The 72,089-nt window shown below is 36.2% G+C and overlaps 1 protein-coding gene across 1 annotated transcript; it reads right to left on the reverse strand.

Annotated features, from left to right (window-relative positions):
- Nucleotides 1-11,746: 11,746 nt before the first annotated feature.
- LOC121424933 (cytochrome P450 26A1-like) lies at nucleotides 11,747-36,665 on the reverse strand. Its single transcript, XM_041620827.1, has 8 exons — nucleotides 35,906-36,665; nucleotides 33,352-33,581; nucleotides 21,854-21,997; nucleotides 19,590-19,727; nucleotides 17,878-18,093; nucleotides 17,210-17,386; nucleotides 16,286-16,546; nucleotides 11,747-15,728 (listed from the first exon to the last, which is right to left on the reverse strand). The coding sequence occupies exons 2-8, from the start codon at nucleotides 33,526-33,528 to the stop codon at nucleotides 15,273-15,275; spliced, it is 1,569 nt and encodes a 522-aa protein (XP_041476761.1). The 5' UTR covers nucleotides 33,529-33,581; nucleotides 35,906-36,665; the 3' UTR covers nucleotides 11,747-15,272.
- Between the last annotated feature and the right edge of the window lie 35,424 nt (nucleotides 36,666-72,089).

Below are 72,089 nucleotides of genomic sequence, written 5' to 3' on the forward strand. Positions count from 1 at the left end.
ATACTTAACCCCCTTGATTTGTTATTGAATAGTGACAAATGGTTAACAATGCCAGGTATGTGTGTAGGTTTGAAAAGTCTATACCCAAAGGTCCATGCCCGTATCCTCACCTTTTCAACTTACCTAATCCAGAATAGAAATTTCTCAAATTGCTCTATTTTTCCCTCATAAACAGAATTTATTTCCCTTTATCATTTCTGTGGACTTCAGCTTTCATGTTTTTGAGGAGGGAAAAACAAGGTTTGTTTTTTCCTTCAAATCCTGCCAATATATTATTTTACTACTTGCCTAAGCTCTCATTTTGTGGTGGAGAAAGCTTCAATCAACCAAACGTTACCCATTAATGGTACCATTAATCGTTGTTTCTCAAAGTAAAGTACTATTTTATGCTTCTTGAATTGGTTGACTTAAGAGTCATGGAGGGTAAAAGTTCATCGCATGGTCATGTAGCTTTATTACAAAAATTGCACACTCTGCATTTAAAATATTTTTTCCACCTATTTTTTTCTTCCCTGTAAATTCAGCCCTCCCTTTGAACCATAAAGCAATAATTATTTTTTTTATTTCAACTATAGCTATGAACCCATAAAGTACATTGGCATGACCAAAATAAAGAAGGGAATGAGAAAATTGTTATTTCAAACATGACAAGTTTTGATAACGCCCTATTTGTATGTGAAGGTGGGGCAGAAAAGACAATGCAGTTTCAAGGCAGCATGGTTAATAGATATTTTTTCTTTAAAAATAAAAAAAGTAGCCTTTAACCAGTTGTTACGTCATTCTCATTCTTACAATAATGTAGTTCTCTGGATCAGAAACAGTCACAAACTTTTGACAGTTTCCAATTTATCTTTATTGTTTTGCATTTCATTCGTTAAACATTAGCTAAGGACTACTTCACCCCAGCCCCCAAACATCACTAGATTCAGAATTTACCCCCACCTTACCTTTCTGTCTGAGTTTCATGGGCTTGAATCCCTGCCATGATTGTGTTAATGTCCTACACAAGAAAATCATGCATTTCGTGTTGCACCTGAACAGGTGTAGTAAGTGGGTACTGGACAGGTATTATTTTCTCTGAAATGCCTGTGCACCTGGAAGGTAGCCAGCTACACTAATGGTAATAATGACAATTGGTTCATTGAGAATTCTGCAGCAAGGATACAAGTGCTATTTTAATATCTTATTAAAGTTGTAAAAGGAGATACTTTAAATAGAACCAAAAAGCAACAGTTCAAAATATATGAAATTCAAATTCAACATTTGTCAATACTTCAGCATGTTTTGTAGAACAGAGAATTCAAATTGTTCATTCGATTGCCAAGAAAACAGAAAGCTCTTCGGTTGTATCCATCACTATTGTGCCCCCCCCCCTCCCCCATTAATCATATAAGTTTTATCAACGTTTGTCTTTCTTTGTCACAGAAGTAATTCTTTCCATTATCTGAATATTGCTTTCCTGGCCTCATTCAAGCAATTGCCTTTTGATGGGCTCTGTTTAAAAGAGCAATTACATACTGCATTTTAGCTCTGAGTGCATATCCAACGTTTTGATTGTTATGTTTGTAAGGAACAATGTACAAGGTTACTCATGACATTTTGTAACTACTAAATCAATACCATTTTGGTTCATTTATTGTGGTTGAAGTTATTGATCCTATGTTTAGCCTTTATAGGTGTTGGCCCTATCATAGTTACAAAAATAATTCATGAGCGGGTTTTTAGAGTGATTAAATCGATGTCTTACAGACATACATTTTGACAGTTCACTGAGATACCTTGTCAACAGTCAGAACTGGGTCTTTATGCGGGAATCATGCAAGCAGCCTCATATAACACTGCATCATAGATAAAACAATGGGAAATACACCTAGAATGTTTAATGATCTTGTAAAGATCTTTGTTCTTTACCTCAGTAAGTTGATGAAAATGAATCAGTAGATTCCTAGAAAGTTCATAATGAATACTGAATAGCTTGATCTTTAATTTCTGGGGATCGAGTTACTCTGGTGATCGACTTACTCTGCTCACAATATTTGATTGGATATTATGAAACAAAAATGAGATGGGACTGAAGATATTTTTTTAGCATCCATCCCCGTCAAAAGGCCCCCAACCCTTCATATCCTGAAGCAGTCTTCAGGACTACGTCTGGCCAGACAGAAGAAAGGCACATGATCAATATAATTGAAGGGAGAGTAAGACAGAGACATCTTCTTTCAAGTATGGATGATAAAACATTCATGTAGTTTCCGTGACATGATAACAAAGGAATCATTTGAGGGGTTCAAGCGGGGGTCAACCGGCGCTTAATGGAAAAATCGAAAGGGGTAGAACGTGCCGGGAATAGGCTGGGGCTGGTTAAGTGGATGCGGAAACGTGATTTCTTCCGCTCCGATGCAAGGACGAGATGCAGGCAATGCCATCCCAAGGAAAGAAAGAGAGAGAAGTGAAATGAAGGATGTTGCCAAGATGTTTTATTCTTCATCCTCCTATTGCACACCTTGGAAAGATTAGGAAGGGAAGAAATGATAATGGACCCTAGGATCAGTTTAAAGGCCATACTGTACAGACACCTTCAATACAATCACCTCCTGTCCTCAATTACGCAAAATGTCTCATCCTTACCCAGAATGCTATGCCTTCACTATATTGAGTCTGATAATATAGTCCTATTAACCAAATTTGTTCACTACTCTTTGCAATATTCATAGACCAAATAGGTTGCCAACAAGCAAAGGGCCAAAATTCCTCTCCCGAAGATTGCTGATTTCAATTAGACCTCCCCTTTCATAAACCCAATTATGTGGCTAATAGCAGCGTAATTTGGTCGTAAAATTAGAGGACCAGGAGTTATCCGCATTATTTTGATGCTGCAATTATCCGCATAATAGCAGCATCGGGACCAGATTTTGACTTTATGAACGCATTTTGAAAGTAATGCGGATAATTGCCATGGTGCGGTCACAAGGTCACCCTTTTCCAATGCAACCGCATCAGAGGGGGTGTGTGTGGGTTGACATCATGATTATCCGCCTTTTTCATGACGGGCGCTCGTAAAAATAGTCCGGATTATTTTTTTAGTTTGTGAACGCAATTTTTATTGAATTATCCGCATTACTCATAGGCAGCTAATTGGAAGATGGGTTTATGAAAGGGATTTCAGAAGCCATTGTAATTGTCATAGCAAAGGTCACACCTAATTTCAAAAAAATGTTTGCATCAAGACTAATGCTGCAACATGGGAGCCTTTGTTTCTCTTAAGATAACACTCTCAACTTTAATGCTTTTTAGAGTATCGCAAGCTTGCTACCTTAAACTTTTGAAAATGCTGCTTCCATCCTGTTTGCCAACATGTGAGCTGTTTTAGTATACTTTGGCAACACTGGATTACTGTTATTTGGTAAAAACAGGCTTTATCTTTATCCCCAAAACAGGAGAAGATAAAATGAGTTGTTTTTCCTTCAATAGACAATTCCATGCAAAGGCAGTAAGGATCAAAATGCAAGAGTTGGCCCATGTTACACCATTAACTCTCCCTGTTTGACATAAAGTGACAGATATCTTTATACTTAAAAAAGAGCATTGGTGCTTCATTGTGCGATGGAATTTTAAGCCTTCGATAATTCTTTGACTACCAAATAAAGCTTGTTGATCCATAATAAACGTTACTGTTAACCATGACACAAATACTACGTTGCTTGAGTAAAAAATTACCCCCTCCAATGCTGTAGAGGATTGATTCATCCCTCAAATCTTGGTAGATGACCAAATTTAACGACAAAGTTTACCTTTCAAATGTACAATTTAATTCTTTAATTTGTTGATTACAACGCATAATCCTCTTTTTATTTTAATTCAATTGCATCACTCATGTCGTAATTGGTATCTACCATCAATTTAATCCAAAAAAAGTTATCAGAGAGTGTCTGTGAAGGAAAACAAGCTTTGAAAATAAGCTTTCTCATGGGCATTTTTAATTTAATTGCAGTGCATGATCTTTTTATTTTAATTAGATTGCATCACTTGTGTCATGTTTGGTATTTGATATCAATATAAGCAAAATAAAGTTATCAGAGAGTGTCTCTGAAGAAACAAAAACAGCTTTGAAAATAATGGGCATTTGAGGCAGCAAGAGAGAAGAATAGTGAATAATTTTGCATGACCTAGATATCTCATGAAAGGAATTCATGTTATGAAAGGTATTCTTACAGTTTGTTTTTCATTTGAAACACATCAAGACCTTGAAGTCATTTCATTCCTTTTAGGATGTGATTGACATGTCACAGTGCCGAATCAACACCTCATATAAAGCACTTTATTCTTTCCTTTTGAGCTGTCATGTGAAGACTCAAGCTAACTTTCTCACCTCTCAAGGCAGTGCTTTGCGCCCAGGAACGGTCTTAGAAGAAATAGGAATGTTTCAGTCACATCAGTGGACAGATATGGTGTCACAGTATTGAACTTTCGATGACCCGTCCACAATAGCATCGTGCGAACAATAACTTATGTTGTGTTGGCGATATGATGATTAAATCTAATTCCGTTACAATATCGTCCATGAGTAAATGTACTACAGGGGTGACAAATAACGCTCATTGATTTCTCAAGTATTCAATATATCATTCTTTGCCCTCCCTTTAATTATCGCATTTTTTTCAATCATAGTTCGAACAATAATAATTATTCTTTACATTGCTCATTTATCACGTCAGAACTGAAGTATCGGTATGCAGCCTTGTCGCTAATAATGTGGAGATGTGTCGCTCACAATAGAATCAGATCTGGGGCTGTAGCTCTTTATTTAGCATAGCGCCGATAATGTGCAATCTGTCTTCTATTGTCATAAATACCTGCTATTAATGTATTCTCTTGGATCCTTACTGCAAACATAATCTCTGTTTCACCTTGCTACACCCAATTCTATGTCAAAATTCAACAAAGAAAAGCAAGAGACTCAAGTGATTTTATAAAAACCTCATTATGACCTGAAGGTGTCTCAAACAATGCATCAAATAGTTCTACAACAAAAACTTTGTCAGATTGTTTGGAGGATTTATTATAAAAGAAACTGAAATTCAATTATTCATGTTCAAAAAGAAGGCAATCTTTAAAGATTTTGGATTTACCTCGAGCATATGCAATCTATCAATCTTGCAATGCTGTCTTTTGTATTTTTCATTTAAATGGTAATGTATAATTCCCCTCTTTCTATTGAAATATAACATGATTGAAGCGTGATCAGAGGATAATGACATTTAAGGTGAATGTGATGTAGATGAAAGAATTAACAATTCAGTTCTGATGACTCATGAAATTAATAGGTGATCACCATGATAAATTGGCCATCTTTGGAGCCAAAATGGAGATTTCTTGCATCTTGTGGTACCTCTAAATAATCCGTATCCATGGCTACGCTGCATAAAGGCAGGGCTTTTCTGTGTCTTTTCCTTTTATCTTTGTTGCAGAAATGGAGGAATAGGAATCGGGAAAAAAAAAGACTTTTAGTTGGATTTCAGTGGTTAACTTGGCCTAGCTGTTATGGTGTCTTACAGCTCTGTCTTGCACCTTAAACTAAATTGGAATTATCTTCAGGATCACTGGTTCAGTGACTTCAGATTGGATTGAGCAAAAATTATGATTGATGAGGCTAGGAGAATATAAAATAGATCTTCGTTCTAAACTTAGAAACGATGGGTTTGTGTGCTGAACTGTTTTAATTGCACTTTGCAAATTATGTCCCAGGGCTGTATATGACGTAAGCTACAGGTCATGTCGGGGACAGGTTTTGTCATGGTTCCATGCACAGTAAATGTAGAATGTAAATGCAGTGATGCAGAGCTGATATGCTGTACTGATGTTTTCAAATTGCTATGTTTGTTTCTCTTTCTCTCAATGATGGTATGAATGAAATTAGCAATTTTATAGAGTAATAGAGACATTTCAGTTTGTCAGGTGTCCTATAGTTAATAATTTCCTGCACCAGAAGGAAGACGTACCATGGGCCTCTTACAAATGCTATTGTAATGACAAAGCAAGATTAATAGTTTTGTTTGTACTTTGTTCTGTCTGATATTAAAACATCTAATTTAGGGTTGTTGTCATGAATATTTTGTTATCAGTGTGTAAATTTGGAAACACCGGGTTTCAAAGAAAACAAAAGAAATGAACTACCCCGTTTGCACCTAATTAGGGTCAACCAAGGGCCACTTGAATTTTTTTTTTAATTACTTGTACAAATACCATGTATGTATGTTTTTCACTCTGTTGGGGAATCTACTGACTATGTACTGATGATCATGATGGTGATGATGATAAAGTAGCTTATAAAGTGGTAATTTTTAATCTGTAGAGTGCAGAGCGAAGTAGATATAAAATGATCACCCGTTTAAAAATTGGGTTAAGACTTAAGAGTGGCAAAAATAAATCAATATCCAGTCGAGTCATCGACCATCCCCTGTTCGACAATGAGAGTAGCTAACACAATGCGTTTTTTTTTCTTCTTTTCTATGTAGTCGTCCAGAGACGTCCTTCTTGTGGTTCACCTCCCCCTGGAAGACCCTGAAGTATATCATCTGGCACAACTACAAATGGTACATCCTTGGATTCCTTCTCCTGCTCCTCCTGGTAGCCTTTATCATCCTCATCATCTACAATGTACCAGGAGCTGGGGTCAACAGGCTGTTCGGTAACATATAACAACCCTTGGTTTGAGGACATCCAAAAGCCTCCAAAGACCACTCATAGCTGTAGGGTCAATACCATTACCAATGGGTGGATGTATGGGGGTTGTCAAGAATGGATCAAGGGCAACCTACCAGGTTGGCCACAAGGTATCTAGTCTTGTTGAGCTTGGTCAAAAGCACTTTCAAAGAGTTCCAAAGGCAGCTAGCGATGCTAGCTTGGTTTGGTCCTATATGTTCCTTGATTTGATTTGGGGGAAGATGGCAGGAGCAAAATGAACACATGTCTAGAGTTGTATTCTAGATTACTTTTTCATCATATGTAATGGAATTGTTATGACTTCACAAATCATGTGAAACATGCTTTAATCTTAATGTCGGGTATTCTTACGAAAGCAATAGAAGAATTCTACAATTCCGAATGTATGCCTTATACCAAGTATTTCGTAAACCAACAGTGTCAGTCTGTGCCTGTCATGAATTTTGTATTTGCTAATAGTGTTCTGACACAGGGCACCATTTAACATGCCACATTAACGTACTTACTTTTGATTTTGTTTTAATCTGTTGATTACTCCTTAGCTTTATACAGGAATTACAATATATTTGTAGCAGGTGGGTGAAAAAAGTTATATTATGTATTGAAATGTTTGAAATAATTTATTGATAATGGAATGACACGGATATCTTTTCCACACTCATATTTTTTTAGGGAAAAATAAAATCATGAAATGAATTCAAATTACTGAAAAGTGCTTATTACAATGTTTATTTACTTAGAAAAAAAAACAGGAATGAACTTATTTATATATATTTTGAATAGTAAACTCATGTCATTTCCAATTAAGTCATGTTAAATTGTGAGATGTATGGGGATTTTGCAGTGTAATTCTTGTTAATTAAATTCAAGAAAAGGGGCTTTGTTAGACAAATGATACTCTTGTGAGTAAACAAATCATGTTCAGTCTGACAAAATGTAATGAAAATAATGAAAGCCTAGTGAAAAGAACCAATACAATTGTATATGCTATGTAGATATGATGTATTATGTTTTTTATATGTATGTCTTATTCAGTTTATCTGTTTCTCTTATTGTCTTTTCTATATGTCTTATAAACTTGTTCTTTTTTCTTATTCAGTTTATTAATCATGGCATTTACAAGGTAGTCGACAGCTATCATACATTTATGAAATGGTGTATGTTGCAATGAGAGAACATTTGTTTATTGATATTATACCATAGTATAGTTTATGAAGTATATTTCAGCGTCTTGTATGTAGAAAGGTGGCAAAGAGTATATATTTTGTTACATGGGGTAATAATGAGTCTTAGCAAGTTAAGCTAAGATTGTCTTAAGCTTGAGTTGATTTGTTATTAGGAAATATATGTTTGATTGAATTGATGTGAATATGTGAAATGATGACCATTCATTATTTTCATTAAAGTAATAAGACACAAACTCTTCCAAGATTGATCATGCCTTGATTGAAATCTCATGCCTTAAACATTTAGCAAATGAAATGAAACTTAATGAATTTGACAAATATATTTCTATTATAATTATCTATTTGATAGATGGAGACAAAATGTGAATATATGAAAGTATGATTATGTAATGTCCAATAAAGATATAACACTTATTAGATTGACAGGACAAGAAGGATTAGTTTGAAGAATTTTTCTGTTTAATGTAAGTCTGTGAGTTATGGAACTTAATCTGAACACATATGTAATTGTTTAATTTTAACAATCACTGACCAATTAAAAATGAGATCTACATTTATTTCCAATTTATTTTGTTCATTCTACCAATTTTGAAGGTTCATTGAGGAGTTCCATTGAATGCTTACTATAAATTTAATGTTCTGCTTTAACGTATTAGGTGGGATGAACATGTTGAATTATGATGTAATATTTCCATGCCTTCTGGTTGCTTCATAGTTGTAGTATGGAACGGGTATTTTGACTGTCTCTCTCTTTCTTATCTCACTTTGTATGTAGATCACTCTTTTTTTGCTCAAATTAAATTCCAAGAGTGAAAACAGTTGTCCGAAGTCTTTTAATTTACTGGATTGCATTGTGATAGGAAGAGTTTGGTCGGTTGAGTGTGTATTTTGAGGTGTGATGAAAAGTTGAAAAATATGAATTGTTAAAAGAAATAATATGAAAGCAAATAAGGAAAGGTAAAATGATTTTCTTTGTGATGTAGGTGTGTGAGGGTGGGTGTGTGTGTGTGTGGGGAAGCTTGCAGTGAGCATTTTCTGGGGACATTTTTTATATTTGTCTTGTCTTTCCGTTAATGCCCACAATCATTATGTTGGTTATATGAATGTCAAGATTGACTAGACCTGAATTTTGCCAGGACTGGCAGGTGCAATACACCGGGTGAACACCCTACTCTTTGGCAAATAGTGTATTGATTTTAATGTGCGTAGGTTGTGACTCTCTTGTACACGGGACCAACATTTGCATCCTTTATGATGGATGGAGTGTCTTCCTACTGCATTCACACCTGCACTGAATACAGTGGTGAGGCACGCTAACACACAACGCTATATCATCAGATTTTTTTATCTGTTAGACGTGTTTTGGCATGAGTGGGACTTGAACCCCTCACGTTGAGATCTATGATCTTGTGCGAAACATGCGTTCTAACTGACTAATCTTCGCTGCCTCCCATCATCTGGGAAAGTCATTACTACCATGCTAATCAATTCTTATCACATTTCAAAGCATTTCATATTGTAAACTCTGGATTCTTAAAAAGTTCTTGTTTGACCAATATATTCAAGTTGTGTGGGAGACACTATTGAATACCCAGGGAATATGACAACAATATGTAACAGATATTTGTCTCACCTGCGAAGCAAAGTGAGACTATAGGCGCCGCTTTTCCGACGGCGGCGGCGTCAACATCAAATCTTAACCTGAGGTTAAGTTTTTGAAATGACGTCATAACTTAGAAAGTATATGGACCTAGTTAATAAAACTTGGCCATAAGGTTAATCAAGTACTACTGAACATCCTATTAGAGTTTCATGTCACATGACCAAGGTCAAAGGTTATTTAGGGTCAATGAACTTAGACCATGTTGGAGGAATCAACATCGAAATCTTAACCTGAGGTTAAGTTTTTGAAATGTCATCATAACTTAGAAAATATATGGACCTAGTTCATGAAACTTGGACATAAGGTTAATCAAGTATCACTGAACATCCTACATGAGTTTCACGTCACATGACCAAGGTCAAAGGTCTCTTAGGGTCAATGAACTTTGGCCGAATTGGGGATATCTGTTGAATTCCCATCATAAATTTGAAAGTTTATGGATCTGATTCATGAAAATTGGACACAATAGTAATCAAGCATCACTGAAAATTTTGTGCAAGTTTCAGGTCTCATGATTAAGGTCAAAGGTCATTTAGGGTGAATGACCTTTTGCCGAATCGGGGGCATCTGTTGAATTACCATCATAACTTTGAAAGTTTATTGGTCTAGTTCATTAAACTTGGACATTAGAGTAATCAAGTATCACTAAACATCCTGTGCGCGTTTCAGGTCACATGACCAAGGTCAAAGGTAAATGAACTTTGGCCGAATTGGGTGTATCTGTTGAATTACCATCATAACTTTGAAAGTTTATGGATCTGATTCATGAAACTTGTACATAAGAGTAATCAAGTATCACTGAACATCCTGCTCGAGTTTCAGGTCACATGATCATGGTCAAAGGTCATGTAAGGTCAATGAACTTTGGCCATGTTGGGTTTTTTTGTTGAATAACCATCATATCTCTGTAAGTTTATTGGTCTAGTTCATAAAAAGTGGACATAAGAGTAACCATGTATCACTGAACATCTTGTGCGAGTTAGAGTAGTATTCAAAGTCAGCACTGCTGCTATATTGAACCGCGTGATGCAGGTGAGACGGCCAGAGGCATTCCACTTGTTTTTAATTTAGGTTAGCTTTCATTGTAACTGTCATCAATGGTAAGTAATCTTTCTATGAAAGAAAAAACAAACAAAAACACTTTCATGAAAGCAGTGCTCAAGAGCCAATCAATTCAGCTTTCTGTGGAAATGACTGTTAGTAGTAGTGCTACCATGATTTCACTCTATTTCGAAAGAGGTTTAACCCACTACAACTGAATTTTCATTCAAAGATATAAATTATTGTGACTTCAACATCAAACTTGTCACTGTGAAACTGCTGTGGGAATGCCTTATAGGTCAAGTAAACCCCAGGAAAATGTTGATTTGAATAAACGGAAGAAAATCAAACAATTTATCAAAAATGGATGTAAAATAAAGAGTTATGACATTGTGAATTTTCACTTATTTTCACACAAAAAAAGTTATATATGCATGACTTAGTGACATGCAAATTAGAGTCAATGATGTCCTTCACTCGCTATTTCTTGTTTTTTATTGTTTGAGATACACAATATTTGACTGAATCATGAAATTCATACCACCTTCTCAGGGAGCAAAAAAAACTTTCACAGGATAATGAGGAAAAATTGAATGTTTCATATTTTAGAATACAAAAGAAATAGTGAATGAGTGACTTCATCAGTCTCATTTGCATACCGACTAGGATGTGCATATAACTGTTTTGTGAAATAAAGCAAATCTTTAAAGTGTTGTAACTTATTTTACATCTGATTTTGATGAAATTTTTCTCTTTTTATTCAAATTAACTTTTTGTTGGGGTGGACTTTTCCTTTACAAACAAAGGTCATGTAGTAATTTACCAATACAATTTATGTACATAAGAGAAAAGCTTTCAATTTTTAAGTTTTTGCCCGATAGTTGTATATCTCACACAAAGTCTCCTTGTTGCATATCCTATATTTCTTTGTCATGATATCTGTTCTCTTTCCCTCCCCCATCTCTCTCTCTCTTTCTGTCTCTCCTTCTGCCCCCCCCCTCCCCTCTCTCTGACCCATCATTGTTCCCTCATTGCTCATTTTACTTCATACAGTTGGTAGTCACATACTCAACTAATCAAGTAAACAACATGAATAAGAATTTCACAAGGACACATTAGTTTTCTCTTACAGCTGTTAATACGCATAAATATTTTACTGAGTAAAAATGATAGAAATATATGGTACATGGATGTCAAAACAACTGTCCAAAATATACAGAAGTATATATAATAATGATAATGATTTGATTAGATAATACCACTTACAATAATCATATAGTTGAAGTAATAATAATACCTCTATTTGAAATGAAATCACAAACAGCGATATTAGCCCATGAAGTACAAAACTTAAGGGTTACGCCTATTTTCTTAAAAGTAAAGCTCAATCCCAAATGTTCAACATGATTGTATACTTACAAACAGGTTTTTGAATAGATATATAATAACATTTCACAACAGCAATTTCATATATTTTTTTCTTTTTTTAAGCTTAGAACTTTAGTCTAATCTAAACATAACCATAAATAGAAGGAAGAGTTCTCAGGATAATTGGTACTTACAGGAAAAAGAATAAATGATTGGATACTATTTATTTTCTCTTCCTGTATTTTTTTTATCCCCCTCACGCTCTCTTCCTTCCTTTTACACACTCTCTCTCTCTTTTCCACTCTCACTCATTACGGGGCACAAAATTAAGAGGTTAAAAATATTGAATGAAAAGCTTTAATTCACTATGTGGAAATGATATTTATCATACCTCTGAACAAAAGTCATTAAAAGGGGATCTAATTATATCTTTTCTATAATTCAATCTAGGAAGAAGATAAACACATAAAATTTGACATGATTTGGCACTTGTTTCTCTTGCATTTGATTCCCAACAATCAAGTTGTTATGGAACAAATTATTTTGCTAACAGCATTAAGCTCTCATAAGTTCAAGGTATAGCCAAAAATGCACAAAAATACTCAATACAGTTTTTCAAGAAACACATTCTAATCTTAAATTTTGGCACACACCTGGTGCATTATTTGAAGGAATACTTTGAATTTCAAAATGAAAAACTTGAGTGTTTGTTTAGATATGTTTTAAAGGGGGATATTAACTTTAAATTTGTAAGGTTGTAAAAGGGAAAAAAGCACACAAACGCATGAAAAATATCCCTGTATCAAAAATATGCCACAGTAAAAACCTCACTACACACTTGTAAAATACTGCTAAGATCATACAAATATTTCAAAACATGAATTGTTCCTCCATCCTGACTCGCTCTCACTTTTTTTCTCAATAAATTCTGGTACAAAAAGATGGACATCTCAAAGTTACACACCTTGTTTGGAATAAGGTCACTTTTGAATGTCATCTATAAGGGTTGATCCCCACTGCTCTGCAATCTGTGACAATCCAGATATTCTTGCACAATGCATTAATACATACTTATTGGCAAGCCTGTGGGAGCCCGACTCTCAGGCATGCTCACATTGAAACAAACTACAGAGTCCGTGGAAACGTCTCCTTTATTATGACCCACACACATGAGGATTTAGTTAGTCACCAATATCCTTTGTCATATCTTTCTGATATATGTACACATTTGCATTTTAATGTCAACAATTTAAAATCCAGATTGAACAAACAAGTTTTCATTGTTTTACGTTTTCCCTTGTGTTTGTGGTTATTTTTGTTTTAGTGTACATGTATTTATAAGAAACGGCAATGGGTGTCGAGGAATATTGTGATGTATTACGTTGCCAGTCTAACGAGCATAAATGAATTGGCTCCTTATTTTGAAATTATCTGTGAAGATGAATATTCCAAGGTGTTTGTAAATCATTGAAATCCATAACCTGAATTAGATACACATCTAAATATTGTTACGCCATTAAGTTGGCATGTTCAACTATAAATCTTTAATAGGTTAAGGATACATTTCTTTCAATGTGCCGCCACAATAATGCTGTTTGATTCCAGCAGTAAGTTATATTTATTTTACAATTAATTATTTAATGAATGAATAAAATTGTCAATACTCTTTTTTGGGGGAAATTTGCAAGTAAACAGTTGACATCCATAGTATTTGTGCACAATGTACACTGTACATTTTGAATGGAAACTGATGATGAAAAGTCATGTCTTAAAAAACATCAGAAAGCATATTTTCAAGCCATGTCACCGACCTCCCTTCTATACAAATTCAATATAGCCACTTACATTACCCGTTTTGTCTGAAAACATTGTTCATCCAATCAAAAAATGTAACAATACATACTTTTCTTAATATAAAAGAATTCTTTTGGCAATACTGTACACATATAAATACATAAAAATTTACTTTTACAGATAAGACAAAAACAAACACTGTAAATGCAATTCTTTCGAGCTTTTAAATCAATAAGCTTGAATAAGACCAGCATTTAAACCACAAGGTTTTAAAAACACATTAAATAGCATCAAAACAACACCGTTATCTTTTTGACATTTTTTTGTGATCTAGGTGATCTGTATTTTGATTTGTTCCTCATAAATCACTTTCTTCATAAATTAATCTACATCCTTATCCATTCCAATACCAATATTCTTAACGGCAACTACAAGTCACTTATCACTTGAAAGTACAAGGTGAAATCCATTTTCGCATACTAACCATATCTTGCAACAAAAGTTTCCATTTTCGTTTTCCTCTCTCTAACCGAAAAATGCAACTAAACATTTTAAAAGTACAGATCCAGATTACATTTCAAATAAAGCTCTATCTCTTTCTTTGCCCAGAAACAAGATACGTACTTAAGAAAAATATAAGCAATAAATAAATACATTACATATCTACCTTTCTGAATAAAACTTAAGCTGCTTTTTCTGCTTATCTTTGAACTCATAAAGAGTCGAGTATTTCTCCAGGTTGGTACAAAATACTGTCATACTAGATGTACATGTATGTATGAATGGGTAGAATAATCGCAAACCAACGTTACGACTACCACGCTTCATCAAGTAGAAACAAGATGTTGGCTAAGAATTACCTGCCTATCAAATGAAAATAAGCTTTGGAAAGACATTGAAGACAGGACATGATATTTACAGTGTTGCAAATTGATAAAATATGAATATTAAGGTGCCTTGTCATCACAAAATGCCTGAAATGAATACATAGATAATTAATAACCTATCAGTGAATAGATTCATGACTATGGAATACCGTCAAAAGGCAATATATATATAAATCATATATATATATTTATATGTGTGTATTTAAATGTATACATATATATATTTTTGCCTTAACATCTTGCCAATCTCCATAGTTTTGATTACTTTCAAAAGCATACACCCAAGATGTTTATTTTCACCATGTCATCAAGAGCCTTCAGCACGAAACATGTCGATGAATGTAGAATGGTTTGCTGGATTTGGTTGAAATCAAGGACATATTGGATTGTTTAATAGTTTTTCATGACCACTGTCTATATGCATATGTAATGCCAAGCCACAGTGCAAGGTTACAGTTTAAAGGGAACGTGTCGTGTAGAGACAATCAAATCGATCCCTATAACAGAGCGTCATCATTTATTCATTTCAAAGGTGTTCGCTAAGATCAGAGCTTTGTGCGTGTAAATGTCCAGTTCTTCTCAAAATACAATGTCCAATTTTGAATGTCTTCATGCTGCATGACACGTTGCACTTCTCTGATGGACACCATCTCCTGATGGACCCTCATCATCCTGAGATATCGAAGACTTAGAGTAGCAGACCTCATTCTCATTTTGATCCACCATAACTTTCCGTGTGAACCGCGTCGGCATACCACCCTTGGGTTTCGGGGACGGCAGCCATGCAAATTTAATCTTCTCTACATTAGGTGTTTCAAAGTCACAGGTGCGCGCCAACTCGATAAGCAAGATGCGTAACGTGAGAAGTGCAAAGTTCTGTCCGATACAGCTGTGGGTGCCATGGCCAAAGACGGGCATGGAGAAGCGACCAGCAACCTTGTCCTCCCTGCGTTCAGGTGAGAATCTATCAGGATCAAATTCGTGGGTGTTGGTGAAGGAATTTGATAAGTGGATGGTCTCCCGGATACTCCAGAATACGGTCCAACCCTTGGGAACTTGCTTGCCCTGCAGAAGAAGGAAACAAAAGATTTGATGGAATTAGCAATGGCATACTCCCATTTAATTATACAAAAGCTACCACGAGTGTCAACTGAACAAAAGGCCAGAAATAATCAATATCAGTTAAGATTTGACTAAACAGTATGAGATGCAATGATATCTATGCTATGACCTAAGAGATAGAAGAGTTTGATCCAATATCACTAATATTTGACACTGCATTATCCATCTCTATATTAATGAGTTAGTAAACATCAAGTACATAATTGATGTTTGTCTACAGTTGCTCCTTGTATATATCACTTTCATTTCTACAGGGAAGGAGGTAAACAACATCACACCAAAACCCTTTCATATAAAGTCTTATTTCTAAAGCAACCAATAACTATGTACCATGAAATAGAGCCAGAGTCACATTATCAACTTTACCCTAGGGTCTACAGAGTCTATGAGAATTACGGAATTCACTAGGCAACCAGGCAACACTTTCTTGAAAACCCTCTGCTTTTCCCAGACCAACTATATCCTGAAGGCAAATGCCACACCTGTAGCAGCTTACTTACATCTAACTCAAAGGTCTTGAGAGCAGTCCTGAAGGTAGCACCAATGGGAGGGACCATTCTTAAAGATTCCTTGATGACTTGCATGACATAGTGGCATTGGTTGATCTTGTTAAGGGTTAGAGGGGTGTAGTCGGTCAGCAGGCCATACTGGTTCAGCTCTTCCCGAACCTTGGCTAGGACCTCTGGCTTCCTGGCTAGGTGGTACAGCATGGTGCTTGCTGCAGAACTGAGTGACAGCATACCGCTTATCAAAAACTCAATCTGAAAAATGGGGGAGAAACACCAGCATTAAGGAATGTGAAAATGTCTTGTCAAAATTGAATAACTGGATTACCAACACTGATATAAAGATGTTTATCAACAACCTAACCTGTACTTCTGATCTAGATTCCTAGCCAAGTAGGGGCCAAATTTCACAATTGCGCATATCTGGAACTGCAACCAGTTTGTCAACCATTCTTAATCTCAAATTACTACATAGACAAAACAATGAGATGTATACAGATAACTGGTGTGAAATACTAGCTTTGGTAACGTCATGAAATTAATGGACATGATACTCGATTAGCTGATTGACTTCTATTCATCCTTCCTCAATATTCTTTGCAGCGCTATGAAAATTAAAATTGATCCTGATATGAGTAATGAATAATCTTAATTTTGTATGTACAGACTACAGTAACCCATATTATAGTGCCTGGTTTTTCATAACAGATAATTTCAAAATTAATTTAAAACCCAGTTAGATATGCCTATATCCTGCAGAGCCATTTCAAGAAAAATCTTAACCCGTTCTTTATTAGAGTGGGATTGACCTGTATAAGAATATATGAATAAAAGAATGCAGTGGTAAATGGGTAACAATGAATGAAAAGTCAAATTTCAGCCAGTGTGATTTATTTTCTTGAAGGAAGAGGAGCATACCGTTTGGTTCTTGATGGCTTCATACAAGCCTTCCTTGGAAGTATTGCAGTCTGATTTATTGGCGAGGTTGATCAGGATTCGCATGGCATCTTGGGTGTCTTCCTCCGGATCTAGGTTAGCCTTGCGCATCACATTCTCGTCCAGGTTCTGTTTGATGAAGTCCCGAGCCTTCAGGGCCTAGATCATCAAAAGGTGAGATGAATAGAGAACCAGAGATTGAAAGGGGAAATAATTAATAGGGTGTGTGTATGTGGGATAACAGAAGAGAAATACAAAGAGAAAGATTAAGAGGAGAAAGATTAAGAGATAAAGAAAAAAGGTCTTTAATGAAATTACATACATGTATGTTCGCGCTCCCTTGATATAAGAGATTTCACCGTGATCTCGGTGTAAAAGTATTAACAGAAATAATATTATGGAGGCCCAAAAGACTATGATACATTCTTTTCCTTGGACTTGTATCTTTTCATAATTAGCTTGGGGTTGAAATGTATTCAATTATTTGTACTTCGAACTTGTAAATTATACATGAAGAACAGACATGGAAAAGTGAACCATATAGGATTGTACTATATGTAATTACATGGCACGTGTCATAAAAAAAATTTAAATTTTGAAGTTTGATAACTAGAAAGAATAATGAAGTTATTGTCATATGCACTGCTCACCTTTCTAAATGTTGAGAAGGGCAAATCGAAAGGGATTGTCATGATGCCTTTCATGATTTCATCAAACTTCTGACAGAGCGTTGTCACGTCCTCGTCAGTGTAACGGAAGCCACAGATAACATCAGCAGCAACACGGAATGACAGATGTCTCAAGACATTGCTGGCTAGCACCTCATCAGACTGACACCACTTCTCAATGGCCGTTCTGACTGGTTTCTGTATTCACAAAAAGAGTAGGGTATTGTTTCATTATAATGATGAATATGATTAATCATTTGATCTCACTACAGAATTTTATGACTCCTATCAATATACATGTATATTCTCTTTTACTTTACTTAAAATAAAATTTTGATTCAATTGCAAAGTACACCTGCGGGCCATTTCATAAAACTTGTTATAATAACAAATTTTAAATTACAGTTTAAAGCTACTGAAATCCATTAATCTGACTGGTTGATAATAGGTTTGTTGTAGGAATGATGCATTTGTTATTGCATGGATCTATTATGAAATGGGATCCTGGAGTAAAAAGGCTTAAACCCATGATGGCCACGGCTAGAAGCCTCCAAATAAAAACACAAAGGGATTTACAATAGATTATGCAAACGGTCAGGTGCTTTCTCTATTGGTGTCTTTTGTTAGGGATTCTTGAACCCCATTGGAAACTAGCATAATACCCTGGATTGGTTTTTGGCCAAATGCCTTTCAAAATCAGCAGACCAGCAACATCTTTTCAAATCAACTCCTTTGTTCAACCTAGCCATAGGATGATCCTGCCGCAACATGAGGTTCATAGAGCACAACACTGTGACTCAAATTCATGATAGGTCAGGCAAAATCACCTTTAACGCTCCACCATTACTCTAAGGTAATTTGTTTTGGTTGCAAATCAACAGATAGTGACTAAAGACAGTCTTATAAGAAGACTTAACCCTACGAAGTACATTTTTTCCACTCTAGACAGCTGTGCTGTTGTATAGGCCTACTGCATTCTTAAAGTTGGATAACTAGTATATGATTACCGTTTGCTTTTAATTTCAACTACATACTCATCGAAAGGCCTGACTGCTGATGTCTTTTTATTTCTCATTATCCACTTTTAGCCGATATCATCTGAGGACATTTTTCTATATTCTTTGATTGCATGGAAACCAAGCTTCTTCCTTTCGGGTTATATTGTATGTATGGAGACTGTTCTTCCCGGACCCAGATATTAGTGTTTCGTTGGATTTCCACCCTTATTTACAACTATCATCATATCCATGGCAACACAGAGAACAAAGTTGACTACTGGACAAGGTGAGGGTGAGTTCTCCAATCTCTTTTCTTCTGATATAATCTAAATGTGTCTTTATGATCATAAATCTTATTTCAATGTTCAAGCATTGACCAAGAGAACATTTAAATTCCGTGGAGGGGGTAAATGACTGGACTCCTGACATCACATATCATTGTACCCCCCTCAAGAATTCCCCCAACACAATTATTAGTTAAAATGCAGCCAACACTCAGGCTATGCATACTGTGCATACAAGATAACTCGGAATTGCCTGTTATAGCAACAAGTAGGCATGCGGGTATGCATACTCACAGATAAAATAACACATCTGTATAAATGTTTCATGTTGCATATTTGTGACCACATATCTGCTTTACTTAGATTTGGTGTTAAGAGCAGAATGAATCTACTACCCTTTCAATATACCCACCTGAATCATAGAGACATAACCACTGAGAGCCGAGTGTGAAAAGGCTACATAAACCCTTTTCTTCATGAATGCATGTTCCTCGGCCTGTGCCATGGCGAGGGTGTCTTCCCCAAGGATGAGACGGGTTGAAGCTGGCCACTGAATTAAAAAAAATAATAATATAAAATATCTAAAATATATAAATCTTTAGACTAAATATAGGTTGAAATCTTTCATTTCTTCAAAATACAAATTTAATGGTTGATGCATGTTTAGCAAGTTCCTTTTTTTTAACTGACAATTTCACTCTCAGCTAATCAGATGCGAAGATTTCAAATACGTAGGAACACTTGTTTGCGAAAAAAGGCTTTGCTCGATTTTGTTTATATGACTGTAGCTATGTATGCAGGGAATGTTTTGAACGGGTGAATGTCCTTTGAAAGTTGAAATTCGTGAAGCTGCCAAGCGGGGGGAGAATGCTCAAATACAATTACTCTATCACATAGGAACTGATTGATTGGTCCCGGAAAGTGGGAGCTTGAAAATGAAAGGGAAACGTGAGATTTGTGATGTCGATAGCAAGGTGGAGAGACAGAGTGGAAGGAACGATGGAGACAAGATCATTAAACGGAGTGTTGTATTTTAAAGATGGTGATATCAAGATAGGCATAAACATGAAAGAAAGGTGGAGAGAAAGTGATGGTGGGAGCAAGAGGTATACAGAGAGGAGGGGGTAGAGGGTGGCTATAATTATAGAGGAGAAAAGGAGCCGGTGAGGGCGGCAGAAAAATAGAGGGAAAAGAGAAAGGAAGAGAGAGGTGATATGGCGCTTTGTGATAGAGTGATCTGGGTTAGAGAAATGGTTGAGGGTAGAGAAAGATAGAGAAAATGGATTATTGCAGGAGAATATAAATGGGTGACTGGAGAAAGCCAACTAAAGACTATTAAAAGACTAAATAGTGGTAGATTAAACACAAAGACTTTCAAATAGAGAGATGCATTAAACAAAATGCTCTAAAACGGGATAAATTGACCTATACACCATACACTGATCCAAGAAAAAAACAAAGGAAACTAAAGGAAGTGAATGAGGGTAAAGGGAGATTGGAAATGGAAGAACTGTAGGAGAAAGGAAATAAAAGAGGCGAGAAAGCGAGCTGACAAGAAAAAAAAGTAGGTAAATAATTTTATGAACAGCGACGCACGGTGAGTGAGGTACAAGTTCAGTTCGGAAGAGAAAAGTATGCTTAAGCCAAAAATTTATTGGATGAAAAGTGCAAATGTTATTTCTTATGATCTGTTAAAGGTCAACCAAGTTATTTTCATGCTTTTAACTGCTGCTATCAATCAAAACTAATGAAGTATATAACCTGATGAATAAGGGGTATTGAAATATACTAATTTGTACAAATTAGGGTGTTTGGCAAAGTTTCACGATTTGGATGGAGGGAATTCTATTTTTTCATGAGCCATTTTCCAAATAATAATTCTTTAAAGGAAAATCCATGTTATAGTCCTCGCAAAATCATTTGTAGTTTTTCAGGAATTAAAGGGAAAGGGACATAATGTATCGTGTCTGGGGGTCAAGACTTGTTTAGGGGTGACATGTTCAGAACACGCACTTGGAAGACATGAATAGCGTTGAGAAATAATTATAATGTTCAAGGGAGTAGCTTTCAAGCTGTCCCGCCATAGCAAAGCCAAGATTACTCCCTATCTAGACCCTTTCAATCGCAAACAATTTCCTTAACTTCACGACAGGTTTCAGACATACTTCAATTTCCATCAAACATGAACGAGGCAGAGAGGGAAAATTGTAGATTCATTACGATTAGTTCAAAATATACCAGGTTGTCATCATCATTATTATTTCTTGATACTTGCCATTTGTGTCATTGTTTTTTTTTTCTTTGTAGGAATAAAATGATATGTCTATAATGGACCCGTTCCCGTTTATTTTCCTATTTTATATCCTAATTATTTTTCAGTGATAAACATGTTCACAAGTGATTCCTATATTTGATGTGGTTCAAGAATCCCTAATAAATAGAAACTGACAGGATAAGAATCTGACAGCAATAAATAAAAAGAGGTGATGACTTTATACGATAATCTACTTTACCTGAAGGCGAAGTGAAATATGAGAGCACATTCTCCTATTCTTTTACTCAAGTGGTGCCTTGTCAATAGGCCAATTACTGTAACTTATCTGTGAATTAAGAACAATGATTATCAAAATATCTCCCAATTTTCGATGCATACAAAATTACTAAGTTCACACTTACCGTTGAAGTCACGATATCATTCTCCCCTTGAAGGATCTTGGCGATATTATCTTTCCCGTAAACTCGAACAGTGGGGTTGAGAAATAGGTGCGTCTTGAAGATTCGTCCAAATTTTGCAAAGTTTTTCTCGTAAAACGACGGTCCCTGAATAATAAACAACAAAAACAAAAAAGAAACATTGATTTATCAATATAAAGAGAGATTTCAATATTTGCTCAAATAATGTAATTTTAATTTATCTTTAACATTCACAGGTTATAATAATTTAGTCAGTCTTATGATGATAATACATTTATAAAGCGTATAAAATATTCACACAAAAAATATAATCAACTGGACTTTATAGGATTCCTAAAAGGCTTGTTATTAGTCAAATATATGTGTTTTGAGTTTTGATATAAAGTTGTTTACGGATGGTGCTTTCCTAGGGGGAAGCTATGCCAGAACTTGGGGGCTATACAAGCAAATTTTCGATCACCTAGTGTTAAAACCACTAGCGTACCTATAGGGGGGGGCAGGGGGACAGTCTCCCCCCCCCCCAACGAGTCACAACTGAGGACCTTTTTTTTTGCTTGTCAATTTTTTTTCTGATGCGAAATGTCGTTTATATCCTGTCGAGGACATTAATGACTGTTTCTATAACTAATGTTAGTAAACAATATGTAGTATTTCATGTATAGTACGATAAGGCTTAACGTGAATATTGATTTTTTTGTATTTTTTACACACTCGTAATCCTCCCATTTAAACGCACGTGTCAGGATTCTGCGAACTACTTCACACCTCACACTGTCAAAATACCGTTGACAGGCGTTCACACCTATTGAGCAGGATTACAACGTGGAATTCTGTTGCCTTTCACACCTGCTCTTGGATTATGAAAGAATTCTTTTCCGCCCCGATGCAGTTAGTCTATCCTTCACCACTCTGCCCTGCAAGTTAACCTGCATTTAACCCAGGAATAACCCCTAACTTCGATCGAAACACCTTTCTGGAATGCCTCTGTGTGATTTCGAGGAGCGAGAGTGGCGCGCGAAGATGACGACTGACGACACGATGACAAAGGGCAAACTAAAGCAAACGAACTTTTCAAAAGTTGAAGCCCTCTCCAATGAAAAAATGGGTTTATTCCCATAATAAATGCTTTTTTTGCTTTCAGAGCCATCATGACTTAGTCCTTATGCCATTCAGTTCAATTCATTATGAACCGCGTGGCACCAAGAACTTAAAAACGTGCCCCCTTTCTGCTTTCCTCCTCCTAAAATGATAATTTTATTGCAATGACTCGAAGGTCCATCTTCTGGCAGAGGTTCTAATTATTTCCTTCCCGCCACCGAATTAAGTTATGTCAATCTCGTCACAATATCGGTACATGACGTTTGGAAAGTCGGCGAGAAATTAATCTGATACTGCCTTTCCCCCTTCGCTGGTTTGCATTTTTGCTCCTAAAACCGCAAATCATTTCCCGCTTTCCCCTTTGATTTTCAAATCGATTCTTCAGTCTTTACTTATTAGCCTGACTGCATCTGACTGCTAAAATGCGAATTATGATGGTTATCACTTGTTAATGATACTTTAATAAAAAAGTCTATTATTAGCTTAGTTTAATTTAACTTTAGCTTCTATCTTATTTAAAAGAACGAATCCCATAGTAAGTTCACCTGAAATACATTTACAAATAGGCCTTAGGAAAACAGTATTTCGAATATAAGTCAACCATTAAATATTTATCAATTCAGAATTCAGATTATTGCAGCTGGTATGTGGAAATTATAAAGAAGTAATTCGCAGAATACCGTATCATCCAAAATGAATTATATCGCGCGAGCAATTTCATCATAATCTTCTATGATATTTTATATATTCACTCTACAACAACTGTTTTCATAACAAGAATGATAACAAAAAAACAAAGCGCCATGATAAGTGTAAATTTGACAGCTATATTTTTTCTATCTGTCAATTTACAATAAGTTTATAAATAGCAGCAGCATAATAGAAGAGAATGCTGGACGTAATATGCATTTTCATACTCCAGTTGAGCTAAACACACAAACACAACGATGGAATATGCCATACACCTGTCAAAGAAATTGTATATAGGGCATGCACAGGTATTTACTTTTCTATGAGGAGACAGATCGCAGTGATACACATTCCTAAATTGACCTATTTATAAAGAAAAAAAATATATTCATTTCAACAGCAAAGAGATTAGAGTTTCAGTTACGTATTGATAGGATTACCCTACTCTTACTGGATAAATTCCAGATGTAATATCGGAAGAAGGGGATATCCTCTTTCATCATAATTTTATTCAAAGCAAATAGCTTCTGTTTTTTTTAAATGATCATTAGATGACTTTATTGAATTAGTATTTAGCGGAGTTTTGCATGAAAAACCAATCATATTAATTCTAGAAAATTCATAATGCAAACCTTTTTCCAAAATTCTTTATTAATATTTGCATTTTTCTTCATGACACATAAGATTGTAATTTCGGAAAAGTCAATATTTTAGATTCTGAATGTAAACTCTACATTCCGACAGATCAGTTTAAAACACAGGATCAGATGAAAATTTTACATTAAATGAATGTTGTTCTGCTTGTCTTGGCCCTGGTTTTGTCCACCCCCCTCCCTCTCGCACACTCTTGTCATTAAGCCCCGGGGAAACAAAAGAACATTTAATTACTAAAATGTCAATCAATTCTTTAAGCCCGATCAACCGATACTAAAGTGAAAAAAACAATGTTTCACATGGACCATTAATGTCGGACACAACTAACCGCGGAAACTGGTCTTCATCGTGTGGAAAATACTGATCCTCGATCAGGGAATGACACTAATTGAATTGTAGTTGGAGGGATTAAGGTATTACATTGTATGCATATTTACTTTGGGGACTTTATGCTTTCATATTTCAATATCAGGTTGTACTGGCAGGTTTTGACGTATATCGTCAACCGCAGAACCACCTTGCAAGAGCCGAGTGCAAGGGACAGGACGAGAAAGAGAGAGCGAGGGAGAGGGCGAGTGCAAAATTTGAGTTAGTGTTAAAGGGTGCGTGTGTGGGGGGGGGGTGTGCGTGTGTGTGTGTGCAGAGAAAGACAGTGGGAGGGAAAGTGGGGAGATAATAGAGAACGATAAGTCGGCCTTTTCGAGTGAAAGCAAAATATGCATTGCGGGGAGGTGCATTTTGATGGTGTGTTTTGTGTGTGTGTGTGTGCGTGCTCAGAGGATGAAAGCGAAAAAAAGGGGGGTGGATGCAAGGATAAAGAGGAAAAGATACAGAAATGGTGGCTTGGATTTGTGTATTTGAAGAAGAAAGGAAGATGTGATGAGGAAAGAGAGAGAGTAAGGGAGAGAGAGGGAGCATGAAAGGAGGTCGGGTTCATAACTGACAGATTTAATCAAAACGCCAAGGCAGTCCTCGCCGCAGATTCCTCAGAACGCCATCGAGGTTTCACCACAGGTAAATAGTTATGAGGTGCTGTACTCTGGTGACATATCACTGCAGCACGACTTTAATAAACGAGGTATTTAGATGAAATAAAATAGAAAAGAAAGCGAAAGAGTTGACTGATTGTTCACTAGATTAACGTAAAAACAATCGAGATGATTATGCCAAAGAGAGAGAGAGGGGGAGTGTTGTATTAACGCCTGCTTGAGATCTTATCAGCATAGGCGTCTCGCGTAAAGTTTAATTACTAAAACTTGCACTCGAGATGGCATGGGGTTCAATGGCAAGGGCGAAACAGGGATTGATAATTGTTTTGGAAAAGGTACAGATGTATTCCGTCAAGGTAATCATCAGCAATAGCTTATCGATGCCTTATCTTAAAAGGTCCAGGGTCCATATGTCACAATCATTTTGTTATCAAGAGTATGAACGTGATAGTGACAGTCACGACGTATTACAAAAGTTATTTTTGTGATAGTGGTGATAGCAATTGATGATGGTGATGATCAAAATGGGTGTTGCTTCACATCTGCAAGAACTGCCACGACGTTGACTCCTGAAAGTCTGGGAACGATTTTATTGTAAATTTGACAAGCCAAAAAAAAAGGTTTTCACTGCAAACTACAAAATAAAGATCGTTTTGGTATAAAGAATTTCGAGTAATTTTCAGTACATTTCTCCAATATAACACACCTACCAGCATTCTAGGGGATGCTGCCTGTGGAAAATAATACACGCAGCCCCCCCCCCCCTCCCCGGGGAAATCTTTCCAGGGCCATGATTACCACCCCCTCCGAGAACTGTCCCTGGATCATAGCTTTCCCGGGGATGCTCCCAATGACTACTCCTTAGGCCAGGAAGGAACTAGGTCTTGAATTAGTTCTAGAAAAACATTACGCTCCACGACCATAATCAGGAAACTAAAAAAAATTAGCCAGAAATTCAGTAAGAATACAGTAAAATAAATTTTAATATTCTATTCTACAAAGATGAGCAAGACATCACCTCTTTGGTCACGCCATCGCCTATGTACCACCATGCTTGGCGCCACTGCTCGAAGATACGCCAGTGACATACACATGGTCAAGTTCGTAGGTCAGAGGGATCCCTTTAACTCTGTTGGTATTTCTGACGCCGTTCTCTCCTAGGATCTGCCACCCTTTCGGGGCCAACCCATCTCTCATCACCTATCAAATGTTTCCTGTAATTATTTAACCCCGACCTTTTCATAGAGTAAGTTATATAAATGCTGGCCTGGTCTCTTCAGACTCAAGCATCAGAATACTTAGGAGATACACTCACGACCCTATGTAATTGGAAAGGCACCCCAAATCGCTACATATTATGTTATAATCTTCTGCAAAATAGAAGCATACAGGTAAATGGGATACGCTAAAGCGGTGAGCGGACTATGGTCAGATGGTTGTTAATCGCAGAAAGGTCCATCGCTTTTAAATCATAAAAATCATAATCAGATCATGTCTTTAAAAAAAGTTACGGGAAACTCGTCAATTGTCAGACACAGATGCGTGAACAAATAAACCTGTGGTCAGTGCAGGAATCTCGATGTTTCATTTCATTTCTGCATATTATAGGGGGATAATTTTCAGAGAAAAGGATAAAGATGCATATCTCAAAATAGAGGACATGGCGAAGTAATACGACAGGACCAATCATGCCAGCAAATTAAACCGTGAAACGATTGGTTTATTTTCGTTCGGGAGGGACACGGAATCCTCTCGAAAATAGACAACCCTAACATAATGCGTAATTTGATCGATTGCCCTACAAAAGTCTGCGATCCTATATTGGCACTGTGGACTTCCCGGGAACATGATGGGCTGGTATATATAAGCATCCTTCGCTTGAAAAAAGATCCTTCGTTCCTCGTCGGCAATCCCGTGTCTTGTTGACAGGCAGGTAACGAGAAAACAAAGCAACGCTCGAATCGTTTTAGAAGATGTCAATTGAAGCGATTGATTGCCCTGGAATCCCCTTTGTAACTGATACCAACGATGACAGGTACAGAATTTTACCGGTCCGTAGGTCCTTCGTGCTACGGACGCAGGGATGCAGAACGGGCGACCTCTATACTGACAATACCTGTATAGTACTTATAATACCCTGCTACCTTCATAACTTTTACTTTTATTACGTGCATACCAACGTGAAAATGTAAACATCTTGTGTTTACAAATACCAGAGTCGCGTTTCTTTACGAATTGAAGGTCTATATAACGTATCACCATTATAGTATGTTTTCATCTACCATAGATCGTAGATAGACCTTTGTTGAACAATGCATTGTAATACCAATACAAAAGCTTTGCGATATTTTATTCGTGATGTCAATGTGTGTTGCATTTTTAAAGAATGGTTTTATGGTATTTCGAGGGAGGGTTAAAACGATGTAAAGGCGACGTTACTATTTTTCATTGATTGATGGGTGTATTAGAGTTAAACGACCTAAAACTTTTTTGTATTGCTCTTCTTTCTCCCATGATATTCCCCTTCCTTTTCTCCCTTTTTTTCACTAATAAAATCAAGGGTATGGGTTGGCTGTAAGGGCTGCACCGCCTTAACGACGGAGTCGGCAAATCTCTGGTAGATTTATACGATCGTTTCCAGATCAAAGCATAATCCTGTTTTTTTTTTATGTTTATGTTGTAAATTCATTGATATGTCCCTTTTCCCTCGGATTCCACTATTATTATGATATCAATAACTGTAGTGCTGATAACATTTATTTAAAAAATAAATAATGATGATGAAATAATAATACTATTACGAGTCTTGTACTACTATCACTAATAATAACTATGATGGTAAATAATCATGTTCAGGGTTCAGTTCTTCCCTACAGATAACATCTATGCTCTACTATCATGGCTATGTGTAGCCGTTGCTTTATAAAAAAATGAATTAATGAATAAATAAATTACAGAATTTGTAGTAATATTTGTTCATTAATGTTTAATTTTGACTCGAAGTAAATTGTGGTTTGAAGTACACGGATACATTGCTTTTTTAAATCGAGTAGTCATAGCAAACAGAATGAAAGAAATCCAGTTCAAATTTTAAATGCGACAGTTCTTCAGTTTACATTTCTATTTTAAAACACAATACCTCTCGGACAATTATGAGCTCTGTCGCGCATGCCTCATGGGTAAAGGACCAGTGCAAAAATAATTTTGTAAATATGGCGTACTTTGCATTGGTATTTAGTAGGTTCTCGCTGGGATTGGAAATGTTGATAAACAACACTGGTGACTTACATAGCTTGGTTGAACAGAGTAGCACAATAAGCTTTTGTTATATCTCTCTGGTCTCGTGCCAATTTGGCACCAGTACGCTTCGAGATTTTTCGTGAATCATCGACGCAAGAGGTTCAGCCAAAGGTTGATAGATATTTTTCGCCTGAATATGACCGGGATCGCGAATTCACTTAAGGTCCATTTAGATACTTATGCGGTTAAGCAATAAATCTACGATTCGTTGTGTAAAGACGTGATAGGAAATGAAAGATTTCATACAATTTTCGGAATCTGTTGATTTACCGAGACAAAGAAAATGCGCAAGAGGAGAATTCCTAGGGCATCGATCCTTGCTAAATTTACCATTTCAAAGCACGTTTGATATCAAATCGGTCAGAAGGTCAAAGCCAACGCACACTTATTAATACCACTTTCAGCTTGTACAATTTTCCATGATATAAAAGAACAAAAATCAAAGTCCCTAATAGGTCTACCACCATGATCATAAGCTGAACACACAAGCGTTAGATCTAATATAAAAATATGTATACAACTGGACTTTCTTTCAACTTTCGTTTAAAACGAGATGAAACGTGGATTCATTATCATTATGTTGCCTTTGTATATTTTCTCAGTATCGTCATAATACATCATCATAATGACAAAAAAATTCGCCTTAAGGAACTTGATGTGAATACCCGGACAATGTGTCGTAGTACAATCCACTCCGTGATGATGTATAAATTGTTGATTGTTGTCCATTCTATACGATGAATAAACTCCATCGTCTTGCCCTCGTATTATTCTCGAATAAACGATGGTTTAGATTGTTCAACACTGGGGTCATTTGCCGGACAAAGTGGACTGTATTCGTTTAGGTCATTGCTTGAAGGCGATTTCTTTTCTGCATTTCCACCTTTATGAATTATGCAACGCTTTCTTAGCATTTTCCCTTCTTTTTCTTGAATTAGCAAACCTATTGTATGCTGAAATAAATTCATACCCATAGGCGGTGAAGGCTGACCAAGGTCAGGTATTGTTGTTTATAAATATTTTTGCTTGTAGTAAGTACTTTAGGCAGGGGCCGCAGAAACGGCTTGGGTTGGGTGGGTTTTACACCCCCCCACTTTATTCCAAAACCGTGGACAAAAACGTAAAAATCATCATCTGATTATCATCTGATTTTGATTTTTTGCATGCATGGTCAGCCCCCCCCCCCCCTTTCAAAACTGTTTTGTGGCTTTAGGTGCTTTGGGTAGAGGGATGGGGACCTTTCATACACTGTATTCTGCATCATTTCATCATTTTTCCTCCGCTTTCGAGGAGAGTACTTTGGTTAAAAAAAAAACAAGAGTGTGTGCGCGTTTGGTTCAGGTTTAGGTAAGGGAGCGAGTGTGGAGTTGGTGTTGTGCAGTAAAGTGTCACGCTTGAGGGATAACTGGGAAAATGTGTAAACACAGTGGTATGGTAAAGAGCAAACGAGTAAACATAAAGTCGCGCACGCTAAAGGAATAATTAATTAGAAAATATGATTACTTTGAACGTTTATCAACAATCGATAAATCGCGGTCATAAAGCACGCACACTCGAACACGCGCTCGAAATTATCATTCCCTCCCTCTCCCTTTCTCAGTTATACGTATATATATATGACCACTGCAGTTTAAGAAATGATGCCAAATTTGTCAATAGAGAATAATTGCACTCTTTAAATATTTCTCATTTCTAAATAGGCCTAGGCCTTCCAATGTATAGAAGCATGGTAGGTTGCATTCATGAAAAAAAATACGAAGTTTTGAAAGGGGGTAGACCAAAAGAAGGTATACTCATCAAAGTAGCCTCAATCTTTGCAATGGCATTTTCGGCACCGTTTTATCCAGATAGGTAAGTTATCTTACGCACTACCCCCACCCACATACACACACCCACCCACACGTACCTCCCCACAGAGTTCCGTCATACGCATAACAACTCGAAACGTACGCCTTCCAGTTCAAGGGTCAAGTTCAGCCTATTCATGAGCTGAACAAAATCATTTGACCTACGAACTTAAAACCCACTTGGGACAGGCCATTTAAGACATCCAACGTCAAATCCCTCTTCAGTGCTATAACGTTTAGAGCTTACATGCAGTACCGTATTCATTCTCACTTGGTTAAAAAAAAAACAAGTTACGCCAACACTGATACCAGGGTTGGTGTTGACTTGTTGTTCTATACAAGGTAAACACTTTCTTTGTAACACCTCACCGCATAGCGCGCTCAAATAACCACATATGATCCGCCGAGATTACATCCCGTTCCGAGGTCGCTGATGTGGTGTGTATCAAAGTAATATCACCCACTGCCTACATGGCAACCGTTTGTAGGGTGTTATTTACATTATTACTCAATTTCCTCTTTCGTGGTATAATTATCATCACCATGCCATTCATGCGTTAACACCAAACCAGAATAAAATTGAATATGTTCTTTACAATATCGATTTGAAACATTATACATATAATTTATATGAGTGGGGATGGTTTCCCGTCCATTTTTTCATGAGCCTTCTTTCTCTTGATTCAGAGGGCACAACTGCAAAGGAGGGGGAAAACCGCCACCTCGTGGTGGTCAAGGGAAATGCAATTGCGGGTCTCACTCACGGAATATTTCCTTCCGTGTTCTTACTTTGAAAATGTAGAAAGAAATCCGGGAAAGAAATTCGCTGTAACCCGTACCTTCTACGAAATTCTAAGTGATTTTTTTTTCCAATGGTCGATCTATTTTGAAAGGGGATCACGGATTTTATCATATATTTAAAGGAGATTGACTCTAGTACTTTTTTACTATTAAATAGGGACCCGATGTGAACTGAAAGAAACGTTCGGGTGTTTCTTCTTCAAAGTATAATACCAGAATACCTTTTTTTCGGCATCGAACCCCAGAGGAGTCAATCATCGCTTCCACGGTCTCTTCATTACCGCGTAAATCAAAGTCAGTATACAATTTATCTTGCAAAATCTGGCGTAATTGCGGATGTTACCTTCATTATGTCGAACATTTAATGGCCCATTCAGCGTTAAAGAAGTGGAAAATTAAATATCATTTTTCAAGTATTCCATAAATCATTGCCTAACAAAGGAATGCTCTCAACTCTGTTCCGTCACCGGAATGTGGATATGCTCGAACCCCCGTTTGATCGGGAATGAACTTCGCCTGACTCTGTACCCTCTGTCCAGCGTCAGCCACCAAACAATACCTTGCATACTTCTCAGTTCCTGTGCAACGATTCAGAAACCCCTTTATTATTCGCCTTTAGCGCAAAGTGCATGTTGCAATAACTATTCCTTGCCCTTGGGGGGTATTCCTATTCTTGTGAAAAATTCTGGAATGTCGTATTCATTTCTTCTCTCCCAGGCTACATTCTATTTCTTTATATTTTTAGGAACACTATTGTGAGTGAATAACGATACAAATCTTCATTATGACGTCATATTGTCGTTTTTATCCATTTCTCACTCGTTTTTGGCTTTCCTGTGTACTTTCTGTGCTGTTCCTGAAGACATGATCTGACCACAATTAAGGTCAAAATACCTTATTATGATAAGGTATAAAAGAGGTAATGTACTTCTCCGAAGCCCCTCAAAAGAAGAGGAAATGATAGTCAATTGTTGACTATCATTCAGCTCTTCTTGTATTTATTTTCAGAAGAATACAATTTGATTTTTTTCTACTAAAAATAAATGAAACCAATAATTGCATTCAACATACCATCAGGGTTGAGATTCTTGCCTCACCATATTCTATTGGTAACTTTGAGAGTACGTTCTTTGATTCTGTTTGATAAATAGGCCAACATAGACCAGACTATCTTTACTCGATCATTCAACATTTCCTCAATCAGTATAGGTTTTAGCAAATTTTAAGCCTAGAGACACTGGTACTACCAGAATGAAAGCTTAAGGATCTAAGCTTAATTAAACTCCTTAACCTAACTCAACATTATCATCGGGGTCAACACCAATATTTGCCACCTAATAGGTATCTTAATTGATGACATAGTATTTTTGTTTAGAAGGCTGAAAATCGTTGTCTTGTAATTCAACGACACACAATCATTCTCAAGTGCATGGAATAATTCGATAACTTCTCGCAGTTCCAGAGCAATTCCAGGTAACCCTATTGCCAAAATTAGGGCAATTCCTTGCACGTCAACCCATTCTTTTCTACCCCTGTTCCTCGGAAAAAGAATACACTCTCTCAAGAGGAGTTTATTGGCCTCTGAATAACCCCCAATACGACGTATCTACCAGAAAGGTTGGGTTATCGCTGATTGGTCCGCTTCGTTCATTGACCGAAAAGAAGATGTGCAGCTGATTGGCTGATTGGAGTCTTTAGGAACAGTGAGGTCATCGTGACGTTTTCATTACGCACCAGCTGATACCGGTGGAACGGGATACGACGCCACGGTTGGCTAACTTGAAAAGTGTCTTTCGCATTGATGTTCTTATCACTTGCCTTTAATGGTAAAAGAGGAAGCTGCTCAATGCTAAATTTCGAAATCGGTTGCCATTATTTTGAAATATCTTCTTTTCGCAATTCCACTGCCACGTTTTTAAGAGTGAATTCGGCAATGTCCCTGTAGGAAAATTCTGATACCGAATTCTTAGACAAACCACAATTTCCAATTACCCAAAATTCCTAGAGATGGGGGAAAATAAATTTCCTCGTATGAAATATGCCACGGGTGTTTTGGAAGGAGAAAAAAAATAGAGATTTGTTCTAATAAAAGTCCACCTACCTGGAAAAGCACGTGAAAGGTCTCTCCGATGATCGGCCAACCCATAGATCCGCCAGGAAGAGGCGCCGAGCATTTCGGGTCACTCTTGCTGACTATATACCAGTACCAAAGTTTCTTGATCAGGTACAGGAGACAAACGGGGACAACGAAAGTCCAAATGGAGTATATAAACGCCATGTTACGATGTGTGTTGCTCAGAAAAAAAGATGAATATACTATATTCTCGGAGGCTGTAGGACAGAAAAGAGAAGATATTGTCCAGTATTCTTCTGAGCAATAAACAGCAATGTTATAATATTTAAGTGTATGTGGTATATACAATGACAAGAGCGCAAGAAATACATACACCCAAGTATACTCACACATTTAGAATGGTCTGTAACTGCCGAAGCAGTATGGGTCTAAAGGTTTGGGTGAGGTTAACATTTGACACCTACACATTAAACTTCGACTTTAACTATTAAAATATCAGAATTCTTAATCAGATGTTTTCTATTTTGAAACTATCCAACCGTTTTAATATATATAACATGAACAACCAAATAATATGAAACCATGAAACCAAATTTAATGAAAACAATATTAACCTCGAAAGCCAATTAAAAAAGAGTTCACATTGCCGATACTAAATTAGTCATTTTTGTTTGTCCTATAGGCCTGTCTTTTATTGACTTAATTTTGTTGAATAGCTGAACAATTGTTTACAATGAAATATATTTATTTAATTTTTGTTGTTCTAAAAGATATTTTGTTACTCATCACACAAAGCCCTTTGTTAGGAACACTCTCATTCAATAAGTGGGCTAAAACCTTTTTAACACTGTGAATATTGCGGAACGTAGGAATTAATGAAGTGAAGTAAAACTATCAAATCATTATCAATATAATCATTGTCTTTTAATTTTCAATGTTAATTAGTAATCAGTTGATATTAGTCATCTATTAATGTCTGCAATATTAAAAGAGATACCAAAATGTAATTGTAATCAGCTTAGACATTCATACATGTAATAGCATAGGAACGCAACAATTCAAAGTCCACATCTAAATAAAATGTTAGGCTCACATACTTAGACATGTAAACAATTACAGTTTGTAAATATCTGCACCCCCCCCCCCCCCCCCCCCGAAACCTGCGATAATTATGTCGTTCCGGTGGCGCCTCAAAGGGAATTCTTTAAACGTTAGATGGACAAGAAAATAGACCAGGTCTGAGATTTTTTTCTTCAAATTATTACCATTCAGGGTGATTTCAATTATACCACGTTAAAACAACATAATCATGATAAATGTTTAAATATTTAGACTTCTTCCTGGAATGCATTTAAAATGATAATCAGACCAATTATTAACCCTCAAGCACTGGATATATAATGGTAAAATAATGACACAAAATCCAGAGCTCTGTTCTTGAACGAACTGGATTTATTTGATTTCCATCAGGCAAAAAAAATATTTAAAAAATAGGGGAATTATTTTCTTCCTCTGTCAGCATCAATCACTGACATCTGGCTGCTTAAACCCCATCGATTACCACTGAATAAATACCTAAATATATTTAATCAACCAAGTCAACAGATTGACAACTTGGCCTATAAAATCAAACGTCCTGGATTTGAATTATACTTGCCGATTCGAACACTGAAAGTTATCGCACAGACTAGGAGAATTATTTTTTTTTGCGAAGGGAGAATTATTCTCTTAAACATTATGTTAAATATACATGACAATTAAATATTCAAATATTCCCCACTGTTGTATTTTGTTCCAAAAGCATAAGGCAGGTGATAATTCGTCTTTTTTTTCCATGAAGTACTTTAAAAAGAAAAGTAGGTAAAAATTGACAATTAGCACAATTCTGCTGACTTTATCAGAGGAATAGTTGGAATGATTTCAGTTAATACGAAACATAATCTAAGTAAGGTTTTAAATATCAGACACATGGTATATTTATTTCTATATTGTGAGTAATATCGTCTTTTCACAACTGCATCAGAAACTAATTTTGGATTCTATTTATTTTTGTCACATGATGGGCACTGACGAAGAGTGTAATTTTACCTTTCATCTTTTAGAGTTACACTCCTTTTAAAATCTACGATTTCATTTATATATATATATATATATATATATATACATACATATATATATATATATATACATATATATATTATACATCATTCAGTAGAATATCATGAACACGTAACAATCATTCGTTTGTAGGTAAATATGTAAGTTTATAATATTTGCAGCTTCTTTATAAATAAATATTTTATGGTCATAATAAATAGGCCTACGGTATTCTGCTTTGCTTTCTCCAATCTTCAGTCTCAGATTCTTTATTTTGTTCAACCAAAAACATCTTTTGGGAAAACAGCAACACGGAAAGGATGGGGGTGTAATCACTTCTGTTGGATATTGTAAAAATATTTTTTAATGTTTTTTTTAAAACAGATAGTTTTTACAAAACAGAAATCAAATAAAAGAAAATGTAATGAACAATGAAGAAGGGACATTTAAAAATCGCCAATGTAAAAAGAAAATCACAACTTACCTCGCTCAGATCAAGGAGACAAAATTTGCTACGGCTTTTTTCAAATCCACCTGTAGTAATTATGCGTTCTCTGAGAGCTCACGAAATTGTGGAATTCCTTCCCCAGTTCACCAACCAAACTTTTCTCAAAAGTCAATGACATCCAAGCAAAATGAGCTTTGTAAGTCAGCAGTGTTTAGCTGAAGAATGAGCCGAGATGCGGGCGGAAGTTGCCGGTATTACAGCGTATGAATTACACGTGAAGAGGATTTCCCCGTTCCGCAAAGATTGAGGGAGAGCGAATGAGAGAGTGGCGAAAAGAGCTTGCTTGCAAGACGCAACATTCCTCCTCTCACATGCGTTTATTATGATCGCGATATTACGGTTTGTTTCACCGCAGAGATATCTCTCGTATTTATATCACCTCGGTCGGCCGAGGATAAATGTGCAGGGTCCCGAGCGAACGGAGTGCGCTTGCCAATGTTTTCATCCCTCACCTCCCTTTCTCCCAATCTTTCTCTTTCTCTCTCCGCCTCTCTCCCTCTTTTATTTGAACAATCTGAACTATTGAACTTAGCGCTCATCTATCACTGTCGCAGTATGTGTTTATATTGTGTAGCGGTTCGCGCTGTTTGCTTGCTTGCGTAGTACGTAGCGTTGCATCCCTCGTGCGGTTTTCCACTGATCGATTGCGCTACGTAATACAGGAGAGGTGGAAATATATCCATGGCGAAATATTGCTTTGAGTTCACACCGAGTTCACGCATGCCTCGAACACGAATTTTCGCTTGTCCCCGGGGCTGGCTCAGATCGCCTTCGCACTTCACTGCTCGCATCAGTCGGGTTGACCTCTCCATGGGTACAGCGCATCTGGCACGCGACTGGTGGGCGGGGTCAGAGGCGGAGTTTTAGAAGAGTGAGCCAATCAGAAGTTATCAAAGAAACGTAAACTTTGTGAGCATGATCGTTCTCCCTCTGTCTCAGAGAAGAAAGAAGATTTAGATTCTCTTCTCTCACCTTCTCTATCTGCTTGATACCCGTTCCATTCCTGAAGTAATAACTAAATGTAAAACCGTCACTTTCTTTAATATAGTATATCATAACCCATTCGGTTACCCTCGTTTGTCATCCGTTAAGATCCTGAAATCACCTTACAAATGATAATTTGACAAATTGCGTGAGCTTTGAAATTTAAATTTGGTATAATGTATTGATGTACCGACCGATAATTATTCACGACGTCTCTTCGTGGTGTTTTCTTAGAAGTTTGCTTTTTTTGTGAAAGAAATGAAAATAAAAGTGCTCCGATTCATATTATTAGTCGTCATGATTTCCATTTATGCTATTGGGATTCGTTCCTGGACCTCGTCAAGGTAGTTCACTGTCCGAAAATTAATATCGTAATATAGACCTTTTGACTTGATAAATAGTTCTGTTCCGTTGCCGTTGTCAATTAAAGCAAAGGTTAATCATGAACTTTTTTCAGTATCCGACTATCTATTTAATTGCCTTCACTTGGTTTAGCAGATAACCATTGCAAAAATGGAGTTTAATTTTCTTTAATGTCCCGTCAGCGTAGTTCTTATGAAAGTGTCCTCATATCGATCGAAATGCGTCATGGAACACATAGACCTATAGGCCTATCCAATCAAATTTTATTGGAGGTTATCAAAACATCCCAAATGACCTTTAATAGTCGCAATCACGAATAGGCCATTAAAGCAAATTCTGTGATTAGCATGATTAGGTTTGTTTGATGATCACGTCATATCAATTTAGTACAGATTCACACGTGGGGCTTTATATTACGGAAAGGTCAAATTCCAGTGAAACATGATTACTTTTGTTATTATCGACCCCCATCGGTTCTAAATTTCCAAAAGAAAAGGAAATATATTGGATAATTAGCTATTCTTCGCTTGGTCGTTATCATAGATGTCATGGAAAGGTCAGAGGAGGAAATGGAATAGTAGTTTCAAAATTATTTTATTTTATTAAAATTGAAATGAACAGATTGGCCTATAGCCCGCGGGTGTAAGATGCGCTCTGATCATTTTTATCAGAGTGAGTTATACGAAGAATCATTTTCATCAGAGCGAGTTATACGAAGTATTATCTAATTATGTTCTCTTGCAAATTTCATTTTAAGAAACTAGCACTGCATGGCATATGGGGGGGGGCTTGTAGGCATTAGACGCCCCAAGAGTTCCATAAACAAGAAAAAAAAATCAAACAAGAAAAGGAATAGGATAAAATTTGATATTGTTTTCTGAAAATAATGTAAAGATGGATTTTTTTTAGAAAGGTCGCAAATTTCGCTCCCTCGCGATTTTTTTATTACTTTTTACCCCAATACGCCTCGTTGTGCCCTGTCGAAATTTTGGGCTAATTACGTCATTAAAGGCCTGGTCACACCGCCCGAGCGTTGTTGGAGCGGTCGTGGAGCGGAGAGAAAAAAAATCATCACCGCTCGCTACCGTTCACCATTATCGATTTCAATTGTTTTTTTTTTTCCGATTTTTGTTTTCGATATTTTCCCCAATTTTGTGAGCGAAATTCGACCCTCTCTCCCTACTGCTCCACGACCGCTCCAACAACGCCCGGGTGGTGTGACCAGGCCTTTACAACAGGGTATTGAGTCTCAGTATACTTTGTTAAAGACCCCCTCCCCTCTTATCTTTAAAGTAAATTCATTTTTCTCGCTTGTATAATTATAAATCACTCCGGACCACAGGAACATGTCGTTTGGGGTGACCCCATAGGGTCGGGGATGTGGGCTCATCTTAGTGAATGGAAAAGGAATTATCAGGGTCTTGATAATATAGGAATTTGGTATTCGGCTGAACGGATATCAGTGATAACTAATGGATGTTATTCAAAATGATTTTTTTTTAAACATTTGTTATTACAATCTTTCTGTCGTTTTTTTTCCTTTACTCCTTTATGCCACTCCCGTTTTCGTGCCCCAAGAAAATGATACAACCGGGAAAGCTCCGCTTCGTATACCCCCGTAGCCCTGGTTTATTTTGGCTCATATTGACCCGGGCCATGGACTTATTAAATTTGGAAGGAATGCGCAAAATAGCTGCCGCCCCTCTTTCTCCTCTTTTTCTCTTTTCTTAGCTTGTTCAACCCCTCTTTCACCTTGCTCACGGGGACATGGAAACAATCGACACTAAAAATAAAGATACTCCTTTCGACGCTCGCCTCTTCTAAAATAACATCCAAATGTCACAATACGAAGATGTAAGGCCAATCCTTCAATCGGCCCGAGTGTTCACGGAATATCCTTCAGGGTAGATTCTTGAACACGAAGGATCTCGGACCGGCAGAAGCGGATTATTTGAAAGTCTCGGGCATGAAGGTGTAAGAAAAATTGAAAAGTTGTGCTGTAGCATGTTCAGGTATATCCTCCATGCAGCTTACAAAAGCTCTCAGTTGTGACGTTCGGCGACGCAAGCTTGCGCGGCTATTTCTGCGATTCTTTTCATGGCTGGGAACATAGAGTGAGCAAATTGCCTATTAAAGGTCATGTCCACTCCGACAAAAAGTTGCTTTGCATAAAAAAGATAAAAATCCAACAAGCATAACACTGAAGATTTCATCAAAATCGGATGGAAAATAAGAAAGTTATGATATTTTAAAGTTTCACTTAATTTCACAAAACATTAATATGCACATCTTGTTCGGTATGCAGATGAGGAGACTGATGGCGTCATCCACTCACTATTTCTTTTGTATTCTATTATCTGAACTATTCAAATTTCTCATTGTCAGTTGTGGAATTACCATTGTTTAATACGATATAGTTCAGTCAAGTTGGTCCCAATTGTCAAATCTGTATACATAAAAATGAAATATTGTATAATTGAAACAAAAATAAAAGAAAGGTGAGTGAAGGACATAGGATGAGGGTATGTTTCATTGTATGTCACTGAGTCGTGCATATCACCGCTTTGTCAAAAATAAGCAAAACTTGAAAATGTCATAATTTTCTTATTTTACATCCGATTTTGATGAAATTCTAAGCGTTATGTAAGTTCGATTTTTCTTTATTTATTCGAATCCATGCATGTTTTTTCTGGGGTGGACTTGACCTATAAGTAAGCCCTAATAGTACACATGTGATACCGAATACACACCCACACAAACACACAAACGCGTAACTGCATAGCTAAATTCTATTTCCGAGTTTTCTGCCAGTACTGTTTTTTTATGGAATCTGCCGGGATGGCCCTGAGGTTGCATGTGTGTCGCACACTGTCACCACAGACAGAAACGCACGCACAATACGACACACACACACACACCCATAAGCAACTCTAGCAGATTCTCTGAAGCTCAGACATAGAATAGGATAAAGCCACTCCTGTTTATAATTTGAATTTATTAACAAACTTCATTAATTTGGTATTTTGTTTTAAAATATATACAATGATAACATAACAAAAACATAACTGTATGTCGTATACATCAGTAATACATCAATACATGGATTTCCAATTATCGTACAGATATACATCCTCTATACAAAGAGAATTGACGAATTGAAATTTAATTTAAAGAAGGTGTAGCATAATGCAATGTACATAATTTATCTAATTAGCGAATACAAATCAGGAAATAAATAAATGTATGATGTTAGAGGTATAATCTTTGGTGATGGTGGCTTTTGTGGATTTTAGATAGCTTGAATGAAATTTAAAAGAAAAATGTACTTGATGTTAAAACTCACCCCTCTTATTTATAATCGATTTGAAGAACTTACAGAAATTATCAATTATGCTTTCATTAATAGTCAATTATGTTTTCATGATCAAGTTTCATTATGAATATAAATTTGTCTTTATCGCTAAGGCTTTTAAGCTATTTATATAATTATTTCAGTTATTTTGTCAAAAAACACCACCCTATTACTTTGTATTAGTCTTATTATTATCATTGTCTTAGATTTATTATGTAGAAAGGCACTATTTTCCCGTTTGAAGAATAGAAATCGAATATTATTTCGGCCCTATTGATTTATAAACATTTGTTTCAACTTTTATTACCCGAGCAGTTCATGTATCAAATCATTTAGACGAGTGTTTCATAAAAGCTTTCTGTTCTTAACTTACGAGCGACTTTACGATTGACTGGTGTCCCTTTCTTATGAAATAAATCGGCACCGATGTAAATCTAGTGTGTATCATCAACTGCGAGAAAGGATAACCAGGCATTCGAAAATTTGCTGGTGACTTACGAACAGCTTTATGGGTATATAAACTATACAGTGGTTGGTAAATTTTGCTTTTACTTTATACCCAATAGTAATTTAGTAATACTTTCGAGAGAGAGTTGCGGTAAGGTAAAGTAAAGGTTAAAAATTCTTTCGAGGTCTCAGATTGTAGTTTCAAATTCTTTACCAACTCGAGGATATATATATAAGAATTATCGTACCCATGCCACGGCATGTGTGTCGCGTGATATGCTCAATGAACCAAACTATGTCTACATCTACTGCTGATTACAAACTTAAGGTTTGGTTGCATGGTTTCCATTGATACATCTTAACATATTTCATTAGCATAATTGGCTCATAATAACTGAGTTCTAGTAATATTATTTATTAATCAACTTTGAATGTCCCGCATTCTGGCTTACACTGTAAAAACTGCGGTGTTAAAAGTGACACCAATTAGTGTTAATAGAGAACCACACCCTGAGGTGTTAAAATTACACCCTAGAGATTAAACTTAACACCGAAGACTGTAAATGTAACAACAAAAAGGTGTTGTAATAACACCTATAGGTGTAAACTAACACAACCACTTTAACACCGGTGTAAAATGACTTGTGTGGTCCTCTATGTACACCGGTTAACGCCACAGCTTTTGCTGTGTATGAAAGGGCAAACTCCTCATCTCTTTCTATTTCTGTTTCGATATAAATGTGGAGGGTTTTTTTTTCTTTTTATCATGGCTTTTAAGAACCCTATTACACATTTACTGATGAAATTAAATTAAATGTATTCCTCTGAATGTCAATATTCACCATAAGACGCCCCACACTCCCTTGTCACCGATCCCTGCACCGACTCGTACGCCATGGCAGCTGGGCCTTGTAGCTGATAGAGATTTAATAAATATGGTGGATCGAGATACGTGGTCAAGATTTCTTGAAAAGGTCGGACAGACGTGAACTCGCATTAACCTTTGGAAGCTGTGCAATAAAAGGCAGCTCGTCGAGCTACAATCAATAAAAGACCTCGCGTCATGGATATGACCAGATGATGTAATATGGGGAACTGTCAAGTTACGGGGATGATATTTGATTAGTTTAAAGGTATACCAACCTTCCATTACTTCACACTGAGTGGTTTAAAAACAGATGGGGTAACAAACGTAATCACCACGAAGTGATTGTACTGCATAATACTTATTTTTTAGCTTTACTGTTGTCATTGTTGTCATTATTGTTGTTATTGTTATTAATATCATCATCGTTATAATTATTACTATTATTGTTATTATTGTTGTTGTTGTTGTTATTATTTTCATTGCTATTATTGATAATTTTCTAGTAGTTGTAGAAGTATTTCTCTCAATCTCTTTGCAAGATATATATATATATATATATATATATATATATATATATATATATATATAAAATACAACCCAGACCATCATTTTTTTAATAAAAATCTCTGCATTTTTTGACAGAATAACCTTATGCCTCTTGAAACAATTTAAACCACTCAACCTGGAGAAATGGTATTGGCGTCTTAAACAATCATACGAACAATGCATTTCACTCGCAAATGGTTGAAGTAAGTTTGTCAGTTGTGTAACCCGTCCATCGATCATTCCCCTAAGCAATTTGACCGTCCTCATAATACTCTGTAGAATGTCCAAATAGACTGAGTCAGTTTAGCATTTCCACCACACCGGGGGCGGCGCCAGGGCACTTAGAGGGGGGGGGGTGGCAAAATGACATAAAGGGGAAAAAAGCATTTGTTTATTCCTTAATAAAAGAGGAATGGATATTTAGACTTCTATCCAACATTTTCTTTATTTTCGATATACTCTTCAGTATTCCTCTTTTCATCTTTTCTATTTAAGATATCGATCATCTGGAAAGTTGTGGGCTTTAGAATTTGTGCTATTGCTTCATGTTTATCTTGAATTATTATCGTTTGGGGAAAAATAACAAAAGAAGGTTTCCAGTTTTTCTTATTAAAAAGCAAATAAGTTTTCGAAATATTGTTTTCATTTTGTTATTTCATATCTACATTACGTTGGTTGTAAAGTTGTATATGTCATAAAATCCGGAAATAAAAACAAACAAAACTATTCATGGGGCGCTTGCACCTGCCAGCCCCCCCCCCCCCTTACATCCGCAGCACAGCCCCTGCCTTGTCCACGGAAAGTTATTCCTCTCCAATTCTCTTTCTTTTCATCCATCCCTGGAGGGCATTCAGTTGAGTTGGCAAATAAATTGATGACCATGATTTGCGTTGGGCTGGAGAGGTTAAAGAAAAGGCAGGTCTTCTGAATCAGAGTAGAAAAATTCTATCATTCTGAAGCTCACGGTTGAAACTCATGGTGTTGGTCTATGAAAAAGGCCACGAGCCCCCCTTCGTCTATTAAAGGATCAATTTCATAGCTCCAGAACGTTTATGAAAATTCTTACAATTTTGCGACGAAACCTTACAAGAGAAAGACAAGTGACGCCATAACACTATACCCAATGTTAATCGCCTTTGGTTTTGTGGTGACTTTCTACCCTCGCATGCTTGACTGACCTACGGCTGGAGGTCGCTCCAGGGTCAGGGTAGTGATTATTTCATCTCAACGCCATTATACACATTAGAGAACAATCATCGACGGACTTCTTTTATGGCAAAACCCTGGCCCTGCGACAAGCATCAGGTGAAATCAATCGGAAAATCAATTTCAACTAATCTTATCATCCCTATTGCAAAATCACATTGTCACGCGATTGATTGAGGTGGGCACGGTCGATTAATAGGCCCCCAAATTGTTTGGCTATTTTTATCTCAGAAATGAATGTTTGTGTTTAAATGGAATGATGTCTTATTACATTTGGCGCCATTGTTATTGTTGACATTTCGGCTGTAGAACAAGGGTTACTGTCCAATGGTGTTCGTACCATGCATGCCTGATGGTCCAGTGACTGAACAACGCAGAACATTGATATCTTGAGTTGACTCTTATACTAAAGATTATTCTGTACACGCTGAGTTGTTTTCCTGAAAGATTTCGAGGTGGGGACATTTTGGAAACATCATTTTAAGAGAAGGCGTGTCCTTATTTCTTGCTTAACGATGAAGGTGATAAAGACATCGTGGACGTCGATGGCCATGGCGATGTTGTCTTTGATGAATCCCTTACAAAAACCTTTACACTTTTGACAGAAAGAAGATCCTTTTGGACCTATTTCAAATGATGTACCTGAATTTAAAAACAAATATATACTTAGGCCTTCTTTGAGGGAAAGACACATTTGCTTCTTCCAATTCTGAGGTCGCAAGAGCAGATATCCTTGGAAAAGATGCTAATAGCCTTACTGAAATTAAATTAATTTAACTGATAATTAATGTATCTGATCACGCTGAACATTAAAAGAAAATAGAAATTACGCCCATTTCGCCTTACATGTTTCCACGAATAATAAAGGGGATGCAGCCGAATACTGACCCAGAAGCTTCTCTTAGAACGGATGAATATGATGGATGTTTCCATAGAATTGCCATACTCTAATAACAGACCTCAATAAAAGTACACCAAAGGATATGGGTGGGTCGAGGTTAATTAATCCGTCATTTCTAAGCCTTTTGAGGCTATATATTTCGATCGCCGTTATGCTCTTTTTCTCACATGATATTTCATAACTATAAGGACGAGCTCCATTTAACATGTTTTGTTCTTTTGGTGGTCGTTCGATTACTTTACAGGTCCCGAGGACGTTAGGGTATAACTTTTGCCCTTCTCAAAGGATGAAAGGTCAAAAGGAAATGCAAAATTATAGGAAATTGGTTTGTAATTTTTGCACTATTAGCTTATTTAAAACATGTAGAATATAAAAAAATAATGAAAATCTGCAATAATCATGTTGTATCCAGATATTTGAAAGACTAGCGCGACTTTTAAAAACCTAAAAATGCAGTATAAAATGTTAACTAATACTCTCATTTTTTTATTTGCGTGAAAGATGAAAAAAATAAAAATAATCGGAACGTGATCTTTGATATGTCATGCATTACATATCGTATTGCTCGACCGTGCGCTGCCAGCTAGTAAGCTTCGCCCGTGTCTGCCATCAGGGCCCCTCTCCTTCCCGCCGGCGCCCCGTCCGGGCGCCCCGTTTCCAAGATCAGCCTTTCATGTTTAATAAAGCATTAAGAGATATCAAGGGAGGTTTGAATGCGGAAAGCTGTAAAAACTTTTTTATATTACAGATTAAACCTGAAACACCAGATGATAAAAAACGAAATTTATGAAAATCCTTTTCTGTAATGTTTTCTGCGCGCATAGAATTAACACAGACGCCTTGCACGGGGAAAGCGCAGTCGTAGGAGCCGACTAATCTTCCCGAACTCTGGTATTGAATCTTTAGATCATCGGTTATTTCAACCGCCTCTCAATTGTGTTCACATGAAAATTTACTGCGCATTTTTCTTCGCGTATTTACCGAAAATCGCATTCAAAGCATTTAAACTTAACCTGGTATTCACGCTAGTCCGCATTGGATAGGTGGCATCCTGTCATAAAAATATATTTTTCCTTAATATTGCCAATGTTTGGATGTGTATGCATGGATGATTATTCATTTACTATTATCATAGTATTAAGTATTGAAGATTACCCGAGCAACGTGCAAAAAAAATAATGATATGCCAAATATATCATATAATTACGAAATATGGAAAATGTCGTAATTTCTTTAATTTACATTCGATTTATATTACTCTTTCAGTTTTATGCACTTTACGTATAGCAAAATCAACTTTTGGTTGAATGGACTAGGTGTTTAAATAAGTTGGTCACTATCAACCAATATCTCTGAGGAATTTTACAACGTGATTGGAAATGAACTCTTAGACCTCTAAAAAGCGTTGGTTCACCGTATTAGCTTATTTTCGCGGACATTTCTTCATTTCATAGACTGAAATGGGAAACAAAGGGTGGTGCCTTTCCTGTAACACGACAAAGATTAGCTAATATTTTACTTTCCATCGTCTGTAAGACGAATTAAAATGATGAAAACAGCTTTCATTGCGGCCTTGGAAGCGCTATAGATGTGCCAAATATTGTCAGTTTTTGAGAGCTATTCAGAGGTCTTCTGCCAAGTCGTAAGCCTGTATTTGATCGGGCCAAGGTAATGGTTTAATTATACCACATGACTTTTAATTTGGACAAGTCCTAGAGGGGACATGGAACTTGATTTAGTCTGATTCGGGAATAAGAATTCCCTACCCTGTCAATGCAATGATATTGCAGCTACACGGTGTGTAATGAACTCGTAGTGACGTTCTTTACGAAACAGAAAACCGCAATACAGTTCCATCAACTTATTCATTGGGTATAACGCAAAGTGAGTTTGTGTAAATCATGTAAATGACGTAACAGAGGGCTATGAGCAGAATAAAGCAGTAACATATTGACTGATATGTGATATGGGAGTGTAAAAATAGAATCGTTACGTGCATGAGTGCGGATTATTGAAAAGTAAAGTTGTCACTTTTCAATGTTCACTCTTTTGTGTTTTTTCTCATTAATTAGTATCATTATCATGGAAACCATATAAGAAAACCATACAAGTGTCAAAATATGTGAACATTATTCGTCCGGTAAATGGTTAAAAAAAACACATTCCGTATAAATGTAAAATTTGAAATAAGATAATTACCAATTAATATCACCAGAAAATTCTGTATTAAAATAATTTCATATATATAACATTCGCCCCATGTTAATTCATACTTTATGACGTACTACTACTCTTAACGCTTTACAAGGGAGCAGTATGAAATTCAATCTCGAACATGTAATTTTATTGAATACCCTGTCTGCCATGACTTTGCGCAAACATCGTCACATTCTAAAATGATTGACTGGTCGCAGTTTTATCACGCTATATCTATGATATAATTAATTTAGATTTTGACAATGAAAAACAGGTCTGCCTGAAGTTATGGGTCAAGGATTATTTTGGGGTTATATATTGGTCAAGTGTATCGACTACTTAAAGAAAGGAACGTGGTAAATATATATTTACATTATGAATCCATTCGGGAAGTTTTGTTGAATAGGGATTTTCAATGTGGATACTTTTTATTCCTTTGTTACTTAAATCTCATCACCTGCTTACCGATTTCTTAAGCAAATTCCAGTAGCGAAATAAATGCAATATTCATACTGGTCGCAGCTGTCAAAATGTCTCATTATTCAGCGAAAGTTTTCGATACATATGACTTATCTTTCGGTCCTCAAAATAGCCCCCTCCCCCCCAAAAAAAATAATAATAATAAATAAAAAACAATAAAATAAATAAAATGAATAAATAAATGAATAGAATAAATGAATAAACATTGAATAAATGAAAAAACAATGAATAAATGAAAAATGAATGAATGAATAAAACAAATTTATTAATTGATTTAATTGACTTAAATTGAAATAATTATACTTGGAATAAGTATAAATAAAAAGTAGAAAATTGAATTGAAAGTAAATCCAAACAGAAAAAGAATAAAGAAAAATGAAATTAATAAAAAATACATACTTCTTCGGTTACAGCATGGCAAAAAGGGAATTTAGTCAGTCGTAACATTTTCAAGCCTTTATATATATATATATATTTATATCTGTTGATGTTCCATTCCATTTTGCCATTTTGAATTGTAGAGAATAATATTAATGCATTCAGAGGCAATATGGATTTAAACTTCTCTCTATCTCTCTCCAGTCCATTCTTGGTTTTGCATCTAAAATTGACTTAAGGTTTAGATCATTATCTGTTAATGGAGGAACAGCTGACTCAGTTGCAGATCAATTTTCTTCTGTCAAAGTTGGCAATCCCATGCCCAATGAGCTAATATACTAATAGTTATATTGGCTTATCCGGTTATGTTGTGGTTTTCAAATGATAGGGAGAGGGAGAATGAAGGGAAGAGCATACGTTTAAGGGTTGAGGTATGCTTATTCAAATATTAGCTAAATGATTCAGTTGACCTTTAATTCTAGGGTAAACTCGATGTGCTCACGGCAAACCCAAAACGACAAGTCCGAGAAGAACCCGAAGTTGTTAAACCTCCGAGATTTAGATGAGAGAAAATGAACGTGTATCCAATATTGTATGCACTAATTTATCCCCCCCCCCCTCTCTCTCTCTCTCTCTAGAGAATATTTAAGATTTTTTTTAACGTTTGCACAACCTTTGAGAACGTAGATACACTGCAAAAACTCCGGTGTTGATTTAACACCAGCCCGGAATCTATATCTGTTCACAACAGATAAGTGTTAAACAACACCAGTTTGGGTTTGGTCTAACGCCAGATATGTGTTTATACAACACCAATTAGTTTATCAACACCGAAGTTTTTGTAGTGTACTATCCTTCAATTAGGTATATTTATCAAACATAATCCATCCGATATTGGAGAAGAAAATTTTCGATCAATAATTTCATCTAAGTTTGGGGTTACCGATATAATTCAGACTCTCTTTTAAAAAGGACAGTGTTTTTTATATATATATATATTATATTATATATCTCAAAATGTGTTCGCATACCCCTGTACAAATCGTTCCTGCTCAACATTTTAATCCTATTACCGCATCTGATCTATATCTCCCAGACTTTTGAATTAGGTTAATAACTCGTTTCCATGGTAATTTTGATCCGATTGCGCCTGATTTTATTGGGTCAACAGAGGGAATCCGATAAATATAATAATGTTCTCACGATAGGTCCATTTCCGGTTGCCCTCATTTTCCTCCGCAAGCACTCAAATTCGAACAAGCTGGCAATATGAATTTCCATCGTCCAATACTAACAGAAAACCATGGTAACCCAGGCGCTCTTCCAAAACTAAAGGAAAATCAAGGAAGAATTTGTCCAAAGTTAAAGGTTTATTGATGAGTTAGAGATAATTCAGATTGGCATGGTAAGGTTAACATGTCGTGACATTTGTTGAATGCTAATTTGTGAGAGGCACATAGCGAGGGTGTATATATCCTCTATTCATTTCCTTCATGAAGTGTTCATTGAACACCATCATAAATATCATAGTTTGGTATATGCCTGAAAATAATGTTGAATTTAACTTCCTTTAATCAAAATTTCGTAACCAGGCGCGGATCCAGGTGATGGCGCGCCCCTTATACCATGGTCACATTTGCTCTACGGCGGCCGTACGGCGAGTCTAAAAAAGTCGTTTTTAATCATTTTTTGTACCAACTACATATATGTGGTTTGCTCTACGGCTGCCGTTGAGCAAATGTGACCAAGGTATTACAGTTTATAAAATATAATGGTGCACCCCAATTCAATGTAAAAAAAAAAAAAAAAAAAACGCTGTTAAAAGTTTTCAGTACGTTGTTAATGCACGTCACTTTAATAACATGTTGTATAGACCTTTTTGAGATTGTCTAAACCTTTAACTCAACTTGTTTATAACTCTAATCAATAGTTGAGTGACAGGATCAAACAATTGAATTAACCCCCCCAAAAAAAAAAATAAATGAATAAACAGCATTTTTACAGTGAAATAGAGCAATGACTTTTTTTTTTGCTTGTCATCTTTTTTTAGAGAGAGACGTATAATCCGATATTAGATAGTATGTGTGCCTCCACTTATATCAAGTCCCTCGATGTCATGTATCTATATTCATATTAATATTAATCAACGAGGGGCCATGCTGCTGACATAAAAACATCTAACATGAATAAGATATGACAAGGCAAGAAACAACTGCAAAACAGTCGGATCGTTTAACAATAAAAAAAAATAAGGAGGACGACCTTTGAATGTCTACACTCGTGCCGTCGCGTAAACATGGTAAATGATTGTGAATTGGATGGAAAGTCACATAAATACTTTTTTCACAAAAATTGGTAGCTAGGCCTATATCCGTGCGTCCCCATATGCGTGTCGTTCGGCGTTGTCACTTTAGCATACACTTGGAGCATGGTGGCGCCACGCCTTCCCCCTTCCACTAGGGGAACAACAGATTCGTTAAAACGGTGCAGGAGTGAGAAGAAAGGAGGAGTAATATGAGAGAACGAATAAAAAAACTTGACCTATTCATTGCGAAATTATTATACGGTTCCAAATATGTGTAGGGCCTATGTGTATACTATCATGTCTGTTATATAGAACCACCTAGCACGAGGCAGAATGACGTCTGAACTATTCTTACTCTTGTTTCTCTTTGAATTTGTAGTGTCCTACCACATTTGTGGGGTCATTTGGTTTCCTATGTTTTATGTTTGATTCATTTCTATGAATGCATTTTAACAGTATAACAGTGAAACAGATTTCAAAGAGAATAAGGAATAAACTAGTCTGAAGAAAATGGCGCCAAGTTCGTCTTCTTTTTAACTCAATCTAATGTGTCAACAGTGATGGAGGAAAAGCACGGCGTGTCTGACAATCTTTCTATAATTTCGCAATCGAGCGAAAAAATCTGTAGGGATCGCACGGAAACGTTGTTAGCGCTATAACATCGCGCTAACAGAGGCCCTGCTACAACAGGTAATGTGGCAGCGATGGCTAATGTTAAAACGATACATTACTTACACATTTAAATAAATATTATTACTTCACAATCCCAAAGATGTGACAGGGTTTACTGCTTAGCGCCTAATGCCGGCCGCTCAGAAACGTTGTTAGCCTAACTGATTGCTAACGGTAAGCCCAGTCACATCTTTTGGATTGTAAAGTCAAAACATTTATTTCAATTTGTCAGTAATACATCGTGGTAACATTAGGCATCGCTGCCACATTACCGATTGAAACGGAGCCTCTGTAAGCGCACTATGATAATAATAGTAATATCATATTATCATATTGAGCGCACACACCCTCCAGAGACGCTCAAGGCGCTAGCGCAATAACAGTTCGTTTGGATACAAATATCATATATATATATATATATATATATATACATATACATGATAACTGCAGTTTCGTATAGTCATTATATACATATATATAAGTATGTGTATATATATATATATATATATATATATATATATATATATATATATATATATATATGTATATACATAGACAGCTATAAATTATAAACGCCTCAAAAGTTTGGAAATCTGATTTTGATCGATAATCTCTCCTCGGTTTTAGTGACTATTAATGTGTGATTGATATCAATGAATACATGTAGATCGTTTAATTTTCTTTAAAACGATATCCTACATGATACGATTATGGCTGACATGGAGGTGCAGTGCCTTGAAATGTGGGGCAAATTCAAAATTCAAAAGTTGCAAAATGAAATATTGACGGTCATTGTTCTTTTTTCCTTGGTGATGAGTGTGTTCTCAGCGGTTTCTTTTGTTTTCATGCACTTTCACATTAACATTGATATGGATATCTTTGAGATAACATGGTTTGAAATTCCCATGCATGTTTGTTTGTTTGTTATGTGTTTGGTTGTGCAGATGTGTGTTTTATTCCATGTTAATGTTTATGTTAAGGTTCATGAAAACAAAACAAAACACTGAGAAACTCACTCATCACCAAGGGGGAAAAAATGAACAGTGTCTTTCAATATTGTGTCATTTTACAACTTTCGGAAAAAAAATTGACGTTGCCCCACATTTCAAGGCACTGCACCTCCATGTGAACCATAATCATATAATGTAGGGTATCATCTTAAAGAGAATTAAATGATCTTTTTGAATGATATCAAATGTGCATTGTGTAAAATTGGGAGTTCGGAGAAATTGATGGCCAAACTCAGATATCTAAACTTTTTTTTAGGAGTTTAGATATAAATAAAATCGACAAAGAAATCTTAAATCACTACAAGTACCGTCCTGCATCATCGCCACTGGAATTCCCAGCTACATCCTGGTGGGGCCTGGTGCCCTTTGCTTGCTGCCCCTTTCACGGACAACTTACAGGAGCTCTAGCAAATAAGGGCGCCCAGCCCTCATACGAACCAGTGTGTGATGACAGACAGTGTACCTTAAAATACCATACAAAACAAATATTATTTCTTTAACAATATACATATAAATTGTCAAGGTATTAAAGGTTGTAAATAGGTCTTAGGATGTACCTAAAATGTGTCATGCACTTTTAATGGAACGCCAACAACGTTTCGGTGCGGTAAGCACTGGTCTTTTAAAATTGAAATTTAATTTTGTAATAAAAAAATAGTATCACAGTTCAAAATCCCCCGCTTTCCTTTTCTTATCTTTCTTCTTCTTTTTTTGTTGTTGATGATAAAAACAAAGGCTTTGTTTTCCTAAAACCTAAGCTTTTCTCACTCGAAATTTTGTGTTATTGTGTATCATTATTAGATACCCTCAATGGACAGGGGAATGCACGATGGTAGAATTTGAAAGGGAGGAGGTTACAATTTGGTAATTAATTTAATGCCACAATCCGCCCACAGTTCTTTTTTTTCGTTTTCTTTTTGTATTAATAATACCCATGGATTATAATTTTACTTAATATGATGCACATTTTTTGTTCATAGATCCTAACCAAAATTTTCTCGGGCGCCATGAATGTCTTAATTTTGTTTAAATGAAGACCTGCTATTGAAATTTTCTTATCAAATGCTAGCACAGGCCCGTTATTCTGAAAGGAAGTATTTCGCATTTAGAATCATGTATCACTGAAGATGTTCCCCTTTTTGGGGGGATGGAGAAGGGGTGACCTGTCAGCCCCCTGTCAGCCTGTCCTTTGCTAGAAACGCCTGGTCATCGCAATTTTCCTCATCTGGTCATCATCCTCGAAAATCCATGGATAGACGCGCTCTGCTGAAGAAGGTTGACGATGCCTCGACAAGACAGGGAACGAGTGAAGATCGTGACGCTGGCGAGCATGTGTTGCTTGGAAAGCTGTCAACAATTCTCCTAATGATCAATCGAAAGCCTTAGTGGGCCATTAGTGGTAGCGAAGAAAAATAAGAGGGGAGGTAGAGGGGGAATCTCCATCGACATGATGGAATCAAGTTGAAAGCGAGGTCACAGGTACGTTTTCCAACATGTGCTTGTCATACATCGGCCTCTTTCACATCGGTAAGAATTCACCTGCTTGCCAAGGTTCGCTCGTGTCTGAGCCACGATTTATGAAATAATGGGATGTACGTAATTGAGATTAAGATGATGTTGTTTAAGGAAAATGTAGTACAAAACTATTCTACTGACGGAAGAAAAAAAAACAATCGACAGCATATGTGATAATTCGAATAATACAATTGATCGCCTTGGGGAGGGGTGATGGTATGGCCCTTACACTCTAAAAAACAAATCAGTAAAAAATGACTAGTTAATAGGGTCAGATGGATGCAACTGTTATTCTAGTCATATTTGACAATTTGTTGTATTTTACCAGAACAGAGTTATTTCTAACTAGAATAGGCCTATATGTCAAAAATGTGACTAGCATATCAGTTGCACCCAGCTGACTAATTGTTTAGTCATTTTGACGGATTTGTTTAAGAGTGTAACAAAATTAGCCCTGTGCGAAGTTTGGTCTAGGACACTACTGTATTAAAGCACACTTAATACCCGACTAATTCGACGTAATATTACTAACCATTTATATATTTTGTGTTTTTTTTTTTTTTGGGGGGGGATGGGGGTAGACTAAGTAATGATTAATTGTAGCATTGAAGTGTTCAAACGAAATATACTATCGAGAAATAGCAGTAATGACGTGCGAAACATCGGCAAACCTGCATGCCGTAACTTATTTCACCTAATTGTCGCAATATAGTGTGAACACGGTATCAATGCATGTATTACCGTTTGGTATCGTCATGTTCAATTAGGCTGAATTAACTAGTACCTAAGTGGTGCTAGATGGCTTTATTCACACTGTCATTAGAAGCAGACTGTGAAGAAGCTTACCCTCCTAATTTGAAAAATATCGCAATCAATTGAGACGTATGTCGGTGAATGTGTTGAATGATTTGGGGATGATGAATTGCGAAAGTTTGAATGCACTTTCATTGTCTTATACTTTTTTCTAAAGAAAAATAAGAGACTTTAACTTTTGAACGCACACAAAATTTGAAACATCAAGTATTGAATCGAGTGAAACAACCTCTTGCCCCCCGGAATATAATAGATAAAAGATAAAAATAAGCACGCACAGTAAATCGTCACAAAATAACAATTTAGAAATAAATGCGACGGCATCCAACGGTAATTTTGTTTAAATAATTCTGAAAATAAAGGAATAAATATCTAGTGTAATGATATACAAAATCAAATGGAATGTTGCTGGTGTACTATATTCATAGTTTTCTAGTTGAACTAAATGACACAAAATATGTAAAATTGTAAAGTCACATTCAGAGTTCCTGATCAGAACAAAAATAAAAATGGAACCGAAATAAAAACCTTCATCTTAATAAAACACTTGAAAGGAAACCCCTCGAAGGCCAAAATAAAGTGTGGGCGCGTTCGAGCTGGGTGCAAATAAGTGTGCGTGTGCGATTCTGTGTGCGTTGCATATCCATGTGGGTGACTGTGAACCGCAAGGGGAAGTAGGGCATGTTCTTCCCCGTACCGATCCACCAGCTTGAGTGCGTGACAAGCCAAGGATGAAAGGAAATCGTGACGTCATTATTTGGCACCCATTCTGCGCTGTCATTGGTTGAAAGTTCGGTGGCCTCCGTGTACATCTGCCGGCTCGCTTAGCCATGTTACGCGTGGCATGTATGAAATATGGGGCGTGCATGCAGGTGGAAGTCATTTACAATGATGGTATAATATGCTATTCATAACGGTTGGGTGTGAGGAACAGGCATGTTACTCGCCTTGTAATGTGTGTATCATAACATACGGTTTGCCAGGCAATTTGTCTTAATTAGGGGATGGTTGTTTACGATATAAGCCAACTTACGAACATCTGTAGGTGATGTATAAGTAGGGCCTACTGAACAGTTAATCAAGTTGGGCTGTATAGATGAATATAAAATATTATTTGCATTTACACCAACCCTTGTCAAATCAAGTTAAAAAAGTGAAGATTTAAATCATGATGGCATTACAATGTTACTTTTGACTCTCTCCTACCACTTAAGGGTAGTAAGTTCGAATCCCACTGTATGGTTGTTTTCCTATTCTGCACTCCACCCAGGTGGAGTAGTAACTGATATCATTCCTTAAATGCTCGGCTTAAAATGGAGTAATGGGATTCAAAGTGCCTTATAAAACTTAAAGATAGAGATCGCGGAAATGAATGCCTATTAAACCTCTTTTTGGAGGAAATGAATTGAGATCGACGTCGGAACATAATACTTATTTATGTTATAATTGCATTGTATGAATAAACTTTGTTTTAAAGATGTAAATAACTTTTTTAAAATGTAGCTGGTTAAAAATATCCTATTTTTCTTTTCTCATAAAAATCTGAATAAATTTAAATGTCAGTTCATAATGTCTGGTAGGGATATGGTAGGAATGTGGTTTATATCTTAAATTCTGGGGGAAAAATTCGTATGAATTGAATTATCAAGCTTTGCTTGTAGTAGCAACCCCTGCAACTTTTTTAAAACGTTTATAGGAAATACATACATTGTTCATATTGTTTTGATGTTGTTAAATGTTTTGTGTATACTTTATATTTTCCTTGTTATTTGGTTTATGGAAAGTTGCAGAAACAAAAAATGAAATGAAATGAAAAAAATATGTGAGAAGGTGACTTGATACTATTTTAAAATCTGATCAGTTTCTGATCTTTCTTTGCCCCTCCACTTCTAAGAAGCTCGTCACAACCCCCATGTTCGAAAGGTATACATGTCTGATAGTTAAATAAATATGTTTACACAGTGCTTGCGTCAAACATGAGATTTCATAATGAGAGTTGCATAATTCAGTTTACATTTTTCAAATAGGGTATAATCAAACTACTATGCCTTTAAACTTATTTATAAAGAGTTCATTTCGTGTCACCACCCTGCCCTGATTGGTTGTCTCATTCTTTTATCAATGACGAACAAGTTGTATATAACTCGTGTGATAGTATGTATGCGGTAATTTGTCTTCATTATTACATGTCACACTTGTTTACGACATGAGTAATCAGCATACACTGTGATGGTCCCTTTTTATTCATGTGGCAATCTCTGTGAGCAATACTCTCCCTTCGATTTGAACTAGAATTTTGCGATGTAAGAGTTAACTCAACTTTGAACATTATGGTATTTTCTTGAGGGAGATGTTGGTTGATTGTGACAGGACGTACCTATCAGAAGCGTAATGTTCCAAAAGTTTTGAGGGGGCAGACATGGCGTGTGGGGCGAAATTCGTATACAATTGCGAATGTTCAATCCTTAATCTTTTTATACAAAAATCTGATTTTTTTAAATATTTCAGTGACATGAACAGAAAATCATATCATATTTTAGCATTTCCGATTTCCCTTTCTTTCCTTTTCTCCTTATTTTTCTTGGTCATGAAACTTTCTGGGTTCATGGACCCAAAGCGCCACCTTTGTGCCAGTGATGCTTATTGCCAATTATACAATAAACTACATGAACAAACACAATCTACTACAGATAATGTCAATAGGTTAAAGTCATTTGAGGAATTCGAGAGAAAATAAGAAAAATAGAGAAGAAAAAATAGAATGAGCGCTAAATGACAATCAAAATAAGACAGTTTTCTTGTTTGTTGTCTTTACTTCCGAAGAAATTTTCAGTGCATTGTAAACAATGTTTTTATATCAGCAAGGCGATGTTTTCACCCTTCACCCCTGGGCTCCGTAACCACTGATCTCTCCCCTAACTGGATATGCTGGGAGGGTCCTTTGTTTGAAGCCCGCGAGTTCTATTGTCCGCCATACCAGTTCCCCCAAAAGGAACGCGATCGCTCCATTAGCATGTGCATTGTGAGCGATACGCTAGCTGTCTGCACACTGAAGCACTCATTGCTTTTTATACAAAACTTCATATATTTAAGGTGCCAGAATTCGCAATTTTCTTGAAACCATGGTACTTTCCCAGTATACAATTCGGAAACATAATTTTGAAGGGGTTGGTGTTTTTCTCACCTACGGAAGAATGGATGAAATCCTTGACTTGTATATAGGGGTATTTTGGAGGTTTTCCAAATAACCATCTTAGGATCGATATGGCGAGGACTTTCTAGGTTATGAAGGCTTATAACACTGGGCTTGAACCCCCCCCCCTTTAATTTAAGTCTACCCCACCCCCCCCAAAAAAAAAAAAAATCAAACAAGTGTAACACCGAAAAATTCATCGTTTTCAAACGTTGAAAATGTAACTTTCATATTTTATTTCTGATTTTGATTAAATTTTGAGCATTATTGTGTGTTTTTCTCTCTATTCAAATAATCATTTTCATGAGGTGGACTCGCCCTTTAAAAAACAAGTCCACACCCAACAAAAACTTGATTTGAATAAAAAGAAAAAAATTCAACAAGCATAACCCTGAAAATTTCATCAAAATCGGATGTAATATGAAAGTTATGGCAGTTTAAAGTTTCGCTTCATTTCACAAAACAGTTATATGCACATCTCGGTTGGTATTCCATTATTTTAACATTTTGTGCTTCCGGCAAGGAGGTCCTAAACGTCAAATTCGTAAAAATTGAAATATTGTATAATTCAAACTATAAAACACAAAAGAAATAGTGAGTAAAATCATCGACTCTCTCATTTGGATGTAACTGGCTCGTTCATATCAATATTTTTTTTAATAAGCGAAACTTTGAAATGTCATAACTTTTTATTTTACATCAGATTTTAATGAAATTTTCAGCATTGTGCTTGTCTGATTTTTCTCTTTTGATTCAAATCAACATTTTTCTTCTGTCACATCGATCGACCCTCTTCAATTATCCTCTACCCAGTTTGTTCATATACACTGTAGGCAGCGGAAGCGGGGGGGGGGGGGGGTCCTGTACCCATAAATTTTAGGTGGGGGACAGACCCCCCAAAATTTATGTTGACAACTTTTTTTTGTTCTTTTTGCTTGTCAATTTTTTTCCTGCATCCCCTTTAAATTCAGGTGGACCCCCCTAAAATCGTTGTGGTCCGCCCTGAAATTCTGGTTGATAACCCTTTTTTGATGCTTGTCAGATTATTTCTTTTGTTTTGCATCACTTCCTAAATTTTAGGTCGATAACCTTTTTTTGCTTGTCAGATTATTTTTATTGCGTCACCCCCTAAATTTCTGGTTGATAACCACCCCCCCCTTTTTTTTTGCTCCACCGAGACATTGAACATTCGGCATCTCAAAATAAGTTCTGTGAAATTTCTGAAGTCTGTTAATCCGTCTCTGTAGCTTAATGTCTTTTTTACGTACTTAAAAAAAAAGAGTTCTTGGAAAAAATAATTCTATCTATTGTTGACAGAGAAATATCACAAATTCACACGCCACAAGTTACGAAAGCCCCCTAAAGTCCTAGTCATATACCGTACATGTACCTATAGCATGTAATTTTCACAAATAAAAGATAAATAATTTTCAGAATACCTTGTAGATCCAGTCCTTGTCCCAAAAATCAGTCTATTTCGGTCAGGATCTATGCTTGCAAAAAATATTTTTTTAACTCCTCCGAAACGGCAGATTTTCAGTCTTAACTTAAGTTTCACAATACATGCTATACACGGTCAGTATTTTCGTGTCTCAGTCGTGATATTCTTCTGTCCAAACATGATTGATAAACTCATAAAACTTGGTGACATTTGTGAATATTAATAAACTGAATATTCATTTGAATCATGGTTTGAATTCATCACGCTTCCAGAGAAATCACAACAATCGATAACCCCCCCCCCCCCCCCCCCCGGAGTTTAAAGTTTTGGAAACTTGCTCTGGTAATTTAGAATTACCACACATGTATTTGAGCACATGGGACTACATAAAGTCTACAACTATGCAGTTCACCAGCTTGTCTTATCTGTGAAAAGTAATCCCATTTTCTCTGTTTCCACGGTCGTCACAATAAGTGCAATTATACGTGGCACAGGACGACATCTTAAACTTTGTATCAGGTATTAATTCACATTGAAAAGTGCTGTTATAAGAGTTGATTTGGTAAGTATAATTAAGAATTGACACTATTGCCGTGTACCAGACTCTACTCCGATTTTGCCCTTTTTGGGGGAACTCGGCGTGCGGAGGTACCAACTTCCGGTGCTTCAACACGGAATAGGCCAATCAGCGTTATTGTTCCCATCCAGGTAGGGGAGAGATCAGTGTCCGTAACACGAAGGTTTGCGATGAATTACAAATATGGAAGAACCGCACTGATTGGTCGCTGACCAGCATTTCAAACCTAATGCGCGTGTAACATTTATATTGATTGGCCAGTTCATTTAGCGATTGATCGCTAATCTTTGTGTTACGTCGAGCCCTGGTTTTGGTGTTTGCCCCCATGCTTATCTTTTATTGAATCGAATACCGCAATAGATTTGGAAGAACTATCTTAATGTCGTAAAAATGAAGATAGTTTGATAACTTTTCATTCTGTTGGCACAAGGGACTTCCCCATTTTACAGACAATAGCAACAAAAACTGATAAAACCGTCCACCCATCCACGCAGCTTTTATTTCATATTCATGCATGTCAAAAGTTTAACGCGGTGGCATTTCAACTATTCACCCTTAGTAATGAATTTGTTTACTTGTTTGTTTTTCACAAAAGTCCACTAAACAATTATTTGTCCGGTTGAACGAAATATAACCTTTAAAGTGATAGTTGTTTGTTTCGAAGAAATTTGATATGTAAGCCATTTCTTTATGTTAAATTGGATTTTGTAACCACCATTTTCATACAGAAAAGCAAGGATTTCAATTCAGCTTGTAAGATGTAACCTGATTACATTATGTAATCTCATGACACGTTTGTTCCTGCTAACATACATGTATATATGTCTTTTTAACAAATAGATAACAAAATTAGTTGATACGCCTATTCCATAATATCGACATGCAATTAAGCTTGAATGTTTGGTCTATAGCAGACATACGTCTGAGACATCTAAGAACATATATCTATTATTGTTGAGGCGTAAATTGGGAGAGCTGTATATGTAAAGTGCATAAAGCAATTTTAAGTAATCATGCGCTATATAAGCACCACTTTATTATCATTATTATTATCATTATTATTGTTATCATCATATTGATGATTGTTATTATTATAATTATCATCATCATCATTAACATCATCACCATCACCATTATCATTGTTATTATTATTATTATAAATATTATTAATCTAAATCAAACCTTTAAGGATTCATATGAATATGGTCTCATCGATAGGGAGGGATAAAGGGGAATGCTTATGTCATTATCTCTTATCTACTTAACGGGTTGTGTTTAGGACATGCTTAAGGTCATTCGTCTTAATTAGGCAACTTGTTTACTTCACTTTACTATACACCACCACTGACCTTAGATTCCATAGGCGGTCAGTAAGGTCACAGGCGAGCACGGACAAACATATAGCCTTTACTACTTCATACGATAAAATTTAAACTATAAATAGTTTCGCATGATTTTTTTCCAAATTCACAAAAACATATATGTGTAAAACTTTATATTTTAAGCATTTAGAAGTTAACGCAGTATAAAGTGTTTAAGTAATCGTGCAGTTATTAATTTCATTAACATCATGATTTATCAATACTATCATATCATAATTATCATTTGCCCTCTTGCTCTAGTCATTATAATTGTGTATTATTATCATCATCACTATTATTTCATCTGCATTATCGTTTTCGTTGTTATCACTATCAAATGATAATGATACAAAATGGTGTTACGTTAATATATGCCATAATGAAATGAAATCAATGCGCAATGAGTTAACACTAAAGTGTATTAACATGCTCTCTTGTCAACAAGTTAACATTTCATCAAAATGTGATGTTTCAAATATAGAAATGATGATTTCTCATAAGTATTCACCGCAAATGTTACATTGTGAAGAGCAAGTAAAATTTGAGATTTAATGACGGTGTTCGATAACGAACAAGATTTTACATGAATTGGAAAAGTGAACAATTGTCAAGGCAAAATTTAGGTACACAGATATTGAGTAACAACTGCAGATGTGACAATTGTATCCTTATCTAAATTGATTATTTGAAAGTCGTATATCCGTGCGTATATATGGTTAAGCATTTACAAATCGGATTACGCGTATAAAGGTCTGAAATGGTTTCGCCTTTTATTTTAAGTTTGATCCTTTTACTTTCCTCCCTGCATGTATACTTTAAACAAGTGGAAACATTACAGATAATGTATAAATCCGATCAAATTGTCACAAATCATTAAAAAATGATACCCATGGAAATGTTTTCAAATATTAAAATCACGGCCAACATTATGTAAAGTGAATAAAGATACCAATGATCGAGATTTGCATTGGTCACGTTGATGAAAGATTGTTTGTAACTTATCCGACGCATTTCATTTTTTCTTGTGTTTAAGTGATTTTTGTTGATATTATCGCGACATCCGTAAATATTTCATCATAACACGCAACAGTTTGAATGGAAGATTCTATTCATTAATTTCTTATTTCTACATCGCTAAAATGTAGTACTTTCGTCTGCAGATAAGGATGGGGTTGAAAATTTTGGTGGAGAGTATTAACAAACAAATTACGTACATGCAAAAAAAGTTATCCTAATGTTTAACCCTGTGGTACGCCATTTGACTCGTAAAATGTTGTTATTTTCCCCCCAATATGTCGTGAGAGTGGTGTATGTGGACCTTAATCTCATTATTAATCCTTTTACGGTCTTTTTTCTGGTAAAAGTTGAGATTATTATTTCTTCGATTATGAGAATGCAATTTAACCAGTAAAGACAATTTATACAGTGCGTATCAAAAAAAAGTTTACACTTTGAAAAAAGTCCTGGGAATTAAAAAATACACATTACGTGGGTATTTTTTTCACATATAATCTTGGGTTTGGGTCTCATCTATCCAATGAAAGTAAAAGTTTTGTCAGAATGTTACACTTGAGTGAGCACTGTCCATTTCTGTAAAGCTCGCAGAAATCTGTTTGCGCAGAAATGCTCGTTTTCATGCTGTGTCAAGTCGAAAGGACGAAATCAAACTGACACTACGAAAGATTTATCATACATTTCCCTTGCACTTTTAGTCAATTGGAATAAAACGGATACATTCAAGCATTTTGTGACAAATTTGCCATCCAAATTGAAATTTCAACACTCAATAAGCACAACCTTTACCCTATTTGTGCCAGCTGAAGCTGAGGACATAACTGAATCTGAACCAAAGTTTATATCAGACATCTTCAGCATTTTTTCACTAAATTTTTATCATTGAAAGTTGGTTTACATTTCATTTTTCATTTAATACTTGTTTCTCCACACTTTTCCCAAGCTTAGCAACGATTAACAAAATGAAAATCAAGCTTAAGCCATTTCATGTAAATCACAGCTCAGTGTAAAGCAAATATCGTCACGATGGCCTCGGTGTGTGGGGGAGTGTGGTGGGGCAAAATGCACTCTTCGAAGTGTTTTGGGCAAGGAAACAAGTCAAAGAATGTAGAAGATATCTTCAAATCAATTTTACTAGCTAAATTCCATGGGTTCTTAATGATTAAGGGCTACTTTTATTCGCATAACTATTTCAAAGTTCTGCGCAAATTATTTTTCACTAACTTTTCAAAAGTAAGTGGTGCTCAGTCAAGCGGAAATATTTTTCGACAGTTATATCGTCATTTGCTTTAATGGACCTGTACCAATGTTAAAATGTGGAACAATCTTCAGGATATTACAAATGTATAATTTTACATGATTTTTTCAAAGTGTAAACTTTTTTTTGATACGCACTGTATAGTAACCCATCTATTTACTATTTAAATGGGGGTACTGCCGGCGTGTATTATTTCCCCTAGGCAGCAAGGTGGATATCTCTCCCCAAAGTTAGGTGGACCAGGGACTAGAAAATTTGACAAGCCCCCCCAAAAAAAAAAAAGGTTATCACCCCCAAAATAAGGTTATTTCGTCCAAAATACATGTTTCCATCACAAAAGACCATAAATACATGTAGTATAAGGGACAATTGATATTGTGTCCCCTACTATTTTGGGAAGGGGATGTCCCCCTGTCCCCCTGGGATTTCCGCCTATGCTAGGCAGTACCCCCTGTAATTCTGTTAGGTGTTGCAAAACGTAGAAATGTAACCCCTAAAATGACCTATACTTTGTATTGACTGCCTTTTTGTCATTTCTATTCAAATTTCTATGGACTTTCATTTTGTAGTGAAACCCTTTTTTCTTTACAAATTTACATCAGCATCCCTACTGAAAAGAAAATCGATCCCAGGGCCCCCAGGGCCCTGTTCAATGGCTGAAAATCATGTTGAAATTGATTTTTCGAGTTGCGTTTGATTCCAATTCCTTCTGCGAGGCATAAGCATAATACAGTACTTACTCACTTTTTTAAAAGGTGTTTGTAACGTTATCCAACACAAAATGGGCCAAACTTTGAAATGGGCCTTATTTCAAAATTGAGAGGAAACAGCTTTAAGTTATACTAAAGATTGAGTGATGTCATATAGGCAAAAAAAAACAACAACAAACATTTCGATTCTTTATTACTTCAAAGAAATGTCAATATCGCTATATTTAGACATTTTATGAATACTTAACACTTAACGAGCTCAGAAGTACTTCATATGGAGATTCACCCGCGTTTAACCTTTTACAAAGCAAATAAACCTCACACTTTAAACAGGTGGGGACCTACTTTTCAGTAATAATATTTACAACATACAAACATTTTCTTCTGTATGGATAGAATAAAAAAGCCAAAAGGTGTCAAAACTCATTTTGAAAAGAAATACTTAAAACAAAATGATTCATAAATGTGTCTAAGGAGGGCGTAAGATTTGAAGCATAAGAAATATGGAGGTCAGTGCCAATGGGGGGGGGGGGGGGGGTGCGGGCGATCTAGGTCAAAACTTTTTACCTGAGAAAACTCAGGTTGTTTTTACCGGAGTTTTTGCCCTGTGCTAAAGTCAATGGCGGAAATCAGACTAACCTTAGTTTTCATTTTTTTACCAGCGTTTTCTCAGGTAAAAGTTTTATGCAACAGGCTTCAGGAAGGACTTGTCCGAAGTATTAAAACTGGTACATGTATTTCATTGAGGTGAAGCCTATAGTTGAGTGTGCCGAAGGTAAAGGTTTAGGGTTTAGTTCAGCAACAAATTGTAAATTCAAATGGATAAATGAAGCATATTAATGTTATAGAGTAATAGGAATATTATATAATCAAACCGATCAGAGTTAGGTTTGTGCCTTACTGTATATCTGGTATTAACCACTTCACTCTGAAACCTGATGCTATCCCCTTTGGGCAATTATTTTACAGGGGTGCTGGTTTGAATTTTGACAAGCAAAAAAAAAAGAAGAAAATTCTGAAAAACGAAGGCGATTTGGGTCCAGGATAACTTTAAAAGGCAAAATGCAGCTAACCTGGGTTAAATTTTTGCATATTTCAAGGGATACTGTCTAGCTTCATATATATGGGGCGGTTACCCCTCTCCCCACGGGCGTCAATCCATTCTTCTGATAGGGGGGAGCAACATCATGAATCAACAATCAAACGTTATGCTTGCCCCAATATTTTCATTCACTCCACTGTGAAATGACTAAATGTTTTAGTGTTAAAAAACAGAGGTACTTTGGTATTGTTTTTTTACATCTCACATCAATAAACCATCTCATACTAATAGAATTCGTTTTCTTATTTTTATAACAAATTTGTAGGTTTTTTTATTCAATTTTCACTTTAGAAATCAGGAGTCATCCCCTGCCCTCGCATTTCTCCGCCATCAAGATATATCTTGCAGTCAAGAAAACATTCACTCGCATAGGGTGTGTGCAACATTAAGTGAAAGTAATCTTCGAGATAATAACAAATTATAGAGCATGAATATTACATATATTACATAATACGTGCGTGGTGCTATAAAGAAATGAGAAAAACGAAAATTCAACTTTTGATTTCAAAATGATGGGGTGAAGTGCAGAAGAATAAGAGACAGAAGGAATAAGAATCAAAGAAGAAATAACGAGAAATAAAAAGAGAAGAAATAAGAAATGTGGTATAGAGAAAAATAAATAATACAAGAAGACGAAAAAGAAAGATGGAGAATTAGAAGAAACAAAAAAAAAAGATGGAAAAACAAGAAGAATTGTAAGAGTAAAAAAAAGTATACCTTGGGAAAATCAATACAGACCAAGCGTGGTCTCATATAATAAAATATGTATGGAAATAAAGTTTTACCACCAATTTACTAGATGTTTTACTTCATTACTCTATGAAGGTTTTAACGGTACGATGAATCAACAGTTATTCGATTTTTTTTCTAGACGATGTTTGTCAGCTTTATCAAAATACGTTGTCTTTTACGATCTTGCAACGTTAGCACCAGACTCTAAATCATGTCTAATTCGACAAGTAATGGCAAGCGATAATTCATATTTTGACATCTGATGTTGGTTCGTATGACATAAATGTAAATTGAAATCTCAAGGTAAAATCCCTTCAAAGGTACAAGTCACCACTAGGTGTTTCTTTTAAAAGGGTGTATTTCATGACGCATTTAAAAGATAAGTATGTAGTCTTTGAGTATACCATCGGAAGCATTATGATCAAGATGATACCATCATCAAAAGTAGAAATGATTTCTGCGATCTGAAAAATAAAATCGAGAAAGCCATTTGCATGTTCTCATTTTTTTCAATCACATGCAACTTTATCTTCCATGTCTTCTATGTCTTCAAGGGAAAGAATTTTCACAACGGATAAATCGAAACCAATCCTTAAACCAATCTTAAATTGACATTGCCAAGGATAACATACAAATCCGATTTCACGACTCCTGGTGTTATATCTTTTACCCCTCAAAATATAAGTTTTAGCACCGAGGAAAATAAACCTGCCTACAAGGGTTACCTTAAGAAATAAAGAGGTTTTCACATCTCTGAACCACAAAATGAGAAGGTCACTGGCAGTAAATATTGAATATGCCACGAGACCTTTATGTGGGTTCAAGGGTGACCATGTTTTTGATGAAGGTACAGATGAAAGTGTTAGTTATTTTACGTTTTATTTGGGGTCGAGGTGTCGCGAATACCCTATCACGTGTGCTACGAGGTAATGGTTTGTTAGTAAATATTTACTCACATTAGAAACGGTTACGTGATAAAGGGAGGCACATGAAGGTCCATGCCTGAAGGCTGCGACATGAAACCAAGTGAAATGTCGTTTCCATAAACCTTCACTGTACGAAAATATGCTGTTTATAGGGATTGGTATCAGGTACAAGAATCATGCATTTTTTCTTAAATTGTACAAAATTTACTTTACTTTTGAGACACAATGTTTATAAATTTTGGCACATTTTGGATCATGAGAAAAATGGCAGTACGTGAAACAAATTACGCACGTCCAATTATTATTTTCAACGATTTATTGATCTTGAATATTTGCTAAATGAATATTTTCAAAAGAAGAAAATAAAATCTATTACGATTTCTCAAAAAGAACGTTAAATACAGGGCCTTCCACAATGGCAATTTTTCAGCAACATACCATCAATACCATTAAAATGATAATTGAGAAAATATTAAATAGGATGACACAAGGACGGGAAATAGATAAGAAAATTATCCAAGAACCTAACAGGACAAAACATACGCTATCCCAGAGAATGTTGCTGTTCTTAGGGTAGAAAGTCGTGGAAAATGGTTTGAAAATATCCTATAAGCTTCCAGTTTGTAAAAAAGGAAAATTGAAATTGGTGGTGATTTTTTTACCTGAATGCAAGAAAAACATGTACACGTAAGCTGAATGAAGCAAGCAACCAGAGAACCAACGGCTTAATTTCATCTTCGATGGACCTAGGAAGAAGGATAAATGCCTATACCAATTAAAGGGTGCAAGCATAAGACGAGAATTAGAAGAAGAAGACGAAGAAGAAGAAGAAGAAATTAATGACAGCTTCATAGGCCTGCTGGTTTTTAAATTTCACTTGGAAACTGAATATATTGACAATTGAATAATATCAATAATGACTAATCATTATGTGTGATGTAGCCTCTTGTGATATAATCAAAACAGAAACTCTTGAGCGACAAGGCTGATATCTTCAAAAAGCTTAATTAGCAAATAAATCAGTCTCGTGATTTGGGAAGATTATCAAGCAAGTGATTATGATGACTATCTATATCTTAAGTGGGCAGTAGAATTATCTTTCATATTTGCCGTTGTTTTTGATGATTCACCAAAGATGGGGAATCTTTTGCCAAAGGATCAAATCCACGGGGAAATATTCCAGGTGGGACCCTTGGCATCTCGGGTAAATTTAAAGAGTCAATTATTAAACATATATTCAAAAAATTGAATTGCTAAAATGCTTTTATCTGACAACGGCTGTTTCTCCCTGGCTTGAACTATGCCATAAATTATTGAAAATTATCTTGATTATTAATTAAGAAATTTCATTCACTATTGTACTATATTTTGTTTAAGTTCAGTGTTTTTGATCATCATACCCTGATCCACGTCTAAAAGCAGGTACGAATACTGTGTTGCGGTTAATTTGAAAGCTATGGTTAAAGCTATATCACGTGGTACGCGCGAATGCGCCAATTGGATGTCAGGAAAAACTGTTCGTAATGTATAAAGCGCGGCCTCCTCTTTTCTCAAACTGCACGGCGTCGCCACCGTCCGGTGAAGATTTACGTACCCCCGTGAGAACTCTTCAATCAATATTTATTGAGATGAAGGACGACGGATAAAGAAATAAATACGTATGAAAGATGGCGACCAAAGGTTAATATGTGAGTTGGAATTCGTCCAGAGGAAAGAAACAAATATGCCCCATGGTTGAACTCCGGTTGAAGTTTGCCAACGTTCTCACAGTCTGACGTCCTTTTGTTTGTCTTCTCAAATTTCGTTCTTCTTTTTCTTCTTCTTGTTCCTCGTCATCACCTTCTTCTTCCTCTTCCTCCTCCTCTTCTTCTCCTTCTTCCTCCTCTTCTTCTTCTCCCCTTTTTTCTTTCTCTCCCTCTTTAAAATCATTTCTTCTACCATTTTAACTTTTATAATCTTTATCTTTCATTCCATGCCTCATTCGATCCTCTCACTTCTCTCATTGTTCTTTTCTAGTTCTGTATCCCCCTTCTCTCTCTCTCGGTCACTCTATCTCTGTATGTCACCTCTAAAAATCTCCATCCTCCCATTTTAACCTCCCAGAGCATGTTCAGGAAAAATATACCTGGAATTTGGTGCACTCCACCCAAGTGAAATAAATATAACGGATAAGATATTTCCTAAAATTCTCGAAACGCCAGGCACTCTATCTCGCACTAAACATGCTAAATAAATTCCAAAGGTCTTTGTGCATGTTCGAAGCAAAGACATAAAGCTGGTAATATGATACGTGCACAATTATTGAACATCATGATTATTTGATTGTTTTTGTTTATGATTTTTTTCTTTCTCCTTCTATTCCGTCTTACAGGCTGTCGAAGAATGTGTCCATTTTTTTACAATGCAAAATTGAAAGCCATAAGCTGTTCACACGCTTCTTTGATATTTCGATGTGTAAATCCTGCGTAGGGACCTTTAATTTGACACACAAATCCCTCATATTGATCCAGCCCACATTATCAAACTAATCAAAAAATGATATATTCTACTTCATTGCTTGAAAATGCAACCATACGAAAAGTCATGAATAGGTATAAGACATTTAATGCAACATAGTAGGGCCAATATAATCAGAGTTACAAGTTTACTGGAATTCTTCCAGGAAGACAATCGTTACAATAATAAAACTAATGTCAACACTCTTGATTAGATATGATATCGAGTTCTTTCTTATTGATAAATATTAGTCACACTAAACAAATAAGTCTCCCTCTACCTTTCGATCTTATCCTATCTCCAATTTATCATATCGAACATATTGTTGGATCTTTACCAATATCAAAGACACCTCCATAGAAGTGATTCTGTCTCCTTGTACCATTCAACTTGTATCTCCAATGAAATTGAGTCACTCTCCTTGTCAATGTGATTAAAGCCTAATTGAAGACTAGGATGTAATGATGTACAGATACACACTGCGAGGGAAGTTAAGCGTGACGTACCTTTAATAATGCCATACTAAGAACACGGGTACAATTTTTGTACATTTCAGGTCTAAAGGTACTAATAATGCGAAAGTAAAGGTGCTCACAATTCCAGAAATGGTACACATTCGCACTCTCCCGATTGCATCTATTTCAAGTTGACCCAGTTTGTCTTTAATAGTTCAAAGTTGTATATATGTATATATATATATATATATATATATATATATATATGACTCGCATCTAACAACAACAACCAATCCTACAGACTTCCTTCACACAATGCATCACCCATACTGTTTCGAGACTTGAACCGATTTATTTTTGACAAGATAAAAGTATATTATGTGCATGTAGGTCACATAGATCATACGTTATACAGTTCTCTGGTCTCTCCTTAATTAGTTGTACTTTTAATTATAGCATGGACATTTATCTTGCTTTTGAGTGGGATGCGTATTTGCCTTGCCTTCTTATAAGGACAGAATACCACCGCCAGACGAAACAATAGAGAAATAAAGACTGTTTTCACCAGCCCAACCCTAATTACGCTAATCATTTCCAAAGGGGGGCTGCTCAAACAATACCGTTACGATGAGACCGGGGTGTTTAGGCTGAAAACATGACAGTTTCAATCATTTGAAGCGCTGGTGATGAGGGCTTTGGAGCGACAGCAAAGGTCGAAAGTCAGCTCATCAAGCCAAGTCTTGGCCTCAATCACCTGAACCATGTTTAGCGTTCATTGGAACTTGCCATCCAGATCAGCACACCTTTTGGGGCGCTGTGGAGTCACTGGTAGCAATGGCAAAGTCCAGATTTAACGTACAGTTCAGGTGTTTTTTCCAACAGAAGACGATACATATACTTTTTTTTTCAAAACAAAAATCTTTTAAATTGAAATACATACAGTTCTCCTCTTCTTTGAGTCTAAAAGAAATATATTATGTCAACTTGACACAACCCCCCTCCCCCGAAAAAAATATAATTATAAATAAATAAAATCTAAAGGCCTGCTGGATAAGAGAAATCCACAAGAAAACAAGGATTGTTTAATGGTTCCTGACTAAATTACAGCAAAAATCATGAAATTATAATATTCTTTCAGAACAAAAATGATACAGAAGTAAGTAAAACAATTTATTGTGTTCTATTGACAGATGGGGTCAAACTGTGTTGTCTTCATCGTTTAAAGGACGCGTGGTATATTAGATGACAGACGAGGATGGAAATGACAAAATGACAGGATAATGTCGCACAAAATAAAGAAAAAATGTCATAACCTTACGCAGTTTAAACACCGGGGGGGGGGGCTCTTTTTGGGGGTTACTCACACCTGAAGATGCTTTTCTACTATTCAAGATGCAGCTCCCTGTGCTCCCTTTAGGAATAGTCTGATATAGTCAATATAACATGTACAGGATCCGGGAGGCACAACAGGCCGGTGTCCCCCCTTTTGAGAGGCACGATCAAAATTTGTAATGTGAGAACGCCATTACAACACAAGTGTGCCCCCAAAGTGAAGACCTTTGGAGGGTGACGGCTTATCAATTTCTTTCGTAGGAAATGTCCTTAATTTGTTTTAAAAACCTTTTTTTTGCTTGATAAATTTTTCGTGGGGAAAATGTGCCCCCCTTGGAATTTTTTGTTAAAACCTTTTTTTTTTGCTTGTCAATTTTTTCCTAAAGAAAATGTCCCCCCCTCCCCTTGGAAAATCCTGGATCCACCCCGGGGGCTACTATCAATTTTGCCTCATTGGCTTTTTTTACTACGAATTCTCATTCAGTATAATACCCAGATGGACAATTTCCATTTCGTCTTCTTACTATTTTTCACTTTGTCAAATGAATCTTTGGTTGGTTGACGGGTCGTGTGGTCCAGTGGTTAGAGCATTGGACTCATAATCGCAAGGTTGTGAGTTCGAATCCAAACTCTGCCATTGTCTCCACTTCGATAAAAAGGCCCAAGAGTGATATCTGTTGCCTATTATGTCAGCCACTGTGACTGATTAACCTAGACGTAAAATGTTTCCAAGGTAATTGGTTATATACCAGCTTGGCGTTTACCAGCAAAAAATGCTGTCCTGCCGAGTTCCTACGGGAGTTACCACAAACAGAAACAGAATAGTTCATCTGTTAGACCAAGTGGATAATTGACGAAAGTGTTATAGCCTTACTGGAAATTAGACAAAATGATAAAAAAGGCAATGAGACCAAGTGGTGAGTAGACGCACTGGTTGTAGACCATGTAGGATAAGACCATTTGGAATGAAAAAAAAGGAAAATCGACGAAGTAGGTGTAGACTAAAATGCAATTGTGTGCTAGGGGTGTGTGTGTTTTCGATTTGGGTGGGTGTGCTCAGTGGATGTGACAAAACAAAGTGCGGTGACTAGTGCGAGGTATCGGAGTATTAAACCGAGGACGTAAACATGAATGACTGTTCGTAACCTGTTATGACAACAAGTGGGGCAAAACGATGCACAAAACTCTCATGATCAAGGAAATCTACCAACACCTGGGATTACAATTTAATCCCCCCATATTGTAGCAAATTGAACTTATTTTTCCCAGTCCCATGACATTTCGTTTTCACCTAACCCACAACATTTCGTCGAAATTCGTCGCTGGTAATGTGATTTTATTTACGACCGGCGAGATCGCATGACGCAGATTTGTGGGGGTACAAAAACAGTGATCGGAAATGTGCGTTTACAGAAAGTTCAAGGACAAAATGATGGCTCCGAAGGGTGGTTGACTCTATGGCAACGCGTCAAACAATTCCCAGCCAAGAATCACTACACAAAACACGGAAAATCAAGGATATGTATA

Source organism: Lytechinus variegatus, chromosome 12, assembly GCF_018143015.1.
Source record: "Lytechinus variegatus isolate NC3 chromosome 12, Lvar_3.0, whole genome shotgun sequence".
Classification (NCBI taxonomy): domain Eukaryota; kingdom Metazoa; phylum Echinodermata; class Echinoidea; order Temnopleuroida; family Toxopneustidae; genus Lytechinus; species Lytechinus variegatus.

What these genes read in the sequence shown, in the direction of transcription:
- LOC121424933 (XM_041620827.1), bottom strand. Translation starts at nt 33,528, where the DNA reads ATGGCGTTTATATACTCCATTTGGACTTTCGTTGTCCCCGTTTGTCTC. An exon ending in ATGATATCGTGACTTCAACG is followed by an intron (nt 19,728 to 21,853) that starts GTAAGTGTGAAC and finishes TTTTTAATTCAG; the next exon opens with TGGCCAGCTTCAACCCGTCT. An exon ending in GTTATGTCTCTATGATTCAG is followed by an intron (nt 18,094 to 19,589) that starts GTGGGTATATTG and finishes TTGTGAATACAG; the next exon opens with AAACCAGTCAGAACGGCCAT.